Source organism: Halichoerus grypus, chromosome 9 (genome assembly GCF_964656455.1).
Source record: "Halichoerus grypus chromosome 9, mHalGry1.hap1.1, whole genome shotgun sequence".
Classification (NCBI taxonomy): domain Eukaryota; kingdom Metazoa; phylum Chordata; class Mammalia; order Carnivora; family Phocidae; genus Halichoerus; species Halichoerus grypus.
Genome location: NC_135720.1, coordinates 24977860 through 25049948, shown reverse-complemented (window position 1 = coordinate 25049948; position 72089 = coordinate 24977860).

Genomic DNA, 72089 nt, shown 5'->3' with positions numbered 1-72089 from the left:
GTGGGGCCAGGAGTCAGTCTTACTCTCTATGAGCTGTATGTAGCTTATAAATGCATCATTTTCACTGTGAATATGTAAAAATTGTCTTGGCTACATTTCATTTTACCAACGGGCATACATTTTTTGTATTTGTATTTCAAAGAAAAATCTCCTTCATCCCCTCATGTTCGAGTAAAACACTAACATCAACAAATTAGTAGATCAGAGCAGAGAAATGCAAAATTAATTAAAAAATATAAATTATACCCAGATCATTAATATTTGACTATATATTTTGGAAGTATTTATGTATCTAAAGAAAAATGTAATAATCAGAATGTTGGGTTTCATAAGGAAGTAGAAAAAGGCCATCATTATCAGTGTCCTTTCTAGTACTCTCCAAGAGAAGAACTACCTGTTCTGAGAAATTCTCCAGACACAATGATAGACCCAACCTTGACACAGACGCTTTAGGCTCTACCATCAAACATTCTCTTCATCTTTAAAACTCTCTCTTTCTCTCCCTTTAATTCACTGCTCACCAAGGCATCTTGGGCTAAATGCCCGTAAAACTTCTACAGAGAAAGAATGTCCCTTTAGCACTTACATTTCCAAAGTATCTTAATAAACTGGGATGGAGCATATCATTCTCTGGGAGTGTGGCTGCTAAGAGTTCATTCTTCAGAAGAGGTTTCACTGTGGGGGTGAGAAAAGTCAAGTTCCTAGATTTGCAATTCAGAGCAGGGAATTCCCCTTCTGGGGGACTTTGAGCCACTAACTGGACATCCCAAGGTAGTATGGGGCCCAGTGACTTTTTCTCTTGGAACTTTTGCAGTGACAACACACATTTAATCAGGGGCTACATTCAGATTTCTAAATTCAGCATAATATACATTGTGGTGTTTTTGTAGGAAGGATTTAAATAATTACTCTCCGTGTAAAGAGGACATCAGTAAAATATGACACAAAATGTGAATTAGACCAGATTTTCTTTTTAAAGATTTTATTTATTTATTTGAGAGAGAGAGAGAAAACACAAACAGAGGGAGGGGTAGAGGGAGAGAGGGAGAAGCAGACTCCCCGCAGAGCAGGGAGCCCAAGGCAAAATGGGGCTGGATCCCAGGACTCTGAGATCATGACCCTGAGATCATGACCTGAGCCAAAGGCAGACGCTTAACTAACTGAACCACCCAGGTGCCCCTAGACCAAAATTTAATGTAGAAACATTTTATGTGGAAAATCTTTATATGCTAATATATGTACTGATATCCCTTTCCTACAGTTTTTTTCTGTATCTGGATAAATACCACATAATAGTAAATAATTGTGCACCTAAATACAGTTGACTCTTGAACAATGCCAGGGTTAGGGGCACCAATCCACTACACAATTGGAAATTCATGCATAACTTTTGATTTCCTCAAAAACCTAGCTACTAATAGCCTACTGTTGACCAGAAGACCTAGTGATAACATAAACAGTCGATTAATACATATTTTGCATGTTATATGCATTATATACTATATTCTTATGATAAAGTAAGTTAGACAAAACAGAATGTTAATAAGAAAATCATAAGGAAGAGAATATACATTTATAGTACTGTACTGCATTTATTGAAAAAAAATCCATGTATAAGTGGACCCATGCTGTTCAAACCCATATTGTTCAAGGGCCAACTGTGGGTCTAAATGGCATGAAATTTTGCTCAGACTTCTTTTTTATTGTAGTTAACTTATTTGGAAATGTGAGTGACTTAATCAACTGTGATTCTATCAGGATGTGCTTTTCTTCGGAAAAAGTTGTTTCTATTTTTGAAGAATAGACTTCGCAGAATGGAGATGGAGTGGGAGGAGGGGAGGGCTTGTGAAAGTGTGGGATCATGGGGAAACTTCAGATTTTGAAAGCAATTCAAGGGACCCCTTTGAAGAGAGGAAATGACCAGAGAAAAAAGAGATAGAGAGAGAGGGAATGAAGGGAATGAATATGCTAAGGAAAAGGAAGAAAAGGAAAAGAAGAAGAAAGTTCTTTCTGTTAACTATAGGGTACATGATAAATATCGCTTGGGTATTTGGATATTTATTAAAATAACTGGTTAACTCGTGTACTGCTTTCAGCTTTCCTGTTTCTCTCTGCCTATCCTTACTTGCTAAAACGTTGAGTGTCCTTACATCTGGGAAGCACATCTGGCAAGAACATGTTTATGATTCCTTTGCTGGTATTCAAAGTAAAAATTCTCAACCTGCTACTCAGCTGTTTTTGGAGATGGACCTTTTCATTAAAGGGGCTTGTTGGTGTTACTTGGAACTGACGTTAGGACTGTAATTCCCCTGAGAAAACAGTAGTCTGTCTAAGCATTCCCTTGATTACAGCATGCTCATGTACATTTTTATTATCATTTCAGCCATTTTATGTGGTCATTAATTACTACAAAATTGAACCTCAGTTCATTTTGGAATCCTGTAGCTATGACTGTCATTTTATCTCTTCGAAATATAAATATTCCCTGTCCGATGTTATGTCTGTTTTACAGAGGCTGAGAATTCTATTCTCAAATTAATGACCTGTTTATTTAAATGATGACGATCATCCTCAGAAGCAGAGGAAAACCATTTGTTGAATCTGACAGCCAGATACATTCTTTGTGTTTAGCCATTGTTCATGAGGCTACAAAGACTCTGAGAAGTACAGTTGGAGGTCACCTGGGAGGCCTGGTGGGCGGATGCCCCATCTCCGCACACTCTTCTACCACATGCAGAATGCATGGGAATCTAGTCTCTGCGTGAACACATGGAGAGGCAAGATCCTCATTATTTTATGAAGCAATCAAGGCCATTGTTGGACAGTGTTGATGGCTAGGCAATTCTTCATGACAGGAAACTAAAATCTGTCTTGTGCCGTTTCTCCTGTCCCTGTTTCTGGGAGCAGGATAAAGCAATGCTGTTCAGCTTTCATAGGAAAGTCCCGAGGGCAGAAGGCCCTGTCCAAACTACCCCCCAACCTCTGCAGGGTAGAAGATACCTGGGCATATGAATGTGAGCTTTTTGGTTCCCTTGCCAAGACCACACCAACCATGATGCCACTTCTTGGGGGTCTATTATGTGCCAGGCTCTGTTAGTCTTAAATATCTACTCTTTCTAATCCTTATCACGAATCTGTGCCATAAGCATTATCTTCAATATATGGACACCCAAACCGAGAACCAGAATATTGAACAACCACCTAAGATAACATGGCACCCCAAGTGGTGGAGGGGGGAGATGCTTGCAGTTCTGCCCATATCATAGCATGTGTTTGTTTGTTTGTTTTCCCTCATATCATGTTTCCTCTCTGTGTTTTGCATTAATTAGTACTTGCTTCCAGAGGAATTAGGTTCTTCATGATATAATTTCTAGAGTATTGTCATCCTGGTCATGGCTTCTGTCCACTCCCTGAATGTATTCCAGTTGTCAATATCTCAATATTGAAGTGCAGATCCAAGCATGATCTGTGCATGTGTGAGCTAACCAGCAGATTTTCCAGGAAACTCTGCTATGCCACATGTTTCTATGCATGCAGCCTATGTTTAAAGCAATGTATCTAAATTTTATCAAAGGGCTTCCTAACTGGTTTTACACCATAGATCCTTATGTCACTGGTTTAAAATGTCCACTTCTCAGAATAATGTTTTTAAGTGCATAAAATATAATGCATAGAATTACAAACCAACAAATTATGTAAAAATGCAATTATAAAGTACTGAAAAGAAATTTATGGTTTAGTGTTATACGTGTGTATGTGTACATCTCTTTATTCGTGTATTATTATAAGACCTAGTGGTGGATCCAATAATTATACTAATTTTGAAGTAGTGGAGAATAAACACCACTTTGAGAAATATATGCAAAAATTATAATGTGATGGGAAAATATCTGTGATTGCCGTTGCTGACAAAGTTACAGTACTGCTAATACTACTGTGATAATTTTGACTACATTCATAATGGGAGAAAATGCTAAATTTCAGTCAGAAGTTAGTGAAAATAACCATACATAGTTTTCCCCCTTCAAGTTCATGGACCCCCTTGAATTCTATCCATGAACCACTGGACTGTTGTCAATCAGTTAGGTTGTCCTTCATTTCTAGTTAACTAAAATTACCAGGCCTTTTATAAAAGCAATCTACCTATCTAATTGATTATTTAATTTACAAGCAAGATTTAATGTTTATCCTTTTAAATTTTAATCTTATTATTAAGATTAGCATTTCAGTCTATTAAGATAATCTTGAATCTTGTTTGTTGCTATTTGGACATCCCTTCTATCTTTAGCCAACTTATCCATGTGACAAACAAGATTGGTGGTGCCTGGATGGCTCAGTCAGTTAAGGATCCAACTCTTGATTTCCGCTCAGGTCATGATCTCAGGGTAGTGAGATGGAGTCCCCCATTGGGCTCTGCACTGGGGCTTAGAGCCTGCTTAAGATTCTCTCTCTCTCCCCCTCCCTCTGCCTCCATGCCCCCCCCAACCAAAACAACAACAACAACAACAACAAAACAGAAAAAGGACAAAAAACCCCAAGATTGGTCTATGGACTAAGGTTTTGAACAACATATTAGAAACCACATTTTTGGTTAATAAAATCCTGTTAATAAACACTTCTCTGATATGTGTCAAGCAGCGGTGATTCCACATAACTGTATAAACAATCAGGAATGTCATAAAGCCGGGCGCCTGGGTGGCTCAGTCGTTAAGCGGCTGCCTTTGGCTCATGTCATGATCCCAGAGTCCTGGGATCGAGTCCCACCTTGGGCTCCCTGCTCAGCGGGAAGCCTGCTTCTCCCTCTCCCACTCCCCCTGCTTGTGTTCCTGCTCTCGCTGTCTCTGTCTCTGTCAAATAAATAAATAAAATCTTAAAAAAAAAATGTCATAAAGCCATGTTTAATAACTTTTGAAGGTTGGATTCATTATGTTGGCCTTCCAGTATAGGCATCCATATACATTTATAATCCAGTGACCCACATAAAAAATAAAATAAAAGCTAATTTACATAACTTTTTCTTAGTAAATCATGCCAGCTTCTAGTGTTCACAGGGCTATTTTCTAAGAGCTTACCTAGTTAGTGTCTGTTTAACAAATCATTCTAGAAAATGGCTGGGGATCAACTTCAAACTCACTACTTTGTGAATTCTGGAATGCACCTCATTCTCTTCTCTGAGAATTAGGACAACTATCTTTAAGCTTGAATATAATTTGCTGTATTCTAAATATTTTAACTCATTTACAACAATAAAGTGTGCTTATGATGTCTCATAATCTGGCTCCCTTCTTCCCTCCCTCCCTCAGTTCCTTCCTTCATTCCTTCCTTCCTTGCTTCCTTCCTTTCTTCCTTCCTTCCCTCCCTCCCTCCTTTTTCAGTGTGGAATCATGTCAGCTACTGGGGTTACACAGATAAGTAAGACATGTCCCTAAAGTCAAAGGACTTAGACTTACATCTTGCCTTCCATAGAAACATTGACCTTCTTGGACTTGATATTTTAACAGCTGGTTCATTTTGGAGGGATTACTCCTCATAATAAAGATGAATTTTGTCCCAGGATGTTATGTCCTGATTAGTTTTCTTTCATCTTACCCTCCTTCCTCTCAGTTTGAAACTTCTAGCATACTTGAGAGCTGAGTTTGAGTTGTTTTTTGGTAGTCATCTATTAACATTAAAGCATTTTCTTTTTTTACTTAGCAGTCAATTCTTTTTGGTTACCTTTTAGCATTTGGGGGAAGTTTCAGTTAGATTTGGCTTTAGCTTTGCAGCACCAAACTAAGCTTTCCTGGTTGTGTATCATTCATCTTCTATTGTTGGTATACATTCATTTTGCATATGAGCTATGTATAGTTTCCAAGATAGTAATTTTTCCTTAGTTTTCCTCTAATTTCATTATTTGAAATTTATTTAATAATGTGTTTTTAATGTGCTAAGGATTTCCTAACACAATATATATCTTTTAAGTAATCTGTTTGTGAAAGAAAATGTTCAAATTTGTTATAGACAAATTTGTTGATTATTAATGGAAAAGTTTAGTTTATGAACAATAAATACATATAGATTTAGGGCAAAAACTTAGTAAATGAACAAAATTATTAATTTCAGCTCTGTTTGCCTTTACTCTTTCTACACTTTGCAAGGATTTTTGATGTTGCAATATGCTCCCTGAACGTTGTCTTTGTTTTATTTACTCTTCCCATTGATTTATTCTGAATAAATTTTTTCTGTATAAAAGTTGATTAGTTGGAGATAGCAATACCCTTGCGAAATCTATCATAAATGCAGTGTAAAAATCTTTGTAAATTTGATCACATAATAGTAAATTCATTTCTTTCTTTTCCTCTCTTATTCAGTAGGAAAAGTAGCCTATTAATGTGATTGCAAGAAGAAGATAAAATATATTTGCAAAGCTAATTTAAAGAAGTGGATATTTCTGCCATTTTTATTTAGGATACCTTTTTTTTAAATTTATCTTGGGTACTTTAGATAGCTCTGAAGCTAAAAATGAAACACTGCAGTTCATAAATGTATAAAGCAAAGCTGTATTTTTGTTTGTCCCCAGGCATTCCCATCCTTTTGCTACTTATGTGTGTAAGTGGGTATATTCCATGGCCTAAGAACTCTTCTTTGACCAAATGCAGAATTTCTGGGAGACTCCCCAAGACGGAGAACTCAACCTGATAGATTTTGGGTTTCCCAGTGAGCCAAGTGATTTCAGATGTCATGACCAGGTCACCCTCACATCTGCGTGTGTATATGTTGTAGGCAAACATTTATACAAACCCCCATAAATATATTTGGTCCCCCGCAGCAAAGAGCCAAGATTTTTCTTTGTCTCTATCTATCTTCTTGCTCCCTTTTGTTATGCATGGTCCCCACAGAATTGCCAGCGCAGAACAATTAAAACTTAGATACAGTACATTAAATGTTCTCTAAAAGTACTAGCATTGTTTAGATAGCATGACCACCCTGGAGGGAATTTTCAACAACTGTCTCAAATCACCGTCTACTCAGTGTTCCCTTGTTGTGGCCACAAAATAAAGGGAAGTGAAGCATTAAACATTTATTGGATCAATTAAAAGATACTTGATTTTGACTTTCAAGCATTTCCTCATCTTTTATTCAAGTTATTGGACTTATTTTAGGTATAAGAGCTGAATTACCTGAGTCATCATGTCTTTACTTTTCATATTTAGTTGAACATTTCATTAGCTTCTGGGATATTATTTTTCTTTTCGTCTAAACCAATTCCATAGTAAGTTATTTGCTTCAGTAGCCAGAGCAGGGGATGGCATTTTGCATTATTTTACTTTGCAGAGCTGCATATGGAACCTTAAGTTCTCTACCAACATTCACAGTCAAGACTTACTGGAGGAAGATGTTGGGCACCTACAAAGCAGTATTTGAGAGGCTCCAGGAAGACCTTCCAAATCATCAACAGCCTGTGGCAAATGCCTTCATTCTACCATTAGTTCGTATAATCTTTATGCAAATTCTTGGGTGAAGGAATACATTAAGGTATAAATTACCTAGTGGAAATTCATTTTATTAAATGAGTTTTGTTTTTCCTCTCAAGCAGGGATGTTGGGTCAGAAATCAGGTCTCGGGTTCTCGGCAGGCAAAGGCACACTGGGAAAGTTATAGTAAGGAATACGGGGCAGGGATGAAGAACAAGACAACTCTGGACTATGTCATGATTTCACCATCTGACAACTTCTTACCCAATTCTTGTAAACTGGTATTACGGAGTCTTCAAAGAAGGAGGAATCCTTCTTTGGATTGGAAGCATGTTGAGGTGGGGCATGTTGAGGTGAGGCATCTTTGAATGGAAGTATGTTGAGGTGGGGTCCCAAGACACAGTAGAATAGCCATTTTTATAAGGCGTGGAAATGCAATAAGAGAAGGTTAGATAAATATGGACATATGTTTAAAAAAATCTAGATAACATACCTCTGAGTATTACCACTTTCCAGAACATGCTGGTGGGATTTGAGAGGAAAATGCTGGGGGGGCTGTCACACAGCCGACTTTCTTTCTATGTCTACATGAGTACTTATTTAGCATCCTCAGCAAATAAAGTGCAAGTAAAGTTCATTTAGTATCTACATCACTTCTCTGCCATTAAGTCTCTCCTCTGGGTCAAATCTTTCTCTCAAATTTACAGCCACTGCTTCTCTTGACCTCCATAAGCAGGAAATATCCATGTACTGCTGAGTGTTCAGAATCCTTGCTGCCCGTAGTGGCAAATGAGATGACTGCTCAGCGCTGGACTCAGAAGGTTAGAGAGGACTTTGAATCAAAAAACAAAAAAAACCCCCAAAAACCAGCCGTATGAGGTGTCAGTTTCTTTTTGGAGGAATGTAAGATAGAATTCTGACTTTAAAGCACGATCTTCTCACAAAGCTTTCTGCCATGTGCTTTTAAGGAGACACTGCTCCTTGGACTTCCTGAAATCACATCCCTAGCAAATTCTAAGTTTTATGCTCTGGCAATAGGGGATGCAAATTGAAATTGCACTGAGTTCTTCTCGCTTCTCTTAAGCCACTTCAACATAGCTTGTAATTGGTTTGGAGGGATTATTTTTAAAAATAACCTTATAATATTTGCTTAAAATTATGTTAAGAATGTTTTACAACACCTAGAGGACCACACAGCACTTGAGAGCTGATTACCTTTTTTTTTTTTTTTTCATTTTGCATTTGCATCTCCTGCTGTAAGAGTAACGGTGCAATTTAGGAATCCTTCTGGGCCTCAGATATTGTTTCTACAAGTTATAAAGTACAGTGGAGAGTAAGGTGTTGTCTAATTTATTTGATCAAGCTTAGTAGCTAACTTGGAAAATTGGCCCTCTCAAGTGATTTCTTACACGACTGGTCTGGTGTGCCGGCCCTCGTGGAAGGGGTTCTCCGTTGTTGCTCTAAGTACATTGACTCATTTAACAGAAGAGTTGCAACATTACATTGTTCTGCGGTGTATCTCAGCTAATTCTGAGTTTTTCTAATAAACACAGGATGGGTGGTTGAATAGTGTCCTTTTGTTGATTGGGATGATCAACTTTAAAAAGTTCCAAGATCCACTGGATTGAATTAGAAGACCCCCAGGAGCCCTGGAAGGGGGGGGGGCAGTGCCCAGACAAGGAGTGCTCATTCCTTCCTTCCCCGGGTTCACAGGATGGGTGCTCTCTGCTGTTTTTTCTGTCCCCTTTCTAGGAAAATGCAAAAAAAAAAAAAAAAAAAAAATGCTTTTCTTCACACCGCTGGACAAATTACCTCAGGATAAATTGAATCCTGTTTACAGCCCAGTGGTTTTATGTAATCTATTTTTTTAAAACCTGGTTTCAAACTGGAACACTTCAATGATATCAAAAATCTGAGTGGTGCTTGGAGCCCTCCTTCTCCCAAACGGTATGGGTAAAGAGCAGTGTAACAAAAATTGAAAGTTTCGGTCCAAGTTCAGGCTTTGCCTTTCACCAACAGCGTGGCCTTGAACGGGTCCTATGTAACTCTCAATATCAATGCTTTCCTTTGGCATAATAATACTACCTCTGGGTGTTTGTTTGTTTTGTGAATGTCAATGACACAACAGGAACATGCTTTTAAATTCTGAAATGTTAACAAACATCGAATTATGATTTTGATGATTCTTGTTCTCTTCTCCATAAATTGGTCAACAGTCTCACTGATGAGCCATCCTCTGTGTAAGCTTTATTGTATCGACAATAGCTGGATGATGGGAAAGGAGGACAAAGGGGGGCTGTCAAATGAGACAAAGGAGACAGTGAGGGCACAGGAAGAAAGACTGGCATATGGTGAGGTGGGGGAAGGGCAAGACACAGAAGATACTGGTCAGAGGAAGAAACACACACACACACACACACACACACACACAATCAAACATGCTTCTGGAAAAGTAGCTCTTCCACGCAAAAGATGGGTAATAAGGTTGAAATATCCCCGAATGATCTTTTTTTTGCCAAATATTGTCTTGTAAAATCTACTGTCCATTCCAGATCAGCAGCTGCAACCGTGACTATTTAAACAAATTTAATCTCTGTCTCATTTTGTAGGTGAAAAGAGGCTTTTAAATGATATCGTTTAGGTTCGTTCTTAAGCCTTTACCCGTAATTACCCATTAAATAGACTAGTCCTCGTGTCCACCAGATACAAGGTTTAAGGTGGTGCTCTTGCTTCCAGGGTGTGAGAGCAGTTCCGGAAACACCCTCCAGGTGACACGATTAATACATTTCTCAGCCTCCAAGTGTGGCCCTGGGATTATTTGAGCTTCTGGTTAGAATGCAGACTCGGGAGACCTTCAAATCGACCACATCACCTTCAGTTTCCGTAAGCCTGGGAATCTGCATGCCGAAGGAGATTTTTTTTTTTTTTTTTAGGCGGTTGCTGCCCACGCACCAGGGTGACAGCCCCTGCTGGGGTCCTTGTGGGCACCAGCTGCAGGGTCCTGGCAGCGGGTCAGCCTCAGCAGGAGGAGCTCCGGGCTGGCTGCGATGCCCAAGGCTCCCCAGCGCTTGTCCCAGAGGCTTCTCCCCGGAGGAAAGGTACAGGGTCCTCAGTCTCTCGTCCTCCTTCAGCCTTTTCCAAATGAGAAGCTTAGGGACCCTCCAGGGGCAGTTTCCTCCCTGGGTTTCTTTTTCATCTTGAATCTCACTCAGGCCTCTCGGTTTCAGCTTGCTGGTTTAGTTTTGGTTACGGTTGGTGAGTCACAGAAAACACGAGGCATTTTTATCTGCAACTTTTGGTGCGCTCTAGGACCATTATCTGAGTATTTGGGGCTGAAGGAATCTCTTTTCATGATTTGGGAAAAATGCGGGAGAGAAAAAAAACTGGATATTTAGCACAAGGGCTACTGTCATGCATCAATCTACATCAAAAGAACCGGTGGCTTCCGGCCCGCCTCTGCTCACGGTCTGAAGCCTTCACAAGCCTCAGACCACGCTCAGCCGAAGGAAGTGTGCGGAAGTGTGTTTTTCACAGGAATTAACTCTTGCAGCTAACCAGGCCCATCAGGCTGCTTTAGATTCCTTACCTCATAAAAGGCTGTGTTGTGTTTTCCTCGTCCACACTGGTGTTCTGTTTTGTTATAACTTTGCAAATTCAATGAATGTTTTGCAGGTGAGGAAAAAAAAAAGCCCATGGAATCTTTATTGCCTTATTTAAAAAAAAAAAAAAATCTGTGGAGCAAGAAAGAATGTGACTGCATTTTTATTTATGGTCAATAAGCCCAGATGAATATGTGGTAAACCTTGCTGAGACCGTCACAAAGCAAATCACCATGTCACAAGAAATATTATTAAATTCTATAATTTCCTTTTCTGAAAATAGTTTCTTTGTGTGGAGTTGGAAAAAGAAAATTACATTCAATATTCACCTTAACTGAAAAGCAGCTGAGTGTGGTGGCTGATATCCTATAAATAGCAGATCTGTGACCTCATTCCTGTTCTCTCCCTTGCTGAGCTGTTTCCAGTTTCAAGTTGAATAGAAAATTGTCAATCATCTGGTGAATCTGGGCATATAGGCCAGCTTCTGTGGAGAATTCTGGCCCGGTCCTTGTTTTTCTGGAGTCAGTCAGGTACTGCACCTCCACGTAAGCAAAGCCGTCCACAGTCTTTGTCTGCTGCTTTTTGCCTCCATTGCACAGGTAATTGTGGTTGTGTGGAAATGGCCTTTCCTGACCTTGGAAAACTGCTTAACCTTTCAGAGCCTCAGGTTATCCATCTGTAAAGTGAATATTGTAGCTGCCTCTCCTTCATTTCAATGGAACGCTTTGAGAATTGATTAGATAGTGTGCATAAAGCAAGCTGACCTCCTCAAGAAGGAATACAATGTATGATTTTATTTCTGGTCTCCCAGCTCTTAGGCCGGGCCTCTCCACTACAACGTAGTCATTCTCTGTGTTTTGGTCTGCCTGGAGAGGAAATTCACACCATTCAGGGCAAAACAATCCACTCCAGTTTCTAAATGGTGGGGATTGTCTATCTATGGAGCACAAATTCAACAGATGGTTGCCAACCTTCCACTTGATTTTGTGGCTCTTTAAACTGTGTTCATTAAAACTTCAACTTGCAGACAGCTTTGTAGAGACTCGAAGGGATGTAGGAATGACAGTTTGTGATGTAACGGGTCCAGCCCAGGTCTCATGTCTCTGCTTCTTAGAAGCAGTGGTTAAATTAACGTGTAAAGTAGCAAACAGGATCACTATCAATAATTAGAAGGGCTTGCTTCCCACATGTTTGTGAATCTCCTACTGATGATAACATTCTGGAACTTCACTAATAAGTATGTTTTGCAGAATTTGAGCACAACCATGTTTCATGTTGAATTTCAAGTTCCCTTTTTTCAGAAGACGGAACATGAATGTGAACCAAGGTTTTGGGGAAACAGAGACCAAAACTGTTTCTGTTTTTGTTTTACCATCTTTGTAGAGACATATAATGCCATGGCATTTTTTATTTAAAAGCTGGAATGACTTATTTATTCTTTCTTTCTCCCTTTCTTCTGTGGGCATGCGTGCAGACATGTACTCGGTGTCTAGCTTGTGCCGTTTTCATTTCTTTAGCAAATGCCTTGCTTTACTGCACATTTTGACTATTTCCTTAGACCGTTTTGTTGCAAGAAATAAATGTGTTCTTTAAATGATTTATTTCTTTTTCTATCAATTTGGGAACCAACATAAAATTGACATTCTCAGAAAACAAAGGTGCTGTAGAACTTGAAAACATTTACTCTGAAATAAAAATTTGTGTTTACTTAGAGCTCAGTTTCTGTTGAAAAACAAACATCACGGACCCTGAGAAAAAGAAGAGAAGCCCCCTGTTGACACATTCTCTCACTGACTGGTGATGTTGGCTTGGCAGAGCAGCTTCAGAAATGGCGATCAGGGAAAAAACTGGTCGGGTTTTAGTCAATAAAATACCTTTTAAAAAAAGAAAATTCTTCTCAAAATTCAAGGAATTGCGTTTGAAATGTGTGAAACACAGTGGTATGAGTTCAGTTTTTGAAAAACAAAGAAAATGGGATTGTGCCTTGCTCTCATTCCTATGACATCAATCCAATTTGAAGGACACCAGGCCACACTACAGTATGTGGTGTTATGTGTTGAGAGATACACATAAATAGGAGTATGATTTCTCTGTTTTCTACTGGATCGTACAAGCCTAGTATGGGCCTGACCTGAGCACTGTACACTGACCTATATATGCACCAAGATGGAAGTGTGAGGCTAAGCATAATAAGGCTTATGAAATATTGACAGTGGACCAGGCACAGTGCATTACGTGTAGTAACTCAATTTATCCTCAGGTTGACTTTATGATAGTCTTTACAATACAGCTGAGAAATGGTACAGAGTGGTTAAGTCAACAGCCAAAGATCACACAGCTAGAGAAGAGCAGAGCTGGGATTTGAACCTAAGCAGTCTGATTCCAGAGTTTATCTCTTGTTAGCTCTATGATAATTCACTTTATGTATTAATGATGATAATAATAATAATAAATCCTTAACACCTTGATAACTTAGTACAGAGATAGTTTTCTGAATTGTCACAATGTTCTCATTTTTCAATCTCTACTTTCAGACATTTTTAAACCTTATTTTGCTTTTCATTTCTCTAATGGGTTCTTTTATTTTACTGTAAGATTTTTGAGTCTATATATGATCCAATTTAACTCAGTTCATGAGCACTTTCTTTTTGGTTGCTGTGGGAGTAATAAAATTACTTCAAGTAGGTATAAATCTTTTTTCCACTTAGTTTTAACTTTTTTTTGCCATGAATAAAAGTATATGTTTTAAATCCTATTTTTAAAGTATAACTTCGCCTACTTATAATCATATCTGTGTTTTCCTCTCAGATGTAGCATTTCTCAAGATTTTTTTGGGGGGAAATAGTGATTGTTGTGTGGATGTTCTATCTTCATCATCTGCCCCCTCGATTTGGGGTATTGTGTTTATTTATTTATTTTTTACTCCTCCATTCATACATTAGCAGAATTGTTTATGATAATAAAAGGAAGTCACTTAAAAGCTTCCTAACCATTTATAAAACACTAAAATTAGAGCTTTGATATCTAGAAGAGCATGTGTTTGGAGAGTAAGTTTATGGGACCCTTCCTTTAGGTCTTGGCAGGATTTTATATGTGTATGACTAGGCTCTTGATCTATTCTCAAACAGAACAAATTAGGGAATTTGGCTCTATGTTACTCTTCAAGATTTCTAATTCAATGCTAAAAACAATCTGAAGAGTAGCACACTGACAACCTTGTGAAACATAAATAGGAAAAGCTACAGGGTGGTAGGTCTGAAATTTTCTATCATTGTAACACTATTTTCTATTACTTATAGTCTTCTTTGAAGCCATGCTGTTGAAGTGGAATCTTCCCTTCCCTTAAATGTTGTCTACCAATCTGAGTGAAGAACTTGATCCACCCTTGCAACAAGGTATTGATTTTGGTAGCCTCAATACTTTCATAGTAGAGGTCCATTAAACAGGAACAATAACAAAACCTCATTAAATGAGAAAATTAGGGTGAGTTGCCCAAGGTCCCCTCGTTTGAAACTCAACAAACCCACCTACCAGGTACAAAACTTTCCCAGAGTGCTGAGTCTTTGAGTAACTGTGCTCTAGATTACTCCACTTTTCTGGAGCTAAGTCTTTTAAGTGGTACAAAACAATTGAATTTATTTTTAAAGCTCCGATAAAGATTCAGAAGGTGAAAAGTTTTTCAAATGAGTCATACCGTGTACCAAGATGACTAGACAATGAGTCCTCAAAAGTATTTTCTCCAGAGAATGCATAACAGTTTAAAAATCATAACTAGGAGGAGATACTGTTACTGGTTGTTAAAATAAAATAAGAATAAAATAAGAAAATGCAACGAATATCTTCATGAGGATTTCAGGAAACTTGACCCTTCTGTAGCTGGTTTTATGTTCTCTAATTTTGCTCGTTTTTTTTAAAGTATCATTACTTCATGATTTTCAATCTCTTAGTTTCCCCTTTGGAACCTATGAATTGTTAAGACTTTCAGTTGTCTTGGACACTTCTGCTTGGAGACACTAAATGCAGACATTTCTTGCAAGATGTTTGGCAGGAAAATAAGGAAAAGAGGTAGTGGCTGGAAAGAGAACTACAGACAATGGAAGGTTTGAATTCAAATGAGTTTTAAATCAGAAGATCTGAGCCTCCTTCCTTCCTCTATATTAATTCACAAATTAGTTCTTGTAATCAAATGAGCTGATTGTCTGCCAAAGATACAGCAGGCATTGTACTAGGATTTTGGGAAAGACAACTTTTATTTATTTATGTATTTTCACATATATATATAATTTGCCTCATTGCACAAATTTGAGGTGAGAGAAATGAAAACCACCTTTAAGTTGCCCTTCAATGATCTAAGTCTACCAGAAGATAGATTCAGCTATAGAAAAATTACAATACAGTATAACTAAGTGCTATTACAAGGAGATAGGCAAAGCACTGTGGGAGCACAGGGGCCTAACCACTGTATCAGCAATCTGTTGATTTCCAGCTGCTTCTTTCATTGAGTCCTTAAAATTGATGTAACTCTACTACACGCCACAGGAGAGGCCTAGATTCCTAGACTAAGCAGAAGATTTGGAGTAACTATAGCACAATCCTAGATGAGTAACCTGCCTGGTAAAGGGACTCTGATACATTTACTAGATCCGCGGGCAATTTTTAGTTTGTCTGAATCCCCACAGGGCAAAAGCACAGATGGTTTAGAATCAATCTCTAAAGATTTTGAGCTTATATGTAAGAATCCACTATGCCCAGAGATCTTGGGGGTTTAAGCAATGACTATTCTAAGATCCTGCTATTATAAGTAGGGGAAGTATATTTTTCTTTTGAATTTTTCAGTTTCAACGGTGATATTTGTGTGTTTATTTCCTCTGGAGAAACAAAAAGAGGAAAGAAGGGGAGAAGATTGTGGTCCAAGGATTGCAAATAATTCTTTGTGGTATGTGTTCTTCTGCCTGGACCGAATTTTATTTTCTCTATTTTGGGTTTATAGGTAGTTATATGCAGTAGTTATGTATATAGAACTGGTTATATGTGGTTGAGTTATATGTGGTTATAGTTATATGTGGGGAGAAAGAAGATGAGGCTGAGTAAAAACATAGGTAATTATCTGGTTTCCTTTCTAACTTTGCTCTTAGCAAATGAAGACAATTTGCCTGAGACTGAGTGTGAGCAGCTTTCTATGAACAGGTAAATTCAAATTACGTAGTATCGGGCAATAATATTTTGTGTTGGGCTAGTAGCTTTAAAAATTATTATTAAGTACTTTTTATAGTACAGCTTCTCCTACACCTTCTGTTAAAAGTAAATTCATGCTTAGTCTTGGCAAAATTCGTGTTTTGTTTTATTTCTGCAAGAGTGCAAATGATAAAAAGTTTTAAGATAGGAAATCCAGAGATTTTCCATATTCCCTTCTTAGGCCTGTGTTATAAAGAGATCCACTGGCAAATGTGTATTTTTATCTCAGTAATACAAAGGTCAATATCTTCCTGCCTGCTCTATCTCCTAATACAAAGTGTTAATCACATGTATTTTCTAGATGAAGTGATGACATATGTTACCAAAATGTCCGTATTTTTTATAAATTAGTTCTACACACACACACACACACACACACACACACACACAGAGTAAAATACAGCAAAAACTCTTGTTTGAGAGGGAGCTCAAGGTGGCCTGAAACTCAGTAATGATTCAAGTACATGCTAAGAATTAGGCAGCATTTTTCAAATTCCAGAAGGAATCACCTAGAGGAGGGGAGCAGAGAACTCGCTAGGAGAGTGAGAATTGTATCTTGGGGGAGGGGAAGAGAATGGCCGGCTTTTTATACCCCCTTCTTTTATAGGAAAAAAGAGCAGCCAGCAGAAACTAGATGAGGATCAACATGGGGTGAGGGCGGAGGGACTGGCAACCGCTGAGACAGTCAATAGGCAGATTGTTCATCGCACATTGCCAGAAGATTAGCTGAGCAAAAGCACAGACAATGCTGATTAGCGACTTGAAATGCATCAGTTCTTACTGGGGAGAACAAAGCCGGTCCAGATCACTGCCCTCCAGCCTAACTGCAATAATGGAACCCAGCTATGCTCAACATAATGTTTAGAGCTGAGAAATGTGGGCAACGTGTCTATCTGTTTGTATTCACTAAATTTCTCTCATCTTTGGAATGGCCTCAAGAGATACATATCTTATTTCTACCAGGTTCTCTGGGGACAGTAGTCTTATAATCACACCCCCACATATTTCAGCCCCTTGTGGATTGTGCATTTCTTTCCACTTAATCTGAGAAGGCAGATACCATTGAATTGTCACAATTTGGCCTCTTTTTTACACTGACCTTGCAAATGCAGGTGATCATATTGGGAAAAAAATTTTAAATAGTTCTCAAAATGTATTATTTACTTACATAAAGAACTGTTACCAACGATTATAAATGTATTTGAATATTTTAAAGTTATGAAACAAAGTAGAAAATATTTGCCTTTTATCCTTTCTACGAATATGTTTCAGACCAAGCCTGTGTATTATTTGTTTTTATCTTGATCTCCTTTCGTATTATGAGTCCAGAGAGATCTGGTGCTTTTATTCCACCACCCTGTTTCAGAGCTTTGGTTTGGTCACCCAGGAAATGGAAGATGACCTTGGGGTGGCACTAATTCTAAGACATTAGAAATTTTTATAGAAAACTCTTCATATGCAATATTACTGAACCCATCAAATGTAGCCTTTCCATTTAATTGACATTATAATTAAACCCAATAATAGCATCTCCCTTTACATTTTCTTTACATACGTAAAAAATAATCTTGATATTATTTATAGATCTGTGTTATTCTTTACTGGAAGGCTTTCTCCTCCCCAGATAAAGGAGCTTTACTTTTGTCATAATGCTCTTAACAGGATTCATCTAGGAGAAAAGCACTATAAGACTGATGTGTCTTTCACGATCCTCACTGACATTTTTATACCTTATTGGGCTTGCTGTTTCTCTCCCTTTTCTTTGGTTCTTTCTTTGTATTTTTTAGTGTTCAACGCCCTCTAACTTACTTTATTTATACACTTCCTAACACCTGATTAGTTCAGAGACTCTTCTATACATTAAGAAAACAATGAAAAAATTTTCAGAATATTTTATAGGAATAAAATTTTCTTTTTTGAAGTTAACCATGCCGCATTTAAAATATAAAACGTATTAGAAGGAATTATTTGCACCAAATTTAAGAGACAACAGATTGTTAACAATAATCTATTAAAAAAACTGCAAATAAATATTTTAGAAAAACATATAAAAAAAATATCCAATGCCAAAAGCAAGCAATGACTATGAATAAAGAATTCAGAGATGAAATGCAATAACCAAGAAACATGAAAAAAAATGCTCATTCTCACTGGTAAACTATATTAAATCCAGACTGAAAATAAATCGCCATGATATTGACAAAAATTGTAAAAGATGGATAATATCCAGTGTTGGCAAAGATACAGAGAAAACAGTAATAGTGTAATTTGATAGTGCTCTATTTTTAATTTATCAATATCTATCAAAATGTTAAGTTGTGTACTCTTTCGTCCATTAATGCTATTTCCAGGAAGTCATTCTGCAGAAAATTCAGACGTGAGCACCAATACTTTTTTCCCCCTTTTCAAGAATGTTTATAGAGAAGCAATTAATTGATGTAACTGCTGACGTTCACAACATGGAGTATTAGATAACAGTTAATGAGCATGATGTCCTAACAGAAATACCTATGCAATATATTGAAACTCAGAATGGAAAAGATGAGTCTCAAAAACATAAGCACACAATGATCTCATAGACATAAAAAAAAGAGAGATAGAGAAAGAAAAAAGAAAAACCACCTATGTATGTGTGTAAAACTATAACAAATATTTCAAAGGATAACACAAAACTGTCCCTCAGGTAACTCTGGGGAAAGAAACAGGGTTATAGCAAAGAAAGATGAGGAAGAAATTACTAAATTGTTCCAGATTTTGAAAACTATATTTTATTTTGGTAACACAAACCAATAAAAAGAATGCAAGTTCAAAGATATTAATTCAAATTAAGCTAACAAGAATGTTAGCTGATAGAGCTCTACAAAAAATATGCTTTCATGAATGAATAAGAACAATGGGTCACTTGTGACTAGATCATCATATAGTTATAACATTTGTCTTGAAAACGCGATTTTTTTCCAACAAGATTGATGGATTAGGGAATAATTTGAGCATAACACAGATGTTCTGTTCCTTTATGTTTGATTTTATTCATGAGAAACACCAGGTGAATGCAGAGAACAGCACCCAGCTCAGCTGAGTCATGAGGAAAACACAACACACACACACACACACACACACACACACACGCCTCAAACATTTGCCGCCTATCTCAGTCACTGCATGTATTATGAGTCACACCTATGTACATCTGTTGTTACATTTTCCATTTGATTTTACATAGCTCTCTCCATTGCTTCACAATAACTTAGAACCTAAATTCTCAACAGTCACTTCCACAAATAAACTTCAAGTTTTTTCAAGGTAAAGTGTCATATTTACTGGAGTATTTATATTTAGCTAAATATTTCATATGTGTAAAACCACACTACTCTTTTTATTAGGTTTCTATATTATTTTTAGTGTGTCATTGGCAAAGCTTTTGATTGTTGTCCTCCTTAAACCATTTTTTCCCATAAGCTCTGTTATTTTTATTGCATAATTTTGCATAGCATGGCACTTTTTAAGAATGCCTATTATACATTATTGTAGAACTGATTCTGTTCTACATGTGATAGAGCAGTGAATCTTGGAGTCTGGTCCTCTGCTTTGATGGAAGTCAATAAGTAGCATTTGTAGGGAGATAATTATCCAGAGGTGTCACACTTTTCTGCCCATCTTCTGAGCAAAGGCACAGCTCTGTGTCTTTCTTCCAGATGACCTTTTCAAGGATGTTTATATAGCAAACTGGCTCTGCAGTTAGAGACAGTATCTCTCTGGAGCGAAGGACAGATATGTTTACAGCCCTGGAAGATACAGAAAGCATTTCCCCTCCAGAGCAACGCGGAAGGATGCTTGCTGTCCAGTAGAAAAGATCTGGTTCCCTAAGCCTAGGATTTCTTTCCTGTCACCAACTGTGTGTCCACGTGTCATTTGACCCTCTTTGTATCACCTGACAGGGATTGAGGTTTTGGAGAAGTAGTACAAAAATGATAATTCTTTGGCCACTAATATTGCTTTGGGTAATAAACTTTTCTTTGTTTTTGACTCACAGATTCCGTGTCTCATGTTAGCCTGCATGAAACTGTGGCAGATGAGCAAATTGACTTGTAAACAGGGTAGAATCTCAGGCCCTTCAGTTTTTGGCGGTATTTTATAGGATATCATGGTATTACAGGAGACTTCATAAGATTATTGTTCAATATAGTTCAGGACCTTATTGCAAAGATAATGATCATTAAATACTGTTTTGTTTTTTTTTTTTTCACTTTAAAGGGTGATGTATCCAATAACAGGAAACTAACGGGTGTGTTTAAGGACTTTTGAACTAAACAACATCTTTAGTGGTCAAAAAGCGGGGTGGAGAATATTTCTGGTTTTCATTTTACTTGATTGAATGAACGACTCTGTGTTTACTTTACTTAAAATAAGAATTATGTAAGTTAGCATCATTTTGCTCCATGTAATTGGTTATCTTTGAAATTCTTAGAAACAACTTACCATCCATTGAAATGTAACTAATTCTGCTATAGTTTCATTTATTTGATTAAACAATAAATATTAAGTTTCTATCCTATGTAAAGCACTTAGGATACAAAAATGGACAAGATTTTCTGTGCTTTCAAAACTTTGCACTCTGGTATGGGATAAAACAAAACAAAACATATACATTATACATTATGTCCCAACATGATAGGAACAAATAAAGGATTGCAGGTGTTCTGAGGAAAGAAGGAGAGGAGAAGACATTAAGGAGGAGGTGGAGTTAAATTAGGAAGGAGAACATTTGAAGAGAGGGAAAGGGTGTGTGCAAGCAGGAAAGTTAATGACCTAATGGAAGAATATTCTGGAAAGTAGAATTGGGACCAGAGTCCCAGTTCTAACCAGTCATGAATGGTTAAGGATACTTACTTCATCGATTCTAAGACAGACATTTTAAAAATTGGAGCACCTCTCTAATGAATTTAATAATCTATGTTATTTTACAATATCTGGTATCTTACAGTTGTTTCAAGTGTGTTAGCAGCCATTACATAGCTTTATGAACGTAGCTGTTTTCCACTTTCTGATAACATCAAGGAGAGTTCAGAAAGAATCCATTTTAGATTAATGTGAGTATATTCATGTGATTGTAGGTTAGAAACATAGAATCTTGAAAGAGACCTTTAGAATTTGGGGGTGAATCTTCTGGCTAACACACTTTTTAAAAACCACACGGTTTGTCAAGTATTAATAACTACTGTTTACTGGTGTAGTATTTCAGATTTACTCCATTGCCATGTATAAATCTTACAGAATTCCTGAGACAGGGATCAGCTCCATTTTATGGATAAGAATAAAAGGGCTAAGAAAAGTTTTGTAAGTAGTGCAAGGTCACTAAAATTTGAATTTAGGTAGTTTGGGGATTTAAAACCAGTTCTTGCTTACTCTCAGAACTGTTCTGTTAATTATTCAATTCCTTCTATAGCAGGTCTTTGCTTAACCACACACGGTGATGATGAGCTCTTTTAGTCTTTTGGAGACTAACGTGAAGAAGAGGTGATGGGATGTCAGAGAAGGCTTTTTTGAAGAAGTAACTCATCAATCTAAGCTTGATCATCTATTTTGGTCCTCATTAAAATGAAAAAAATATTTATTATTTTATGTACTTATAGTTATTAATGTCATTACATATTTATTTAAAGCTCTGATAAAGTCGATGTAGAGACATGTGGTGAAGCTACCCTGTAGTTAGTCTGCTGAAAATGTAACCATTGCATGAAATATTCAGCAACTTCTCCTTTAATTAATATTAGTAATTTAATTTAAAATATAGAGCAGGTAGCTTTGTTACTACTTTATTGATTTATTGATGTATTTATTTATTTATTTATGACTACTTTATTTTTGCATTATTTTCAATTACTACATGAGGGTTGAGGCCCAGAGACGTTGAATGGTTTGTACAAAGTCACACAGCAAGGCAATACAGAGTACTTGGTTCCTGAATAGCTTAAATATCCAATGCTAAGTAATCTGAGGCACACCATCATTCATGTTGCATAGCAAGGTTGGTCGTGCGTTGTCAGATTTAATTGTTGAATTATGACTGAAGTTATGAGAAAGATCTGCTTGTAGTTGTTGCAAACTCCAAACATCCCATCCTTCAAATTCCTTTTTTCACTCCCTCTAGTGTTTAAAATATGTTGTGCATTTGCTTTTCCATCATCACTTTTGTTCTACATCAAAGTCAGTTCTGGGATTGAATGACCCTAGGATGACTTTATAGAAAAGCTTAGTTTTCAACTTAAAACCTCTATGTCATGAATGTACTTTGCTTAAAAAAATGATCTGAATGTGAAGTGAGATGATTTATTTTTGGTATATCTTAAGGAAAGGGCTTATCAAGAGCCAATGTGATAAACTCAAATTAAAATATGAGTCAAGATATCATATTAGAATGTTACCAAGTGGGTGAAGTGGCAAAATAAGATAACGTGCTGGAAAGCATCAAGTTGGTAAGCATTTAGGATTTTGTTTGTTAAAATATTCTTTGGGGTTAGGGCTCTTTTAGTTTTAACTCATAAACATTGCTTTCCTAGCTAAGCTTTTTGTTTTATGTTCCACTCAAACAATAAAATCTTGAAAATTTTGAACTTCCATGAAAAAATCAGATCTTTAGATCTGCTTCTATATTCTTTCCCTGAATTTGACTTAATTTACTGTGTTGGACTATGAATTATATAAAAACGATTGGCTCAAGTGGTCATGGACATTTTACAGTTCACCCTGAGCTTGAACCATGCGTTATTTTCTTAACCTGCAAATTATATGCTAGGTTAGAATATTCATTTGGGACTTATTCAACATGAATAAATTAAGCCAATTTTATATTTTAGAGAAAAAATTTTAGATTACTTGAGCAATAATCATCATAATTAGAACTAGTCATGATAGAACCATGATATGTGAGGGAAAATAGACAGTATGACATTGTGTGCATGGTATATCTGGATGATTCATAATTATAGACCCGCAAATTCTCAGTAAAAACTGATAAAACAATGGGTCTCATTGATATTACCATTCTACTGAAAATGCTCTAATATCATAATTAGATAAGCTAGGCATATCCTTTTTTATAGGAGCTAAAAATATTGAGAAGTATTTTAGTAAAGTCATGCTCTTCTTTGAGAGTTAGATTCATCTGTATGCATCAGTTGTATATATTTTAGATTTAGTCAAGAAAATTTATCATATCACTTTCTTCTGGCACCTGACAAAATTAGAAAATTAAATTTTAAAATATTATATATACATTTTAATATACATAAGTGGGATATAATATATGATATCAAATGTGATACCATATTATGATTTTATATATATTATAAGATATTATGATAATATTATTTCAAATGTAAACTTCCCCTCAATCTTCTCCATTTGGAAACCTTATTCCCTTTGCAACCACTGGCATGTCAAGGATGACTAACAATGGTTTTATTTGTATGACAACCCAATGGATCCTCACACAGACTTCATAGCTGAACTGATGAAGAAGGATCTCAGTAAAGAGTAACAACAATGGCTACCCCTTCAACTTTTGCATAGTTCTGCATAGGGACTACCATTAAGAGGGTAGTTTTCCGACTTGGACCCCATCAACTCTAAATTCCCCAAATGACCACCTAAAAAATCTGTTGCATGTCAAAGCTATATTTATTAGACTTACAGCAGCAGAAGGAAAAATGTACCTTGACAGACTCTTAGTAATGTCTCAGAAAAGTCAGGGAAGAATATTTCTAGCCTTTAGAGTGTGGGCTGGATCATTTTAAGGTCTTTCAAGGTAAAAAAACTCTTTGGGAGGAGGCAATATTTATAATAGTTTTGGTTTGGGCACAGAGAAGTAAGGATCTTGAAGAACTTTTTATGTTTAGTTTTGTTTTTAAGTAAGCTCTAGGCCCAATGTGGGGCTTGAACTCATGATGCCGAGACACATGCTTTACTGACCAAGCCAGCCAGGTGCCCCTTGAAGAACTTGATGAAGAAGTTGTTAGCTATAAGAAGTAATCAATTATTATTGGTTTACAGTTTATCTTCTAGGAGCAGATGTTTTCTGAAGCAAGCATTTAAGTTATCTTTGCTTGTTCTCAGTATTGTGTAACACAATAATGAGACAGGAATTTATGCTCGATGATCCAAGTAGTGTTTAACTCAGGGGCAAAGTTGGTTTCAGTTCTGTCTCCTTATTGGTCATTCTTCAGTTTAAGCTGGAAGAGAGGTGATTATCATCTGGAAAATGATCATTCCAGAACTTCACCACTGTGTAGTGTATAGAACTTCTGATGATATTTGTTCCCATCTCTGTATTTGTCTAATTTTCTTGTTTTTTAAGTGGGAATATTATTTGTTGGAGTGTTTTGCCATAGCAAATGCATAGCAGCATTTAAGTCTCTAGAGATCACAAATTTGAGAAACTGCAACACAAATACTAAGGAAAGTATTATGATCATTATTTGTAACGTATGTCTAAGCCAGGAGCTAAGGGTTCCCAAATTAAACAAAAGAACATACCCCATTCCTAATCCAAAAAGTCTGTAGAATCATATAAGGGATATTAGCCAAATTACCTTCCTTCATGATTTTGTTGTTTCCGACATTTATTAGTAATATACTTGCAAGATGGATAGGGATATAAATGTAGCTTTCCTTCAGAAAGCGCTTGTTTGTCTGGAGAGCTCAGAGTTTAAAGTGTCTCTGTTTCAAACTATCACTGTGTAATTTTCATGAACCTGTTGACCTTTGTTAGAGACAGAATAAAGGCCCCCAACTGTATCCACCTCCCAATTCCTGGAACCTATGAATGTGCTATTACATGGCAAGAGAGAACTAAGGTTGCAGATGGAATTAAGGATACTACTCAGCTGGCCTTACAATTAAGAGTTTATCCAGGTGGGCACAATGTAATCACAAGGGCCTTATAAGTGAAAGGAGGAGGGAGGACAGTTACAGAGAAGGCGTTGTGACTATGGAAACAGTGGTCAGAGTGATGAGATTGTTGGCTTTGAGAATGGGAGGAGGCCATGAGCCAATGAATGCAGTAGCCTCTAGAGCTGGAAGACTCGAGATGAATTTTCCTCTAGCAACTTCAGAAGGATCTCAACTCTGCCAGAACCTGGATGTTAGCTCCATGAAATGCATTTGGACCTCTGGCCTCCAGAACCGTAAGACGATAAATTTGTTTTAAGTCACTGAGTTTGTGATAATTTGTCGCAGAATTAATAGGAAACCAATATAGCCCTAGTGACATAGTCCCGTTCACATTTTATTCTCAAAATGATAGCATGTATAATTTTCCCCATGTTTAAAGAGAATTTGAGACAGAAGAAAACAGTTCAAATTTCCTTTTAATGACTAAAGTTTTTAACTTAATTCAAGGCCCCAGTTTTTATTTTGAATTAAATTATGTCAAGATCTTTTTTTCTGGAGATAGGAAATAGGCCAGAAAGACAGTTGATGATATCAGAGTATATACTAAAGGCGGGTGTCAGTTTACCAAGATAACAGATACTTGTTTAATTTCCAGGTAATAGGCAAGAAACTTTTGTGTCATAAGTCTAATACCAGAAGACCACATAATGATATATTTTTAGTCAAAATATCTCTATGTAATTTTTAAACAGCACTATAATATTTGGTGCCATTCATCAATTACAGGCCTAAACCAGGTGACGAATTTGTAGTACAGAGATCATCAGCCAGAAAAGTTAGGGTACAGCCTAAGTGGTATGCCTTTGAGTAAAGTCTGTAAAAATGGGATAGTTTTCAAATATACACTATCTGTATCCTAGCTCTTTGCAGAGTATATAGCTCCTATGAAAGTTCTATAAGGATTTGTTTCTGAGAAATGTCTCTTTTTAGGTTTGACATGATAGAGAATTTTAGATTTCTACTTTTCTGGAAGTTTTCTGGAGCTACTGTTTTCCACCGTATCTGTACCAATTTACATTCCCACCAACAGTGCACAAGGATTCTCTTTTTTCCACATCCTCACCAACACTTATCTCTTGTCTTTTTGATAACAGCCATTCTAACCAGTGTGAAATGATACTGTGGTTTTGATCTGCACTAATAGTAATGTTGAACATCCTTTCATGAGCCTGTTGTCCATCTGTATTTCTTTGGAAAAATGTCAATTCAGATCCTCTGCCCAATTTTTAGGTTTGTTTGTTGTTGTTGTTGTTGAGCTACATGAGTTCTTTATATATTTGGATATTAATGCCTTGTCAGATATAGGATTTGCAAAAACCTCCCATTCAGTAGGTTGCCTTTATGTTTGATGATAGTTTCTTTTTCTGTGCAGAAGCTTTTTAGTTTGATGTAATCCCATTTGCTTATTTTTATTTTTGTTTCCCTTGCCTTTGGAATCAGAGCCACAGAAATATTGCTAAGATCAATGTCAAAGAGCTTACTGCTTATGTTTTCTTCTAGGAATTTTATGGTTTCAGGTCTTACATTTAAGTCTTTTACCCATCTTGAGCTAATTTTTCGTGTGGTGTAAGACAGTGGTCTAGTTTCTTTTCTTTTTTTTTTTTTTTTACATGTGGCTCTCCGGTTTTCCCAACACCATTTATTGAAAAGACTATTCTTTCTTCATTGTATGTTCTTTAGTTCTTGTCCTAAATTAATTGTCCATATAGTGTGGGTTTAATTCTGGGCTCTTAATTCTGTTTCACTGATCTGTGTGTCTGTTTTTATGCTAATGCCATAGTGTTTTGATTACTATAGCTTTGTACTGTAGTTTGAAATCAGGGAGCATGATACCTCCAGCTTTGTTCTTTCTCTCAAGTTTGCTTTGGCTATTCGGAATCTTCTGTGGTTCCATAAAAATTTTAGAATTATTTGTTCTAGGTCTGTGAAAAATGTCATTGGAATTTTGAAAGGGATTGCATTCAATCTTTAAATTGAATTCTGTGGTGTGCTTGCCTGGTTTTGGTATCAAGGTAATGTTGGTTTCATGAAATGAGCTTGGACGTGTTCCCTCATCTTCAATATTTTCAAAGAGCTTGAGAAGGATATAAGTATAAACCCTTCTTTGAATATTTGGTAGAAATTACCATTGAAGCCATCTGGTCCTGCACTTTGTTTTTTGAGAGGTTTTTGATCACTGATTCAATCTCCTTACTAGTAATTGGTCTATTGAAATTTTCTATTTTTTCGTGATTTGGCCTTGTAAGGTTGTTTGTTTCTAGGAATTTATCCATTTCTTCTATGTTGTCCGGTTGCATATAATTGTTCATAATAATCTCTTCTGATCCTTTGTATTTCTGTGATGTCAGTTGTAACACCTCCTCTTTCATTTCTGACTTCATTAGAATCCTTTCTCTTTTTTTTCTTGGTTAGTCTTGCTATGATTTGTCACTTTCGTTAATTTTTTCAAAGAACCAGCTCTTAGTTTCGTTGTTTCTTTTTTTCTTTTTTTCTCTTTTTAAGTTTTTATTTCATTTATTACCTCTCTGATGTATATTATTTCCATTATTTCCTTCCTTCTACTGACTTTGGGCTTTTTTTGTTCTTCATTTTCTAGCTCCTTTGGGTATAAAATTTGATTTTTCCTGTTTCTTGAGGTAGGCCTATATTGCTATGATCTTCCTTCTTGGATTCACTTCTGCTGCATCCAAAGATTTTAATATATCATATTTTTGTTTTTACTTGTCTGTAGGTATATTTTTATTTATTCATTGGTTTCTTCAATGACCCACTGGTTGTTCAGCAGCATGTTATTTAATCTCTATATTTTGTGGTTTTTTTCCAGCTTTCTTCCTGTAATTGAATTCTCATTTCATACCATTATGGTTGGAGAAGATGCTTGATTATGATTTCAAACTTCTTGAATTTATTGAGAATTGTTTGGTAAATTAATATGTGATCTATCTTGGAGAATGTTCCATGTGCACTTGAGAAGAATGTGTATTCTTCTTTTGGGTGGAATGTTCTACATATATCGATTAAGTCCATCTGGTCTAATGTGTCATTTAAGGCCAATGTTTTCTTATTAAGTTTTTGTTTGGATGATCTATTTGTTGATATAAATGGGGTGTTAAAGTCTTTTACTATTATTGTATTGCTGTCAATTTCTCCCTTGAGGTCCATTAATATTTGCTTTATATGTCTCAGTGCTCCTATGTTGAGTGCATATATATTTATAAAGGTATGTCTTATGATATAATACCCTTTGTTTTAAGGTTTATTTCATCTATGAGGAAAGCTATACCAGCTTTCTTTTTGTTTCCATTTGTCGGGCATATTTTTCTCTATCCCTTCACTTTCAGTGTGTATATCCTTACTTTTGAAATGAGTCTCTTATAGGCAACATACAGATGGGTCTTGTTTTTTATCCATTCAAATACTCCATGTCTTTTTTTTTTTTTTAGATTTTATTTTTTTATTTATTTGAGAGAGAGAGAGAGAGGATGTGGGGGGACATCAGAGAAGAAGGGGGGAGAATCTCAAGCAGATTCTATGATGAATGTGGAGCCCCATGCAAGGGTTGATCTCATGATGCTGAGATCATGACCTGACCTGAAACGAAGAGTCAGACACTTAATTGACTGAACCACCCAGGTGCCCTTTAACCATTCTGTGTCTTTTGATTGAAGTGTTTGGTCTATTACATTTAAAGTAATTATTATTAGGTATGCCCTTATTGCCATTTTGTTCATTGTTTTTGTTCCTTTCTTTTCTTTTTCTCTTTCCTTGTGGTTTTATGGCTTTGTTTAGTGTTATGTTTAGATTTCTTTCTCATTTTCCTCTTGGTATTTACCATAAATTTTTGCTTTGTGGTTACCATGAGGTTCACATATAATTTCCTATGTGTATAATATTCTGGTTTGAGTTGATAGCAAATTATATTTGGACACATGCCAAAACCACGTTTTTCTTCCCCTCAGCATATTTTATGTATTTGAAGTTGCATTTTACATCTTTTTATTTTGTGTATCCCTTAACTAGTTACTGAAGTTTTAGTTAATTTTATTATTTTTCTCCTTTAACTTTCATAGTTGCTTTATAAATGATTAATCCACTACTTTTACTATATATTTACTTTCTCCAGTGAGATTTTTACTTTTGTATTTTTTCTTGCTATTAATTAGTGCCATTTCTTTTCAGCTTAAAGTCCTTTTAACATTTCTTGTAAGGCCAGTTTAGTGGTGTTGAGCTCCTTTTGCTTTTGGTTATCTGGAAAACTCTTAATTACTATTTCAATTGTGAATGATAACTTTGCAGGGTAGAGAATTCTTGGTTGGATGTTTCTTCCTTTCAGCTCTTTAAATATTTCATGCCACTCTTTGTTGGCCTGCAGAATTTCTGCTGAAAATCTGCTGATAGCGTTATGGGGTTTCCTTTGTGTGTAATAAGTTGTTTTTCTCCTGCTTCTTTAAGATTCTCTCTTAATCTTTAACTTTTACCATCTTAATTATAATGTATCTTGGTAAAGATTCCTTTAGGTTCATCTTATTTGGATCTCTTTGGGTTTCCTTGACCTGATTGTCTATTTTCTTCCCCAGATTAAGGAGGTCTTCAGCCATTATTTCTTCAAATAAGTTTTCTGGCCTTTTCTCTTTTCTCTTTCTGGGACACCTATAATGCAAATGCTATTCCACTTGATGTTGTCCTGGTGGTCCTTTAGATTATTTTCATTTTTTAACATTCTTTTCTTTTTGCTTCTCTGGTTGGGTAAGTTCTATGACTTTGTCTTCCAGCCTACTGATCAAATCTTCAGCTTATCCAATCTGTTACTGAACAACACTAGTGTATTTTTTTTTTTTTTTTAGTTCAGTTATTGTATTCTTCAGCTCTGTAGCTTCTGCTTGAAACTTTCTTATATTTTATATCTCTTTGTTAAGGATCTCACCGTGTTCATCCATTTTTCTCCCAAGATCAGTAAGCATCTGTATGACTTTGACTTTGAACTCTTTATCAGGTCGATTGTTTATCTCTATTTCACTGATGTCTTTTTCTGATGTTTTTCCTTATTCTTTCATTTGGAACATATTCCTTTGTCTCCTCATTTTGCCTGACTCTCTGTGTTTAGTTCTATGTATTAGGCAAATCAGTTATCTCTCCCAATGTTCAAGGAGTAGTCTTCAAGTTGAGCCCAGAGTGTAATCCCCTCTGACCACTAGATCTAGGTATTCAAGGGGCATCCCCTATGTGAGTTATATGCACCTGTCTGCTGTGGCAGGGCCACATCTGTGGCATGGGGGTAGGAGGGGCTGGGCACTCAGCCCAGCTGTGACATGTGGCCACACTGAGGCAGTAATAGGCTGGGTTGCACCCAGCATGGCTGCAACACACAGTTATGCTGGGGTATGGAAGTAGGCTGGGCTGTCACCCTGTCTGGATGCTATGTCTGACTGCTACAGAGGTAGGTGGGGTTTTCAGCTGGGTGCACGCACTGACTCTAGCAGGTTATAATGGCAGTTCCAAAATGGCCCCATTAGTTGCTAACCTTAGCAAGGTAGGATGAAGTCACAAATATGGTGCCTACCAGTGTCTCCATCATCACGGAAAGTTCCAATAGTTTCCTACCTCTCTAGTAGGCACTTTAAGATTAGTAGGTGGGTCTCCTTCACATATGGTCTAGGCATTTTTCAAATTGGTGTTTTTTTGCTGAGTCCTGGGGAGAGTGAGTCTGCATACAAGTCCTTTAAGAGAGGGCAGGCAATCTGTCTCTACAGTTCTATGGTTTTTCTGGGTATAATTCCTATTGGTTTTCAAAGCCCAGCATTAGGGGTCCCACCTCCTTTGTGTAAGATCTAAAGGTTGAGGTGCCTGATGTGGGGTGCAAACCCCTCATTCCCTCAGGAAAAAGTCCTGTGCTTTTGAGATTTCTCCTGATTGTGTATTGCTAGGCCTGGGGTGGGTTTTTTTTTTGGTGAGATGATGTCTCTATCTCTCCTATCCACATTGATGCTGTTCTTTTAGTCCTTTGTTATAGAAGCTTTGTTCATCCAGTTTTCTGGGATTTTTCAGAGTAAATTATTCCATATGTAGTTGTATATTTATTGTGTCCATGGGTGGGAGGGAGTTTAGAATTTTCCTATGCAGTCATCTTGAACCCTCTATATTGTTTTTAATTTTAAAAGTTGCTTAATGGCTTAATCCAATTACTGAGGAAACCAAAAGATTAATTTTCAAGTGACTCTTATCAAAATAAACTTGGTGACATCTAGGAAAATGAGCACAAATCCAATAATCATTTTGATTGTATGTTTTTTGCCAAATCATAAGCAAATTTTATTCAGGCATTGAATTTATACCAAAGAGTGACTAAGAACACTAAAGGCAATATTAAGGATAAGAATCTTATAAATGTCAATGTTAAGAGATAACAAGAGTCTGTTAAAAACCTAGAACCTTATAATAGCTAAGAGGAAAGAAAATCACTGGGAAAATAAAAAATAAAGCATACAGATTGAAGTATAACAATCTGTGGCTCTTGTTTGTGGGTCTTGCTTGGAAGCTGTTTATAGTCATCTTTATATACACAAGCTTTGAGTGGAAGCTTTATCTTCCCAAATGTCATCTGCTTTTTGAGGATTCCTAAGAATGTCTCTGGTTGGAATATGACTCATAAAAGATGTTTGTGTTTTCAACTGAGAAATGTGAATCTAAGGACTAATGCTCTAGAATTTTACTGTTGTGTCAATTGTTAATAGTATCTGATATAGTCCTTGTCAGATAAACAAAGATTTCTTGTCATGGAAATTTTATATTTACAGTATACTGTTAAATTTGTTTTCTTTTATTATTTATAATCTCTGATTTAATCTTAAGATATCTTTTAATGTATGTGTTTAAATAGATATACATCTATGCAAAGGGATGATAAGTTGAGGTTTTTAATCTTATCTTTAAATATAATTAATTAAATCACCTGCATACAATCAGTATGTATGTATTTTAACATTACTATTTCAATAACCTAGAACCATTCCTTTAAAAACCAGATAAACCATATTTATTATCTTGGGTACATATTCCTGTTTTTCTGCATCCATTTATATTAATTACAACCTTTAACTAAAGAAGCCAACTTTTTTTGGTGTGTAAACAGTAGAAAGAACTAGAAGGTAGTACATCAATAATTATTAAGCAACTTTTTTCCCCACGAACACATATTTTATGCAACTTGAGCATATTTTAAGCTGTCAGAATAAACATAAGCATAATATAACTTACTTATTTATTTATTTATTATTATGTTACGTGGGTATGTGCTATGGTGAGTGCTGTGAATTGTGTAAGACTGTTGAATCACAGACCTGTACCTCTGAAACAAATAATACATTATATGTTAAAAAAAAAAAAAAAGAAGAAGAAGATAGCAGGAAGGGAAGAATGAAGGGGGGGAAATCAGAGGGGGAGATGAATCATGAGAGACTATGGACTCTGAGAAACAAACTGAGAGTTCTAGGGGAAGGGGGGTGGGGGAAGGGGCTAGCCCGGTGATGGGTATTAAAGAGGGCACGTACTGCATGGAGCACTGAGTGTTATACGCAAACAATGAATCATGGAACACTACATCAAAAACTAATGATGTAAAGGAAATTACACATCTTGCTCCATAAGTACCCATTCCATGTATAAAAATAAGGAAAAATATTATTTAAAACAATATTTAGTGACCAGTGTTTCTAGTACTTATTTCATATTTGGAACGTGTCTATCAAAAAATAATTTATTAAATATAATTATATATGAGGCTAAAGTCTCCAAGTTAACTATAAATCTGGAAATTATGAGTTAAGTTGACACATTAAATCCTTTTATAGCACAAGAATATACAATATTAAAAAGATATCTATTATTCAGTTTCACTTAAACATTTTAATATAGGTATATAAAAATAATGATAATTTGAGGAACTCATAGAAACGATGTAGGAAGTTTAAAAAGTTTAAAACATGAGAAATGAAATCCAAACTATGTATTAATTAAAATACTGTGCTTGCATTAGTTTTTCTGGTAGTGATATTATGGAGAAGACTAAAATTGTTGTCAAGTTAGAATTAATCACTCTAATTTGTCTAAGTAATCATCTATTTATATTGCATGAACTTAAAAAATAGAAATGAACCTCTGTATTTATATATCAGAAAAATAAATTAAGATTCTGAATTCATGTCAAAACCTCTATGTGCTTAGCTTTTCTTTTCATCTAACAAGACCATTATCCAATTCACAGATAAACTTTTTTTTCTGATTTATAGTTTTGGCAAGAAAAAAATAACATTAGAACTATTTGTTTTTGTTTTTGGAAATTTTTGACTCCTTATCTGAGCTAGATGTTCCTAGGGTATGTACAGAATAACAAAACACATATTGTTTTAAAAGATTAATTATTTGAGAGAGAGAGTGAGGGGAGGGGCAGAGGGAGAGGGAGAGAGAGAATCCCAAGCAGACCCCATGCGGAGCATAGAGCCCCATGCCAGGCTCAATCTCATGACCCTGAGATCATGACCTGAGCCGAAACCAAGAGTCAGATGCTTAACCAATTGAGCCACCCAGGCAGCCCCCCAAACACCTACTTTTTTGATCAACTAATCTCCAAATTTATGTAAGAAACAGAAAAAAAAATAGTAGGAGAGGAAAGGAGAAAAAAGTGAGAGGGAAAAGGTTTCAAATAGATATTAAATTATCACTACAAAAGGCAAATGTTCTTGTTCTCTGCAAGGAGAGAAGCTTGAGGTTCGGGAGAACCCGTTTTCACACATGTGCACATATACACACACACATACACACATATATACACACACAGAAAAGAGAGTGAGAGAGAGGAAATTATTATAGCTGATTTAAACAGTAACTCAGACTATTTGCTACTTCATCAAGCTGTGTGCTTTTTAATTGTACATCAAACTTTGAAGTCTGGTCACCAGACAGGGAGAGTTTCCTATTTTAAACAAAGAAATCTTTCTTTGAGACAGACAAATCAGTCAGAGAATCTCTCTATAATCTCTTTATTTGTTTTAGTGCCTCTCTTAAATAAACATTCTTGATCATGCCAAAAGTTTCCCAAAGTGGTTATTGAAATTTCAGGTTGTCTTGGCTGGGATTATGTTGGAGAGACATACACAAGAGTGAATACATGAAAAGAGACCCTCATAAATGGAAAAGTCAGAAGGAGGTGGTAGCTCCTACTTTATGTCGTTAGACCTGGCCAAAGATATGTTGCCAACAGCTGGGAGCTCAGGGCAGACAAAACTAAATAAAGCCTTTCTAGAGATGCAAAGACAAGTCTCAGGGAAGTTCTTAAATGTTTATTTTAAATCACCTTTATTAACACATAATTTATGACAATCAACTACATACACGACAGGCATACTGCAAATTTTGTTCAAAGGATTCCAGTCTTACATGAGCTTCTAAACTCTCCAGTCCTTGGGGATGGACTTACTGGGTCAATGTACCTTCTCTCCCTATAGACTTTCTCTTATGAGATCATAACAGCAGGACAGACAGGAATATAAACCAAAATGTTAAAAATAAAGAGGGAGGAATGTTTTCTCATTGATCATTAAAGAATTCATAAAATGCTTTATTCTTCATTGAGAAAATAAACAATTTTTATGAGCTGATGAAAGGAAACTAGAGCTTAGACCCAATTTTGGTCAGATCCTACTTGATTTAGAGGACCCACTTCAATCGCAACCTAGAGGATCAAGAGCCCCTCGTAATTTCTTTTGAATGGAAACAAGTAATGTGGTTCCACTGGGAGTCTATCTTGGGATTTTCTACATGTCAAGCAGATCTGATGATCACTACACCATGAAACCTGAAGGTCCAGCTTAGAGAATCAGGGAGCCTCAGGGGAGTTCACTTCTGCAGGTATTGCACAAAACAATGAAAAGATGTTGATTAGATCGTTATGGAAACTCTAGGTTTGTATACTACTGACTCCTTAAAGTCCACTGGAAATACCAGTTGATCAAGGGGGAGCCATGTTTATTAGATGAGGAAGAATACCATCTTTACAAAATCTTAGTAGTGTTTTAGAAGGGGAAAGTCAGGGTAGGATATCAAACAGGGTTTTAGGGCCTGGACTGGGAATGTTGTCAGTTCAGTCTTGCAAGATAGAGTACTATGCTTTGCTTTCAGGATTGTTTCATGTAAGGGCAGAAAATTATGTTGTTTTCAGTTTTCAAACCCCATCTCCCTAACCCCTGCTAAGGAACTTGTTTCAGATTTCCAGAGAGTAGAACTGTTGTATTAATTCACTAAAAGTGTTATAAAACTGGGCTATTGTAATAACTCAGACCTCAAAGCCACTCTGGGAGGCCAATAATAGGCATTATCCCAGTGATTTCCAATCAAATTAGCCATATTTTTTAGTGTTTATTGATTGACATACATACCACTGAGCAATGGACTATTTTGCATTTGGTAATGATTTTTATGTACATTTGTGTTTTATTAATACATTAATTCCATGACCAAATAATAAATAATCTTGAATTTAGTCTGTAGATTTCATCTTACTACTACCAAGTGCACAGGATGGGATTCATTACTGGAGGTGAAGTCAGAGGAGAAATGAATTGAAGTAAAGGTAATAATGGTGATGAGTGTGGCCCTGATGACAAAGTGGGCAATATTAAAGTCACACGCTGTGTTATGATCCCACATCATCAGAAACAATAGTAAGGCAGACAAATAAACCAAGAAGGAAACAAACCCTTCACAATGCATGAAAATGCAAGGAAGTCCCTCAGTGGAGCATCTAGAACTTCAGCAAGTTGAGGCCCTAAGGAAATAAAATAAGTTTCTATCTGGCAGTGGCTTTAAAGAGAAAAAATGATTAATGAACATGAGTGGAAATCTGAACACTCTGGGGCCATATAGAGAAGAAAAAATATGGAACATGCTAGTAAAACAGAGAGTTCCAATAATTACCCTTATATTGTCTCAGAACTATTGTTATTGTCACCCATATTTGCTTGATTGAGCTCTCTAGTGCCACATAGTTGAAAGCTAAAAAGAAAAGGGTCTCATTTATACACACACACACACACACACACACACACACACACACACACAACTGTTGAACTCTAAGGGCATGTCAAGTGCATTATGATCACAATGTGTTAAGAATAGACAAATCTGACCCCTAAAAACAAGCACCATGACAAAAAATCTGAGAGCTGATGTAAGTAACTCTTGAAGCAAACAAAAATTTATAAAAAAAAATATAATTTCCATGGATGATTTTGAAAAAAAAAAAGATTTTTAATTTTAATTTGATCATTCAACCTTTTAAAAACAATTCTGCCTCAATTTATACAATCACAAAGGTCACAGTCCTGCAAACTTCGAATTACTTTTCACACCTGTTAGTACTTTCTGATAGGAATCGCTAGCCCTAGAAATGCAGGACCCATGACCAGGTGGTAGGAAGCAGGTGGCTTTATCAGTTTCAATATGGTTGTACTTGTACAAATATGAATGGCTAATCAGGTTTGACCTCTTTTACCTGGATGGAGGAAACAACATGGCTGTCCAGGTGACTCCTTTCTCTGGGACTGGGACGGCATCTGCTAAAGATGCCAAATGCTGAATATCTATCTTCGAAGGTACAGAATCTTTAATATTCCTTTATTGGAAACTATTTGAACTTTATTTCTTACATGGGAACTTAATGTCAGTCCTTCACAGCTTTCTGGGGGAAAATAACCTTTGGGTATCATTCTTGAACCTGTTAGTTTATTCCCTGGGGCTTCAGTGAATTCAAGGAAAAACACTAGCCTGCAGTCATCCAGCCTGGGGCTGTAAAGTTGTCAGATCTCATAAGGGAGGCATAGTGTTTGGGTCTGGCCAGGACTTGGATAGGAGAACTCAAAAGAAAAAAAAAGTTCGTGGAACACACATCTGTTATGCACCAGATAGCAGCTGCTATTTCGTCTCCTGTGGAACTTTTTCCTATAATTTTTATTCCATTTCTTCTACTGCAGTACTTATGGGTTTTAAGGGGGAAAAAGAAAAATATCTGGGGGAAAAAATGAGGTGAATGTAACATTAAAACCAAGGCTTTAATTGTTCCAAAACTCAGGATTTGCAGAGTGAAGTTTCCCACAGCAGTCCTCCAACTGTGCAGTGTGTATTATAATGGAGCCCTCATTACATAATCACCAAACCCCGGGTAATGTTACAGAGTGTTCAGCAGATAAAGGGCACAAAATAATGGAAAGGAACTGCACTTTTTCTCTCATCTTAGATGTACAGAGCGTATTATGTTACTGCATAAATATTACATGATCATGTAACAAAATATACTAATGAAATACACAGATGCAAAGCAAGAGTGCAAGGGTTGAGATTGCACTGGGAACACTTAAATTGATTTTCTTATTCTTTGCTAATTCAAATTCAAACTTAATTTAGCATTTGTGTCTTTTTATGAGACTATAATATGTCATGGGAAAACTGACAGCTTTTAATGGTTTATAAAATGGTGCTTAGAGTCCTATAGACATACAACAATATCATTGTCTTTCACGTCCCAAATTTCTGTTCCTGACTATGTCTTAAGCATTTCATTATTGACCTGGAGGCTAATTTCTGCACAATGATTCATCCTGGAAAGTACAGCACATTTGTTCTTTATATTAAGGACAAAAAGTTTGCCTTTTGGGATTGGTGGGTTTCTGCCTATGTTTGTCACTTATTTACTCTTTGTGTGCAAATTTCTCAGCCTATTCCAATAGACACCCTGTGCCAATTGATTAAAAACACATTTACATAGCACCTACCTGTATGAAGAGCTCTGTTCTAGATTCTGATGTGACAGAAAGAAATCGTCATGGTCTTGCATTTTAAGAAATTAAGACCTTCAGTTGCTGATGGCAGTGTTAATTATATTCACTTTGAGTCAGGTTGCGTTGTGTACCCTAAACATAGCTTTGACAGTGCTGAGATATTACATCTCATTACATTTTTTCTTTCATTTTACAAAAGCTCTATTTTATGCAAACATGTCCTATTATTCCTACCACTGTTACTTGTTTTTTTTTTTTCCTATCCTTAGATATTTTTATTTTATCTTTTCCTTGTAAAATGTTTATTAACATTTTATTTTCTTAGGGCATTTTTGGGTTCTAAGCAAAATTGAGGGGAAGGTACTGAAATTTCCTGTATATTCTCTGCTCCTCCACACTCACCGCCTACCTAATTATCAACGTCCCCCACCAGAGTGGTACAGTTTTTATAATTGACAAACCTACATTGTCACATCATAATCACCCAAAGTCTATAGTTTACACTACAGTTCACTTTTAGTGTTGTATATTCTGAGTTTGAACAAATGTGTCATGACAGGTATCCATCATTATAGTATCATACAGAATATTTTCAGGGCTCTAAAAAATTTTTCTATGCTCTGTCTATTCATTCCTTGCTGTTTTCCCCCTTGCCCCCAGTCCCTAGCACCACTGCTCTTTTTACTGTCCCCTTTTTGGTTTTGCCTTTTCCAGAATGTCCTATGTTGGAATCATATTATACATAGCCTTTTCAGACTGGCTTATTCCACTTGGTAATATGCATTTAAGATTTTTCCATATCCTTCCATAGCTTGGTAGTACATTTCTTTTTAGTACTGGAAAATATTTCATTGTCTGAATATACCACAGTTTATTTATCCATAACCTACTGAAAGACATCTTGGTTGCCTCTAAGTTTTGGCAATTATGAATAAGGCTGCTGTAAACATTTGTGTGCAGATGTTTGTGTGGACATAAATTTTCAATTCTTTCGGTAAATCCTAGTAGGCATGTGATTCCTGGATCATATGGGAAGTGTATATTTAGTTTTGTAGGAAGCCACTAATTGTCTTCCAGAGGGGTTGTACTCTTTTGCATCCCTACCAGCAATGAATGAGAATTCTTGTTCCAGATCTTCACCAGAGTTTTCCCTGTTCCAGATTTTGGTCATTTTAATAGGTGTGTAGTAGAATCTCATTGTTGTTTTAATTTGCGTTTCCCTGATAATATAGGATGTGAAGCACCTTTTCATATGCACACCAAAACCTTTGGTGAGGGTTGTTGGCCCACATTTTAGTGGGTTGTTTGCTTTCTTGCTGTTGAGTTTTAAGAGTTTTTTTGTATTTTGTGGATGACAGTCCTTTACCAGGTGTGTTTTTTGCAAGTGTTTTCTCCCAGTCTTTGGCTTTTCTTCTTGATATCATTTTTAGCAGAGCAGAATTTGTTAATTTTAATAAAGTCCAGCTTATCAGTTATTTCTTTCATGGATAGTGCCTTTAGTGTTGTATCTAAAAAGCATCATCTAGATTTTCTACAATGTTATCTTATTTTGTGTTTTACATTTAGGTCTACAATCTCTTTTGAATTAATTTTTATGAGGTCTGTGTCTAGATTTTTTTTTTTTTTTTGCATGTGTATGTCCAGTTGTTCCAGCATGATTTGTTGAAAAGACTATCTTTGCTCCATTATATTACCTTTGACCCTTTGTCAGAAATCAGTTGACCATATTTATGTGGGTCTATTTCTGGGTTCTTCATTCTCTTCCATTGATCTGTTTGCCTATCCTTTCACCAGTACCACACTATCTTGACTACTGTAGCTTTGTAGTAAGCCTTGAAGTCAAGTAATGTCTGACTTCCATCTTTTTTCTTCTCCTTTAATATCTTATTGGCTATTCTGGAGCTTTTGTCTTTCCATATAAATTTTAGAATTGGTTTGTTGATATCCAGAAAATAATCTGTTGAGATTTTGATTGGTATTGCTTTGATTTGCTTTTGATTGGTATATGCATCATAACAATATTGGGTCTTCCTATCCATGAACATGGATATCTCCATTTTATTTAGTTTCTTTTTATTTCATTCATCAGAATTTCATAATTTTCTTCATATAAATTTGGTACATATTTTGTTAGATTTATATTTAAATACTTCATTTTTTTGGATGCTAATGTAAATGGTGTTGTATTTTTAATTTCAAATTCCACTTGTTCATTGCTGGTATACAGGAAAGCAAGTACTTTTTATATATAAACCTTGTGTCCTATGGCCTTGCTGTAATTGCTTGTTAGTTGCAGGAGTTTTGTAGGGTTTTTTTTTTTTTTTGTCATTTCTTTCTGATTTTCTACATAGATGATCATGTCATCTGTGAACAGAGACAGTTTTATTTCTTTCTTCTCAATCTGTGTCCCTTTTATTTCCTTTTCTTGTCTTTTTTGCATTAGCTAGAACTCAGTATAAGGTTGACAAGCAGTGGTGAGAGGGGACATCCTTGCTTTGCATCTGATCATAGTGAGAAAGCTTTGAGTTTTTCACCGTTAAGAATTATGTTAGTTATAGGTTTTTTTGTAGATGTTCTTTATTAAGTTGAGGAAGTTCCACTGTATAGTTTCCTGAGAATTTATTTCATGACTGGGTATTGGGTTTTTCTCTCAATTGATGTGATCAGATGATGGTTCTTTCTTAGCCGATTGATATGCTGGATTACATTAACTAATTTTCAAATGTTAAACCAGCCTTGCATACCTGAGATAAATCCCATTTAGTCATGGTGTATAATTCTTTTTACACATTGTTAGATTTTATTTGCTAATATTTTGATTAGGATTTTTGCATCTATTTTCATGAGATATATTGGTCTATAGTTTCCTTTTCTTGTAATATCTTTGTCTGATTTTTGTATTAGAGTAATTCTGGCCTCATAGAGTGAATTAGAAAATGTTCCCTCTGCTTCTATCCTCTGGAAGAGATTGTAGAGAATTGTTTAATTTCTTTATTAAATGTTGGGTAGAATTCACTGGCAAACATATCCAGACTTGGTGTTTTCTGTTTTGGAAAGTTTTAAGTATTGATACAATTTCTTTAATAGATACAGGCCAATTCAGATCGTCTATTTCTTGTTGTGTGAATTTTAGCAGATTGTGTCTTTTAAAAGCCTGTTTCACTTCATCTAGGTTATCAAATTTGTGGGCATAAATTTGTTTATAATATTCCTTTAATGTCCATAATATCCCTTTAATGTTTAGGGGATCTGTAGTGATGCACTCTTTCATTTCTGGTATTACTAATTTGTGTCCTCTCTCTTTTTTTCTTAGTTTACCAGGCTAGAGGCTCATTAATTTTATTGATCTTTTCAAAGAACCAGCTTTTGGTTTCATTAATAGAGATTTTTCTCTATTGAGTTCCTGTTTTCAATTTTATTGATTTCTGCTCTAATTATTATTATTTATTTTCTTCTGCTTTCTTTGAGCTTAATTTGCTCTTCTTTTTCTAGTTTCATATGGTGGATATTTAGATTATTGATCTTAGATCTTTCTTCATTTCTAATATATGCATTCAATGCTATAAATTTCCCTCTATGCACTGTTTTTGCCACATCCCACAACTTTTGATAAGTTTTTTTTTTTTTCCCATTTAGCTCAAACTACATGCTCTTCATAGATATGATCACATATGTGGTGCTCTGTGTGAGGTTACTCTTAACCTTTTTATTGGCATGCCACTAATATCAATATTCTGGCAAGCAAAACAACTTGAGAGAATTTCAGAATATCAGAATTGGAAGCAAAGTTAAACAGCATCTAATTCTTTTTGAAGATGAAGAAACTGAGGTTCTGGGTTACCCAAGATCAAAAATGTGTTAGCAGCAGAGCAGACTGAAAACAGCGCTCCCTGTCAATGTGGTTTATCTTCCCTGCACACAACTACTGGAGATTGGGTAGTGGTTGGTTATGTGGTCACAGAATAAATTTGCTTTCAATTACCTTTAGTTCTTAAGAAGGTAAACATGTTTTGAGTGAGAAATAAAACAAAAGGCCTAAGTAGACATTGATATATGAAAATGTAGACCAAAAATCTTAGAAGAAATAAAAAGATAGAGAAATGTTTCTAAATAAACACGTTTATTTATCATTGCATCAAGTGATAAAATCAATTTTATTTATTCAATTCCATTTATTATTTAAAACTGCAATCTGATCTTTAAAAATATTTTGTTTATTTGTTTTAAAAATATTCCTTAGATTAATTTTTATTATTTTTTATTATCAGAGTCCACGATGGAATTACAGCTTGTTACAGATAATTGTTGTTACTTTATTCTATATCCCTTTAGGTTGATTTTGTAATTCAATTATCAAATAACATACACCTAGTGATTTTTTTCTAATTAATCCAGTACCATAGGAATATGTGCTTTATTAAGAATGATCTAAATATACAAATTTGAAATACTCAAATAATTTTAAGATAAGAGAAATTGTTTCTAAATATTGTGAGGGGAAAACATTTTAAGTACCTTTGGGATGTTGATAACACACAGAATGCTCATGACCTATTGAAGGATTTTGCTTAAATATTTGCAAATATAAATTTGCGTTTTTCTTGTGACAGTGCACTATATCTCCAACAAGGAAATAATGAAACTGAGGGAATAACTAGTAGTAAGGAAAACATCAACTGAACTACAGTCTTCTGTATTAATTATCAATGAAATCAATTACTAGAAATCTGAGATAAAGTGTTACTATTTAGAGCATAAAACAAGTGTGCAGTAATATATAAAATTAGGTATAGTAATAAAGTATTATTGTACTTAAGATATTTACAAAGATCTGAATTCATATATTATTATGGGGAATTGGAAAACTGTGGGCCAAATAGTGAAAAATACTGAAAAAAAAATGGTTTTAAATACTCTCATCTTAAGTTTCTACTTATTAAATAGTTCTACTTTTAACATTCCTGTGTATACTCTGTCACTTAAAACTAGCATAAATCTCCAAACCTGCTGAGAAAGTTTTGTTCAGCAGTCTACTTTAACAAGAAAGAGACCTTTGAATTGGTCCTATGAAGCAGGATTTTTTTTATTAATCAGAGAAAACTTCACTTCTATCATTTTACTTTCTGCCACATGAGGTATAATGGAACATACCATGAATGTTGACAGTTTTATTTGCAGTATTTAGTTGTTAACACATTTACACAAATTTTTTTTTTAAGTTCGTCCCACCATAGTTCATTTTTATAGCCATAATTACTATGTCTGCAAAATTGAGTTCACACTTTTACCAAATTTGGCTGGTTTTTGCCTTAAGTTAAAATCCACCCTAACTTTGATCAAGTCTGATGTATACTGTTATGGACATATTTGAAATGACCATCTGCATGGGGTTTCCAAATGATTTCATCACTGAGGATCTGTTAGCTTTTTTATATTCCCCGAAAAATTCCTAGTAAGACAAAAACAGGCTTATTTATTCAATTAACTTATTATTTTAATTCAAAACACTATAAACACCTTCTACAAATTAATCACATTTAAAAACTGTCTCCTCAGGAGCGCCTGGGTGGCTCAGTCAGTTAAGCGTCTGCCTTCAGCTCAGGTCATGATCCCAGGGTCCTGGGATCGAGCCCTGCATCGGGCTCCCTGCTCAGCGGGGAGCCTGCTTCTCCCTCTCTCTCTGCCTGCCACTCTGCCTACTTGTGTTCTCTCTCTCTGTCAAATAAATAAATAAAATCTTAAAAAAATAAATAAATAAAAACTGTCTCCTCAGGATATTCCTAGAACAATGTTCCCACAGTAGGTATATTAATAACTAAGTAAACTGCTTTTTTTGGTCTTATATTTCCACTTAGACATTGTTCTATTTACCTAAAGTATTTAAGTTTTAGCTAGCACCTTAAATTTGACAGAATGCTGTGATTATCTAAAGGAAGTCCTTTACATTTATTTTATCATATTGGTGCCATTTATATACTTACGCAGACTTTGTTACTCTTCCAAATCATTGTTCAATGAGAAAAGCATTTGCAAACTCTACTGTACTGTTTCACTCTAAACATGCCTCTTCTTCCTCTGCTTGTTTACATGGAAAGATCAAGATAAGTCGGCATGTGATTATAGGAGGCATGATTCATCAACTGCCAATCAGAGGCTGAGAGTAAAGTCTTTGGCAGAAAGACAAATATTTGAAAAACAATGTGATTTTAAAGCAATGTTTTGCAGAGTGTCAATGCCACTGATCTGTAAACTCTGATGAACTCCTTTCCCAAATATCTATTCCTCTTGGCTAGATACATTCACCTTATTTTTCTTGTCCAATGGATTAATCAGCTCTACCCTATTTAAGTGTGATCATTTGTCTTCTGTAAACTCATGAACTGGAAAAGCTTGCACAGGAACCCTATACTTGAAACATATCAGTTCTGAATTTACTCACCATTCAAATAAACACTTGCCACACATCTATTATGTGCTTGGTACATTGATAAGAATGATCATTCCCGTGAGTATCAAAAATCTTTGATAGGTTTTTAATGTATCCAATTATCTCAAAATTCAACATTCACTATGACATTTTTCTAATCATTGAATTGATTAAGAATTGAATAAATCTTCTCCCTATAGAGTGACAATAGATAGTCAATAGAAAAAATGTTAGTTATCAGAATAACCGAAAAGCTACTATTTACCAAAATGTAGTTTTTTTTCTAATATTTAATTTTGAATAGTTTTTTTTCCTTAATAGGTAAAAACTCCACAGTCTTTATTAATAACCTGATTATAGTACAATGACCTATGACTTTCCTTTACTACTACTCACCTTTGATTTATTAGGTTTAATTCTGGCACTTGCCCCTTGATGCTCATTCTTCTGCCAGGATCTTGTTCTTTTGAGGTTTGGACTATAACAAGGTCCACAGATTTGAGTACAACACTAAAAAGAGAACAAACAGATAACAAACAAAACAGCACAAGCATTAAGAACCTTTTGGAAATACAACAGGACTAAGTATCTATTTTCCTGGATAGAAAATATTTGCCATCTGGAACAGGGTGCCCCAACCCTATTACCTAGAAATGACATTCACTAGATGAGAGCAAACATTCATTGTTATTGGATTGTTTATGCCAGCCAATTTCTTATCTTTACTTTTTCTTTTTTTATTTTGAAACTTTTTTTTTTTGAAATGAAGACAAATTGAAATGATAATTAAAGCAGATAAAAGTAAAAATAAAATAATGGAAAAAGAGTTCTATCTAATGGACTTGACAATTCTTTTGAGCACTTGGGTTAACAACCAGGGGCTTTTCTCAGCTACTCCCCCTGGGAATCCAAAGGCTCCTGGGAACAACCACCAGACCTGTGAGAAGATCAAGTGGGGAAAAACAACAGATACATTTCTACTTCAAGATTCTAGGTACTTTTAAACCTCACCACTCAATTAAACACTTAGCAAAGGCAACATTGCATGTTTATCTCATAGTCATCCAGTGCCTGATAGATCATATGCATTTAGAGACTTACTAATCCAAATTATATAGAAAAAAGTTTCTTTACTCTGAAAGAAAATACTAGTAATATTTTTTCTCTTAAGCACTAGATAGGTGGTTAACTGTTTCCCTCCTGTTTTTTAATTTTTTTTTTTAATATAAAGAATGATAGAGGGGAGGCTGGGTGGCTGTCGATTAAGCACCCAACTTGATTTTGGCTCGGTCATGATCTCGGGGTTGTGAGACCAAGCCCAGCGTGGAGCCTAAGATTCTCTCTCCCTCTGCTCCTCACTCCACCTCTCTCTCTCCCTCTCTTAAAAAAAAAAAAAAAGAATGAGAGAATGATGATTTTCATATATCAGTTTTGTTGCACAAAAAGAACTGAGTAGCCATGACGTTATAATGGCAAAAGGTATATGGAGATACACATTGTAAAGCCGTAAATGAAACAATGAAAACAGAGTGCTGCATAGTAATTATTTATTTACTCCAAGCCAATAAAGCAATATGTTCCAAAGTGTTTCAATCTGCATCAAAATATCTCCATTTTAGGTTTGCCATAGAGCCAATCTTTCCTCTCACTTGACATTAAATCACCACCAATAATATTATTAATCTTTTTACAACAACATTTGGACATTGTCTTGACACAACCAGAGTTAAAGTAGCCAAGAAGGCTGCTAGAAGACTCTCTCATTTCAGTTTTTACATTAATATATGAAGTGTTACTTTTGTAATATGAAAGCAGGGTCCCCGAGACCTTGAAGGCTTGCGATGGGAATGGTCTAGAGAAGGGGTCAGCAAGCTATGATCTATAGACCAGCAGCTTGTTTTTTATAGATAACGTTTCATCAGAACATAGTCATGCCCATTGGTTGACTTACTGCCTGTGACTACTGCAAAGGCAGAGTTAAGTAGTTATGACAGACACCTTGGGTTCTGGAAGCCTCAGTTATTGACAATTTTCTATTCAGGGAATTTTTTTTTAATTTTTTTATTGTTATGTTAATCCCCATACATTATATCATTAGTTTTAGATATAGTGTTCCATGATTCATTGTTTGTGCATAACACCCAGTGCTCCATGCAGAACGTGCCCTCTTTAATACCCATCACCAGGCTAACCCATCCCCCCACCCCCCTCCCCTCTAGAACCCTCAGTTTGTTTTTCAGAGTCCATCGTCTTTCATGGTTCTTCTCCCCCTCCGATTTCCCCCCCTTCATTCTTCCCCTCCTGCTACATTCTTCTTCTTCTTTTTTCTTTCTTAACATATATTGCATTATTTGTTTCAGAGGTACAGATCTGAGATTCAACAGTCTTGCACAATTCACAGCGCTTACCAGAGCACATACCCTCCTCAGTGTCCATCACCCAGTCACCCCATCCCTCCCACCCCACCCCCCACTCCAGCAACCCTCAGTTTGTTTCCTGAGATTAAGAATTCCTCATATCAGTGAGGTCATATGATACATGTCTTTCTCTGTAGAAAAGTTTCCCTGACCTATGATCTTGAAAAGAACTTTTTCAATAAATAGAACTCTTTGTGATGATGGAAGTATTCTATACCCGTGCTATCTAATATGGTAGCCACTAGCCACATGGGGCTAATAGGTACTTGAAATATGACTAGTATGACTGAGGAATTAAATTTTTAATTTTATTTCATTGAAATTTGTTAAAATTTAAATTTGAATAGTCACATAGTGGCTACTACATTAGCATAGGTATAGGTATTTCCATCACCACTGGGTTCTAGTGGGCAGTGCTTCCCTAGACCAGTTAGGAAACTGTGTCTTAAAGAGCCACACGATAAATCATGTGACTGTGGAGCGATTGGAATGTGGCTAGTGAAAATGAGAAACTAAAGTTTTAATTTTTATTTCATTTTGATTAATTACAATTTAAGTAGCTGCCTGCAGGTAGTGGTTAGCCCAGTGAGTACAGTGGGCTATAGCAGTAGTTCTCAAAGTTTGGCATCCAGGCCAGTGGCAACAACATCAACTGGGAACTTTTAGAAATGAAAATTCTTAGTCTTTACCCCAGATCTACTGAATCAGAAACTCTGGGGATGGGCCCAGGAAACTACATTTTAACAAATACCCTAGGTCAGTGTTTCTCAAAATTTATTATCATCAGAATCATCTGGCAGCTCTGTTGAAACCCAGATTGCTGGACCTCACACCCAGAGTTCTAAGAAGTTTCCAGGGGATGCAAAATGCTGCTGATCCAAGGACTATGCTTTGGGTAGCAAGGGTCTAGGGCAGCAGTCTTCAGAGTCAGGTGTGTGTTTGGACGGTCTATTGAGTTGCAGAAAACATGAAAGTTTCTGTTTCTATTTACTTTTCACCTAATAGAAATAAATTAGGCTTTATTAACCTGTATTATGCCCTCACTTGGTCCTTATGTCAAATGGTCAAAATGCTGATGGGTTGCCTGTGGCCTCATTTGCTTTTTATTTTTAATTCTATTTTTTTAAAATTATGATTAAGTAAATTTGGCTTTTTTCTTTTAGTTTGCAGTTTTATAAATTTAAAGCATGCATAGGTTCCTATAACCACCACCATAATTAGGATTTAGAGCACTTCTATCACCATAAAAAGCTTTCTCAGGCTCTTTACAGTCATGCTTTCCTCCACCCATAATCCCTGGCAACCACTGATCATTTCTCCTTCTCTACAGACTTGTCTTTTTGAGAATATCTTAAAAATGAAATCATAAAATAGTGACTTTGGAGACTGGCTTTTTTGACTCAGTGTAATTCCTTGTTCCTGTTTATTGCTGAGTAATACTACCTTGTGTGACTATCCGTGGTTTATCTATCTACCCACTGAAGTTCATTTGCATTGTTTTCAGTTTTGGCAATCATGAAAATAGCCATTTCAACATTTGTGTGCAGGTTTTTAAGTGAACATAATTTTCATTTATCTAGGTTAGATATTCAAGAGTGGGATTGCTGGGTCACATGGTAAGTATATGTTTAACCTTTTTTTTTTTTTAAGATTTATTTATTTGAGAGAGAGAGAGGGAGAGTGGGGGCAGGGGCAGAGGGAGAGAATCCCAAGCAGACTCCCGAATGAATGCAGAGTCCCACGCAGGACTCGATCTCACCACCCATGAGATCACGACCTGAGCTTAAACCAAGAGTCAAATGCTTTAGTGACTGAGCCACCCAGGCACCCCAGTATATGTTTAACTTTATAAGAAACCATCAAAATGTTTTCCAGAATGATTGTACCATTTTGCATCCCTACCTGCAATACATGAGAATTCTAGTTGTTCCACATTCTTGTTCGCATTTGGTATTGTCAGTATTTTTTATTTTAGTCATTCTAATAGGTATAGAGTGGTACCACATTCGTGGTTTTAATTTGCATTTTCCTAACAGCTAATGACATTAAATATCTTTTTATGTACCTATTTGCCATTCTTATCTTTTTCTTTTTTCTGCAAAATATGTGTTCTTTTTTGCCCTTCTGCTGACTCATTTATTTTCTTATTGTTGGGTTTAGAAAATTCTTTATATATTCTGGATTCAAGTCCTTTTGGGTATGTGATTTGGAAATATTTTCTTCTCTTTTAACCTCATTTGCTTTTAATAATGTGATATGTTAGATTTCATTAATTTAAAATTCATTAATTTTATTAATGTAAAGCTACATTAAGTTGATTAATTCATTACATTATCTAGTTTAGGTAATGGACAAAATGGTCAAGTGTATTAATAAGATTCCTGTCACAGAAACTCTGGCTGAGAAATGACTAGCAAGGCAGGCACATGGAAACAAGAAAATAGTGCAATTGACATGTGTCCCTAATACAAGCTCTTTACCATCCAAACTATAAGGAAACTACTGTCAATGGTAAGTGATCTAGCATATATATCTGTAAATGTGCCATTTTCTACAAGGAGTGAAAAAGCAGTGGCTCAATTTTGAAAAATATGTATGCTCTAGAGAAAGTTTGAAAAAAAATCATGCAAGGAAAATTTGGAGTGATTTTGTTGCTAAAAACAATGTGACTATGTCATCTATTTAAAGTATCACATCTGAATACCTAAAAGCTTTGGAAAAAGGATTCCCAAACCTTTTTTGATGTATTACAGCCGAGGAACTTCAAAAGTGCCTATTTGTCACAAGTATAAAATTATAACATCTTCAATTTATTTCCTAAAAGAACCAAATGACATTAGGGAAGATGCAAATTCTCTAGCCACATTTCAACAAAATTCTTTTCAAGATTATTGGGTGGAGTTAAGAAATACTATGATTTTATAAGAATATCCCTATCTTTGAGAGGTGTGCTTTTCAGAAATAATAGCCACACAAATCAAGAACCAAAATAAATTGAAGTTATTACCATACTTTTTTCATTAGTATGCCTGTATGTGTTAAACAAAGGTCTTTAAAAAGAAGAAAGCACTTTCAACATTGCTTTCCCTAAAAACAAAACAAAAGCATTAAAACTGATGACACATTTTCTGAAAGCAAAATCTTTTGTACCATCAATAAGGAAAATGAAACTTCCTTCAAGAATATGTATTTCTTCCTTATTTCATTCTATTAAAATATCTATTTGCAAGTATATATATATACATGTTGTGATACTGCAATTTATAATAAGAAATATACAAATATTTAGCCTATGTCCCTGTTCCTGCCACAGAGCTTCTAAAAGCCCTGAAATTTTTTAAGTGAGGAGAACCATAAGTGGGTCTTTTGCTATGTAAACAGGGTAACTTTTCAAATACTCCTAGGTCTCCTAAGGATGAGGACTGGTTACCAGAGGAACTAACTGTGTGGTTAGAGGGTTGGAACTTTCAGTCCCATTCTCTACCCCCTCCCCACCTCTGAAGAGGGAAAAGGGGCTAGAGATTGAGTTCAATCTTCAATAGTCAATGATTCAGTTATTTGTGCTTATGTAATAAAGCCTCCATAAAAATCCAAAAGGAAGGGGTTCAGAGAGCTTCCAGGTTGGTGAACAGGTGTAGATTCAGAGACAGTGGTGTGCTGAGACAGCATGGAAGCTCTTTGCCCCCTCCCACATACCTGGCTTTATGCATCTGGTTGCGCCTAAATTATATCCTTTTATAATAAACTGGTAATGTAGTAAGCAAACTGTTTGAGTTCTGTAAGCCACTCTAGCATATTAATGGAACATGAAGAGGAGGTCATGGAAATCTTCTGGTAACCTCTCTATTATAACCAGTTGGTCAGAAGCCCAGGTGACAATCTGGACTTGGGACTGGCATCTGAATTGCAGGTAGTCTTGTGGGATTGAGCCCTTAACCTCTGGAATCTGATGCTATCTCCAGGTAGTTAGTGTTAAAACTGAGTTAATTGCTCAGTGGTGGGGAAAAAAAACCCTGCACATTCAGAATCAGAATTGAGTGCAGAATTGTAAGTGTATAGAACATGTTAGTTTAGAAGATTTTATTGATGGGATGGTGATCACCTCATCAACAAGTTTTGAGACCGCTAGGCAAGAGCATGACAAAATTCTTGAGGAGAGCAAGTCTTCATGGAGATTCCGTTTGAATACCCTAGAGAAATAAGGACAAAAGAAGAAGGAATGGAGTATAGGCAAGGGTCATGTAGTATGGACATTTCCTGGGTATCTACTCTGAGGCTATTAGACCAGAAGAACTAAGGCTGAGGATGAGGGGGATAGGGAAGAATTACAAAGTTGAACATAACACTGAGCTTGTCTTCACAGACACTGAATTCTAAGGAGAGGGTCAGAGATATACAACTTAAAACATCACTTACTCTGTAATTTTGTCAAGAGCTTTCTCTTTGGCTGAGATTTCAATGTTCTCAAGAAGACTGTACCTTGATAAGAGTGATTTGTGTCTTTTTGGATGCAGACAGCAGGATAAATATATCTGTTGAGTAAATGTTATCCATAAATGCTGTGGCCACCAGACCAGATGGCCCCAAGGTCAGATCCAGGACATTCTCTCATTCTGTAAGGAGCAACAAGATGCTTTAAAACTAACTTTAATCAAGACAGCAGAAACATTTGCATGATCCTAAGTATAATTAAATACACAAATATTCCAAAAGTTTTGAAGTTATACAGAGAATCATAGGTGAAATATGTGAGTTAAGAAAATGATACTTTTAAACTTGAAAAGCAATAATTCTTCTAACTTAATTTTATTTCTAAAAAAAAAACCAGGAAGCAAACATACCTTGTTTCACATGGTTTTAGTTAGGCCTCAATACTTCTTATATATACAGTTCTTTTTTAAAAGAAATAATCAAAATAGCATACCAAAAGAAATGAATAACTAAACAATGTTGAGTGATCAGTATTGAGGAAAGAAGAATGGAAGACTTGAGATCTACCTAAAAATGAAAGGAACATTGGTGAGTAGACATGGATTGATTATGCTCATTAATTAATGAGTAGTTTTTTAAAAGATTTTATTGATTTATTCTAGAGAGAGAGAGAGGAAGTGAGAGAGAGAGAGAGCATGAGTGAGGTAGGGGCAGAGGGAGAAGGAGAGAGAGAAGCCCAGACAGACTCCACGCCAAGTGTGGAGCTGGTGCGGGGCTTGAGCCCACGACCCTGAGATAATGATCGAAGCCAAAAACAAGAGTCGGAGGCTGAGCCACCCAACCAATTAGAAAAAAAACAATAAATTAGAAAAAAAAAACACCTCAAGAAATATAGTAAACTGTCAGGAAAAATGGTGGGCTGACTTTTCAAGGATATGTTTGGAAGATAACCTAATTTTTCAAACCCTGCTATTAAGTACCTGGTGAGAATAGGTACAAATGTGGAATCTTTAGCCCACTCCATTGGAAGTATTTTCTTGTCTCATATGAAAGTCAACCTAATTGTTTCATCAAACTTTTAAATTTGCTGGAGAAGATGAAAGAGTGAGTTGAAAGTTGAGCTAGTCTTTAATAAGCTTGATAGCATTTAGACTATTTTATGCACTGTGAAATTAATAAATACATACCATAGAGTATTCAGAGACCTTGATGTGAGAAACAAAACAGTAAATTATTCATTTCTCCTACTTTTATAGAGTGACTCTTGCCAAAAATTCTTAAAATCTATTATATATCTGTCTGACAGGTGTATTTTTTTTTTTTTTTAACGTTCTGTAGTTCAAAACTTAATTGTTAATCCCATTCTATGGTTGGGAAAAGAGACCAAGCATCGTATTCAAGACTGAAGAGAAATAGAGGAAAAAATGTAGAGGGACCATGAGAAAAATAGGATGAAATATAAAGCCTGTTGGTCCTTATGTCTTTCCACAGGTCTTTGATTTATCAGGACTGTGCCTTACGAAGTTATGCTCAATTGGCAAAAGTATTACATCCCTAAGCATATTAAAAATCAAACCCCAGTCTCCTTTCCAACTTCCTTCCCAGCCTCGCTCACACCTCCCATCATCTGTGAACAACATGTCACTGTTCACGTGTTGGCGAATGAGGTCTCTCAGGGTGTTTGTCACTGTCATGTTTTGATTGTTTGTCTACAGCGCCCAGACTTTGTTCCATCTTTGGCACACAGACATTGAAATGAAATGGTATGTCGGAAAATCCAGGTTGCCTTTATAACAAAGAGCATGTTGCCTCTTTAGGGAACAATGAAACACGATGAATAGCTATTCAATTTTTTGTAGTACTTCCAACACTGGATAAAGCAAAAATCTGGCCCAATGCTGAGAGTGGCCATCTCTTTTGTAGCCAGTACTGGAATGGTTAATTAGTTTGTGGCCCTCGAAGAAGCAACAATGAGCAAGCTCCTGCCACTGCATCCCAACCAAGAACAAAACCGACAGATCGCGCTCCACAGCTGAAACAGATGGTTGCTTATGGGGCCGACAAAGCGAGCATAAACCGTAGAGGCTTTCTTCTCTGCCAGAGCCCCAAAAAGGTGAAAAGAACACCTTCCTTTTGGAAGGACACAGACACACACATCACACCACACCACACCACACCGGCTAAACTCTAGCATGCTGTTGCCTCATAAACTATTGCAAAATCTTTAGCCATGCGAGATGGCATTCAGGGCAAATTGAAATACGACCCTGTGCTTTTCTACAAACATGAAGAATAATGGACTTTAAAAATATTGTGGTGGACAGGGTAGAGGGAAAAATGCTTCCACCTCAAACCTGCCTCTGACTTACGGATGACAGGTTTTCAATCCATTCAATTTTTGGAACTGAGGAAGGTAGATAATTTATTAGTTTGTTTAAAAGTCACAAAACCAAAGGAAAGGTATTTTCAAATTTCAAAAAAATAGTTCTCGTAATGAAGATTAAAAGCCCAGATATGTGTCCTTCGGCTCAGCAGTGGTTAAACACACACTATGGTAATTGGGCAATATATCTTTCCAAGATGCTCATGAGGTGGGAAGGGAGGGACAAGTTCAGGGATATGCCCATGGCTACCAGAGGAGAGCAGGCATGACATGAAGAAAAGGAGAATGTGAACTGAAGCTCAAGAAAACCAACGTTGCTTCAACTGCTAGTCTACATATTGGGACATTCTTTCAAAATACTCTAGCACCCCCATGGCTTTGGGTATTAAACACTCTGTCATATCAGATTGTAGCTAGAACTTGCTAATAATCACAGAGGTGCTGCCCCTTGTAGAACAGAAAGATGTCTGACTGGCTTTCAGAGCCCTGAGAAGCTTCCATGGTCTTCTTGCTCCTCTGTGACTAAGAAGAGCATGAGCTGTCTGCTCAGGGGTTGGAATACACTTGCCGAGAGGAACTGCGGGCTTTGTAAACATGCTAGAGGCCTGGGGGAAGGAGACAACCTCCAAACTCAGTCTTGGTAACATTTGTGCTACTCAACTGATCAGGATAATTGAATTATCTCCAGGTTGTATAATTTTTGTGAAATCAATTAAGCGTTCTATTTTGTATTTGGGTCCCTTTTCCTCATCAAACGCCTATTTTATTTTACAGGCTTTCTCTTCCCCTTTCTGCTAAATTTAATACTTCCTCTTTCTAATCCACTGTATAATCCAATTCTTCTTTTTATTACTTTGCCACGTCTTTCAGTTGCCTGCCCCACCTCTAGACTTTCCCATTTGGTCTTCTTCATCTGCTATTTTACCTGGGGGATCCTATTAACTCACCAGGCCTCAGCTCCCCCCGCTGCACATATGAATGACCCTTCATGCTTCTCCACCTTCTACTCTCTGCCCTGTTGCACTCTCCTACCTTTCTCTTGCCTTTCGGATACAGCCACCTGCACACCATAGGAGGTCAATATGCCCCAGATGCATATGGGGGGGGCTGGGGGGGCTCATAAAACAGTTTATTGTTGAGATTTCTTCCCAAAGCATCTCTTTCTTACCAGTTTTCTGTTCAGATGGCCAGTGTGTCTGTCTTTGTATTCCAACATCTCACTTAGAATTTGGGAGAGCATTTCACTTCTGCTTCTCCCTGTTTATACAGCCTCTTGACAAATAAGCTTTGCTTTTTTTTTTTTTCCTAAACCTTGTACCGACCAGCTTCACAATTCACCTCTTCCTTTCTAATGTTCTCTCTGAGCCAATGTATTTATCGCATCCTTTTCATAATATCCTCTCTGACCTTATCTACATTACTTCTGCTGTTTAGCCCCGCAGAATTGCCTTATCATGGCACTGTTTTGGGGGGAGCCAGCAGGAGATTGGTCAAATTTTCCCTTCCTTACGGTCAGGAGTTGAAGGGATCCGGCAAAGGGGAAGTTATGAAATGTGATTTATTCTCTCCTTTCCTTGAAGAGGATGGTCCTACCCCCTTTAAAATCATCTCTATATGCAAGTCTCTCTTGCATTCACTCCATTCTCTTGTCCTCTGGGTTTTCCCATAGGCTCTTTTTGTCGTTTCCAGTGAAACATTCACAGCTGAAACATGTTTCCTCCTGTGTAACTGTGTATATCCTTTTTGTCTTTTTCATGTTCATGCCAGGAAAATCAAGCTCTCTGTGTTTGAAATGTAAACATTGCTTCTTGGTGTTCCAAATCATCAATTATCATGCCTCTAGTTATACATAAAATTTTGATTCCTCAATCTGGACTCTTTAACTTGAATGTTTTAGATGAACTGATGTCTATTTCTGGCAAATGATATAGCTATCATTCCATTTGGATGCTCTGCCCCAAGGAACTGACCTGTAGAGTCTTATTTCTCTGGGATCTGCTGATTCATCATCTCTACTGCGGTTCATACTGAAAAGTGGGTATGTCAGGGGCGGAGTAGAATACCAGTCACTGCTAGGCTTCAGGGTATCTGTTTCAACGATAGATAAAAGTTCTCAGGAAACAGCTTCTGTTATCCTCAGTGCTTCAAAAAAAAAAAAAAAAAAAAAAAAAAGCCTCACAAATATTTACTTCAGTTCTCCAGTGGGCATCTCTGAGAAATGTGCCTCTCCAATTGCTTCTCTCAGTATTCTATAATGTGTCAACATCCGCAGTTGGAAATTCTATCCCTCCTTTATGGATGTGAAAAGTAAAGCAGAATGGATCCGTGCTCCATTATGACAGGACTTGGCTCTCTGCTATGGTGGCTTGTAAATAATAAACAACATTTTGCTTGTGTGAGCATGTGTCCACAGCCTAATATATTAACCACAGGGTGACACACTTTTTATTTAACCCAGATGTCTGGAGGCAGTACCTTGCTCCAAGGACTGAGCGTGAAACTTGGATATTGGGTCTGAAGGGAAGTTGGTGGAGATCCTGCGGTGGAGAACTCATGGCCATCCCGACTGTTCACGTTTGACTCCACTGATGACCACTTTCCAACTCATGGCACAATCACAAGTGAAACTCAGGTTGCCACTTCCGTTCACTGTCCTGCTTTGAAAACATAGCTGTTACTTTAGTTATTCTGCTATCTTGGAATACTGTGGTGTAAGAATTGCTTTGAAGTGCTGAGTTCTTTTCTTGCCATATAGATGTGTGTGTGTGTGTGTGTGTGTGTGTGTGTGTGTGTATCTCATTTGAAATTATTGAAGCACAGTGGTCCTGTGTTTTATTCTTTATTCTCACACACGCTCATACATACACACAAATACCTATAGTTTCTTCACTGTCATAAGTGTAGAAAATAAACCTTAAGGGAATTCTTATAGTTTAAATGCCTGGGTAGTGTATTCACTAAGGATTAGGATACTGAGGGCAGACTGAATTTGTATACCTGCTCTGTGATGGCTATTTTTATATATTAAGTTGGCTAGACCATGGTACCCAGTTTTGATCAAATACAGTCTAGATGTTGATATGAAGGTATTTTTTTTAGATGTGATTAACATTTAAATCAGTCGACTTGAAGTAAAGCTAATCACTCTCCATAAGGTGAATGGGCCCTGTCCAATCAGTTGCAAGCCTCAAGAGAAAAGACTGACATCCCCAAGGAAGAGGGAATTCTGTTAGAATCCTGCCTTCAGATTCAAATGACAAGATCAACTCTTCCCTGGGTCTCCAGCCTGCCCTATAGATTTCAGACTTGCCTGTCCTCACAAACACATAAGCCGAGTCCTTAAAATAAATCTCTTATTTTACATACACATCCTATTGATTCTCTTGCTCTGGAGAATGCTTTCTAATAGAGGTTCCATCATTTAATAGCTTTGTGACTTTCAGCAAGTTATTTAACATTCTGTGCCTCAGTGTCTTTATTTCTAAAATGGATATCATAATAATCATTGGGGGGGGCATGAGGATTAAGTGAATTAATGTAACTAAGAATAGTATCTGACACATGGTTAATTGCTGTGTAAGTCCTAGCCATAATTGTTGCTATTTCTATCATAAATAATATAATTATATATATATATTTTATTATCACTTTTAGCCATAGGTGGCTAAAGCTCTACTTGCTTTTTCAAATTTAATATTTTGTTTATAAATATCAGTCTTTTGGTCTAGTTTTATTGCTCCCAACCATTTTCTAACTTGCCAAGGCCTATGAGAGATTCTGAGGGTTATGTCTATTAATTCAGCAACAAATTTTATTGAGTCCTTACTCTGTGCCAGGCTCTTTGCTGGAAACTAGATATCATAGTGGTGAACAAAATAGACAAGTCCCTGCCCAAAGGGAACTTACAGTTTGGTGGGGAAGATAAACTGACAGAGACATTACATTGCATGATGCAATGTTCAAGAGGACCCATGAGTTTTATGGGAGAATAATCTAGAGGTTCCATTAGATGTAGGAAGGGTAGTCAAACCAGTTGTCTCTGAGAATTTGAGTCTGAAACTAGAAGACTGAGTTTTATTCAACTGCAGGAAAGGGTCAAGAAAGGCTAGGCCAATAAAAGAACTCTGGGTGTCTGGACTGAAGCAGTTAAAAGTTAAGACGTTTGAGGGGAGTAGGGAAGAGGGTTTTGGGGCAGAGAAGTGGTTGCAGTTGGATGCACTTCAACTTCAATTTGCAAAAACCCCAAACCAATCAATCACTGTAGAAGTCCAGGACTCATTCCACCCTAACGTATATTATTCTGCAATCTATTATTGCTCTTGTTCTGGAATCTATTATTGCTTTTTCTTGTTTTCTTTGATAACCGCACTTATCTTTTCTTATTCCTTCTTACCAAATTATGGCTTTTAGCTTTTATGAGATCTTCTCTTTTTTAAATTTAAATTCAATTAATTAACATATAGTGTATTATTAGTTTCTCCTTCTTTCTTTTCTTTATAATTTTCTACATATTAAAAACTTCCCTTACTGTGAAGTCTGGGATCTGGTATTCGGTTCCAGCTAACTAGGGGCCCAGCTTCGTTCTGACTTGATCATTCTTTGGGAAGGGATGTCCCTGAAAATGTTCTCTCTGTGCATTTGTCCTTAAGTCATTCTGGTGTGTGTGATAGATAGTATATATAGATATATATTATATAGATAATATGTATATTAGATAGATAGTATATATATTAGATTGATAGGTTATATGTATTAGATAAGTTTTATATATATATTAGATAGATTATATATAGATAGGTTTATATATAAATACAATTTATATATAAATAAATACATAATTTACATATAAATATAGATAATTTATATAATAGGTAAATTATATAATATCTAAATTATATATATGTGTATATATATATATTTAGAATATATATTTAGATAGATAGATAGAGCCTGAGAGAAAAACTAAGGAAGATTTTTTTTTGGGTCTTTATTTTGTTTTTCTGTAACCAGTACAGTGTTAAACAGTTTTTAAATTAGTCCTGCTGAGTAAGGTTCCCGCTAATGGATTTTGCTTTGGGGGGAAGTTGTGAGGCTCCGTTTCCCACCCTGATTACTAATTATTATTGCCTTTGTCTTTCAATTCAGTTTAGAGATCATGGAGCTTTATTTAGCCTCAACCCGAGGACTCCGTGATAATTTTGAGGAATATTTTACAAGATTCCACTTTCTCATGCTTTCTATTTGTAGCGAGTTTGTATTTATATATGGAAATGTTCAGTTAAATCTGATCTATGGCTCGTTACAAATGTGGACCGTGTATGTGTTGATCTTCCTGCTTTCCTCACAGTGCACCTCTGCCTGAGTCATGTCTGAACAGGAGGCTGTTTCTCTTCAGTCTTCCCTTAAATCCCGTCTCATATGCCTCACAATTAGAGTCATTTGAGGAGGTGAACTAGATTGAGACCACTGAGTGATTTTACATGCTGTGGGCTGCCAGCACATTGTGAATCCCTAGGGATCCGTGGAGCCCATTACCAACCCAGTGAATCACTCACTCTGTTTGCTTTTCCACAAAAAAGAAATGTGCAGCTGCTTACTTCTGCCATGGACTTTGGAATTTTGTTCCCTTTTCCATCTGCCTTTTGTGTAAAGAAATTCTGCCTGAATAATTACTTGTCTGTCCCCTTTGCTCATTCCCAACATCATCATTCTTCAACCTTCTGTTTCCAATTAGTTCTTATCTCAAATGGCTTATTGGCATCAATCTGTTCTCAGCATCACCAAAGTGCACAAAACTACCCTGAAACATGGGGGAATCTAGATAAGGCTGAGACTTACCAATCAGTCCAGTGGAGTCTCTGCATTTCACCCCAATGCCTTCCTGTTCTCAGGAAACCTGAGATAGGAGATGGTGTCGAGACATGTCATTGATATAGCACATTCTGGAGCAAAATGACATGCGTGAGCATTGCAGAGACTCTGTAAGGCCTGTGAAAATAGCCATTGTTGGACATCTGGTGTCGAAAAGAGCTGTTTCAAAACAAGTTCACAGTGTTAAATCATGGTGTAGACAGCTTCCGAGCAGCTGTCCACTGCTGGAGAGGGGGCTCTGAGATCTGTTTGTCAATGGTTGCGCTTTAAGCCTTGCTAGTCACTTTGATTGCAAACCTTTGTGCTACAGTAGCATGGCTAAAATTGGGCCAAAAAACACTGTTATCATTCTTAGCCAACTAGGCATAAAGAGAAAGTGGTAATAGGATCAGGCAAAAAAAAAAAAAAAATACCCAAACCCCCCCAAAAGCATACATTCGTATGTATATATGTATATATAATGTATATATATCATAACATATATATGTTTTATATATATATGCATATACACATATATGAATATATAACTTTTGAGCGGACTAGTGAGCTTTGTTGGTTGAACTATGGCACAAACAAGTCCAATGACACATGTTTGATATCCATGTAGTTACCTATGCTCAGAAAAAAGGGGTTTCAGAAATTATTTGTCCGAAGTTCTTTTTCTACAGAAACTGATATCCAGGAGTATTACATGGTTTTTCAAATGTCATAGCTAATTAATGGTAGAACTAGCATCCTAACTTTTTAAGTCCTAGTAGAGTGCTCATTCTAAGAAATCACATTCCAAGACCATCTCTGGGAAAAATAGTTTAAAGCATAGGGCAAAGCCAGACTTTACATTCTATGAGGGTCTGGATTTGCCTTTCTCAGTCATTACTTAGCCCCAGGATAAAGTGCAATGCTTAAAACAAAGGAGATGTTCAACAAATATATTTACATTTTTTTGTATGAGTGGAGAAATGAATCTAACAGTAAGGAATTAGTACACATTGAGGGTCTCCTATGGGCCAGACACTTTTCATATGGTATTTCATTTACCCCTCATCTTGGTAAGGGGTCCCTGGGACAATTCCATCTTCCTATTCTCTTCCAGGGAGAAACCACTTTATAATGAGATTTAATCTGGTCACAAAACCACCCCTTAAGAAATTTAAAAACTATAGGCCTCAGATATAAAAATGTCTGAGGCAGGGTGCCTGGGTGCCTCAGTCAGGTAAGCGTCTGCCTTCGACTCAGGTCATGATCCCAGGGTCCTGGGATCGAGTTCCGCATCAGACTCCCTGCTCAGCAAGGAGCCTGTTTCTCCCTCTGCCTGCCACTCCGCCTGCTTGTGCTCTCTCTCTCTGACAAATAAATACATAAAATCTTTAAAAAAAAATGTCTGAGGCATTTGACTCTAACACCACAGTCTGATTTGGGAATCACTAAACATTTAGGATTGGATTTTAGCTATCATTTAAAAAGCTGTATTTGGTTGGGGTTGCCTGGCCAATGGTAGGCCTTGTCTTCTGGTCACTCTTGACAAATTTCACCCTTGAACACTCCCTTACTCTAGATGTGATGAGGCTGCCTCCTACCCCCACTCTATCAAGGCTCTACCCAGTTCCATTGAACCTATAAGACTGGGGGCTACTTATAGTCTTTCTCTGGGATAGTCTGAGACCACAGGCATGAATTTGGCTTGACATTCTGCTCATATCCTTCCTGGGATCTTCTGATAGAAGTTCTGTTATTCTTTTGGCTTGTGAGAAAAGGACAGGGTTTCTAAGGGTAAGTGGCTGTCAAGATAAGACTGCAGTCCTTCTTTGTTGTCAGTGTATCCCATGCCTGCTTGGGGTGGTAAAGATGTGTAACCCTTAACATCCCTAGCTGACTGGAATTCTTTCCCTATCCTTATCTTTTTAACATTGGAGAAAAAAGGTGGCATTGAAGCTTGCTTGGGCTCTCATTTATCCCCTGTGACTGTCTGCCTCTATATCGTGGTACATTAATGAAGAGGGGAATGAAACATCATTTTACCCCCCCCCCCAGAATAGAAAAGTTGACTTTAAACATCAGCTAGTTGTTATCAATCCCATATATAAATGAAGAAACCAAGGTTTAAAGAGATTCATATGTGTGCTTTCAAGTTCCCTCAACTAGTAAATAGGAGAAAGCAAAATTAGCATACAAGTTGGTCTAATTCAGAAACCCACATTCTTTTTGCTACACTACACTGCCTTTACATGAGAGAAAATAAACAGGTGTGAGAGTCAGTACCATCTTCTTTTTGTAGATAATAAACAAGATAAAAGGAAAGCAATAGTTGATTGTAGAATTATAATCCTCATTCATACAATTTTCTGAGAAAGGGAAGTAAAAGCATTGTTCATTCATATTTATCCTATAAACACACTCAAAGTCAGCAAAATTTCATAATAAACTCATGCAAAGTGCTATTCTCTTAGGGTACTCTCAGGTTTTTGAGACACTTTTTTGTATTTTGAGACTCTGCCCCCAGAGGTACAAAATGAGCTGATGGTGTCAAGTCGTGGTCTGCTAAGAAGCCATTGTTAGTTCAGTGCCAGAGAGAAATCATTGGGTTTCACTCATTTCAGCAGCTCCTGGAGTAATTGGTTCACTGGATTTTAGTTTAAATAAAAATTTAATTCCATAAAAATTGTCATGAAAATATTAGCAAAGTTTTTCTTTAGGAAATTGTTTTAGATAGTTTTTGTGAAATCTCTTTATCCAAATTCACCTAAAAACAATTATAAGTCCCCAAAGTTTATGGACAGAATAAAACTCATGATTTTCGTGCTAGCCAAAGTGAGAGATATGTTTGCTACCTAAGCTACTTCCTTACCTCTTTTATTTATGTATATATTTATTTTTATATAATTTCTGGCATTTAGAGACCAAAAATTCTTTAGCAAAGAATTCTAAAAAACTCTTTAGTGGAATAAACTGGAGCCTTTGCTCTTTTGAAAAGAAAGACCTAGTTCTGATGCTGGGATTGTAATATTCAGAATGCTTACTAACTATGACTAATTGATTGATTGAATGATTTAATATTCACGTTGTGTTTTAGGCATGGTGCATTCACCTTCTGATCCACCATCCTCCAGACAAGCTCCAAGGGAGGTATCATCCTTACCATTTTATAGATAAAGAAACTGAAGCTAATGAAGGGTAAGCCATGTGTTCAAACTCACTTACCCAATATTTGTCTGAGCTGAGATTAAAACCCAGGTCTACCATAAAGCTCTTGTAATGTCCAGTTACATTTACTATTTTAAAGGAAAGTTTCAAATCTTAAGCTAATAGTTTCTTTTATAAGTGACAGGCAACAAAATCACCTTTGTGGGTTGCATGTCTAACATCTGTCTTTCTTCTAAGCAAATTATAGAGCTTTGAAATATGGTTTTGATGTTCTAAAATCTCCATGAAGCCAATTAAACATGTCAGTGAAGCAAGAGTTTAAATGTCCACGCAAGCTGCATGCATGTGGGGCAGAACTTTGACACCTTTACGGAGCTCTTATTCAAAATACAAAGCCATTTTCTGGAGAAATACAAGACAAAGCAAAATAACAAAAAACAGATAGTGTCTGCAGACCACCTCATGTGCATGTGATTTGGCTATTTACTATGGCAAACACATAATAATTTATTCAATTGCCATCTTAGTGTCTGGTTACATGACTGGCAATTTAGTATACCTGAATGATCTGCCATGTAACTTCTACCAGAAGCTCAGGGAGATGCTGATATTCAAGCAAGATATTCTAAGGAAGTAGTAATTATCAGGTTTTCAATATTGCTTAACATAAATTTCCATTAATGCCATGTTGCAGAAACACGCATATCTGTACCCTTTCTTTCTGCCACCTTTTCCTTTTTCTCTCCATTCCGCAGCTTCTCCTCTCATGCTGCCGTTACAGAACTACAACTTTTAACATGCACTTGGCTTCAGTGTCAGAGCAATATAAGGAATAGCCATGTGGAACGTCTTTATATTGCTTGTAAAATTGCTATGGGGGACATTATGGAGCTCACTGCCCTTGTATAAAGAGCGTTTTGACAAATTCATCTTCAAACTCGGGGATAGGAAAGTTTGCCTCTGTTGATGAACTGGTGTGCTTTCTTTCCGTAGAAAATGATAGCCCTGTAATCCATCATCTTGTCCCTTTGCTTGGGCTGTTAGGAAACAGTGCACTAGGAGCTGGCCCAATTACAGCACCGCTCCTCAGGTAGGATTTCCTGCCTGCACTCTTCCTCTGGGTTTCCCCATTAGTGTTTACTTGTGGTCATTATTTTGTCATAACTTTTTTTTTAATCTTTCTGTTTTTTCACATTTTTAAAATAACTCATTATTTATTCTTGTTGGGATTAAGTTAGGGCATAAGTGAGTTAATAGAATTATATGTATTTGCAGGTGTGCATGTGGGGGGGATGTGTGTGAGTGTTAGAGAGAAAGAGAGAGATACATTTCTCAAAATTCATATACTATATGTTATTGCTTATCTCTATGTAATCATAAAATTATTCAGACTCCATGGTGACATGACATTGTGCTAGATAAATACAGAAAAAATACAGCAAAAATCTAAATTTGTGAGTTGGAGGGCCATGAGACTACATTAGCACTTAAAATTGTGTGAATTCTGCCTGAAAACTTCCAAGGCCTTATGTAGGTTATGGAAGAAAGTGGTTGGAGAGGTCAGCCAATCTATTACTCTAAACATAGATTGCATTTTTCTGAGTGTGCCTTCAATTAAATTTAGTAAAACAAGATGTATTTATTTGTTATTTCTTTTGGTTCCAAAAAAGATTTCAGCAGTTATATTGATAGGAACTAAATATCTAATTGACATTGATTAAATTAGAATAAAATTCATGCTAACATGGATAAGACTGAGAGTTTAATGGATTCTTTACTTACTGGTGTTATTACTTCTAAGTAGTTTAGTACTGTGGCTTTTGTTTAAGGATGGAAACCACCTCCTCTGATTTAACATAAACATATATTTATACATGTTTATTACTGGAGGTTTGTACCTTTTGACCATATTCACCCAGTTATAAAATAAATGTCATGGGGATGTAATGTGCAGCATGGTGACTATCGTTAATAGTCATTGTGTATTTCAAAGTTCCCGAGAGTAGATCTTAAAAGTTCTCATCACAAGAAAGAACATTTGTAACTGTGTGGTTATGGAGGTTAACCAGACTTAATTGTGGTGATCATTCACAGTGTACACGAATATCAAGTCCTTATTCTGTGCACCTGTAACTAATATCATGCTCTATGTCAATAATATCTCAATTTCTTTAAAGAAGTTTATTACTGTTTTCGTTAATTCTTTTTTTTTTTTGTAAATGTGATATATGTTTTCCAGTAAGTGGTTCCACAATACAATCTCTTAAAGAGTTGCCTAGGAATCTAAAATGATTTCTAAAAGAGAGCAGTTCAAAAAAACCAGAAGGATCAGGCAAGGTAATACTGGAATTAACGGGCATGGCTAAGAGATCCACGCTCCTGGTTTATGCCATTTTATGATTAACTGAGGGTCAATTTTGTTTGCTGTGAACCCAGGTTCTGCAAGGGAGAGGAGCTGTCATTTCAGGAATGCACTTTCACATGTGCTTAATTTTATGAAATACAGTAAACTTTCTCTCTCTCCAACCCCTCTTCACAGCTCCCCCGCCCCAACACACACACACACTTACCGTTTGTTTAATTCTAAATGTGGTGTCTACATTCTCTCTCACTACCTTCAACTTTGCAGCTGGCTACAAATGAATAAGTGCTAAAAATTATCATAGCTGATATGAATTTAAGCAATTACCTTTTGGAGAATATTTGCTTTCAAATAGGAAAACCAGTAGGTAGATGGAAATCCTGCGGGACCCAATGGCATGCTGTTTCATGGCCGATATTTAGTCTCCATCATAGGCCAGAGGCTGATACTGGAGTGAGAGAGATCTCTGTGATGAACTCATCAAAATCACACTGCAGATTCGTCTGTATCTGCTGTCAGGGCTGCCGTTTGGAAATAAAGAATTTTTACTAACCTTTAATTCAGTAAGGGCAAACCACTGATATTAAAGCCAAGATATTTTGGAAAAAGAAGTCATAAAATATATAACATTAGTTTTAATAATTAGTGTGCTCCTACAAAACACCATGTATTTTTCTTAAAAAAATATTCTATAACTATTACCACCAATGAAAATTTTGCAAAAGTTCATATTCCCTCTTCCCTTAGGTTTGGAAATTCTGTATTGTCTTCTGCATTTTCATCAAATTAGCAAGCATATTTTTTCTTCCTAGTGTTGGAATAAAATACTAGAGCATTTTAAAAATGTGTCCATCAATTATCCTTTTTTTTTTCTTTAGAAAACAATTATTAACTTCTTTTTCATTGACTTTACTGCCGCACGGTCAAATCAACTTACTTGTATTTGTTTTTCATGGTTCAGTGTGCAGGAATGAGCAATGATTTCCTTCATCAACCATCCACCTAAAAAAGTGTTTTGCTTATTAGTCAGTATAAATTGTTTTCCTGCCAAATCATAACATACCAGAGTGGAGGATTTATTGCCCAATTTCATTCTCTAGGTTTTCACTTGTCCAGTACAGAAGCATAAAAATACTGGTCTCTGATGTGCTGTAGGATGAGAACAACAGAGTTCCCAGTTCTCTTCAGTTTAGCTGCATCCACAGGTGTAGTCTTATCTCTTATTTGTTCCCAGCATGAATCTTCCCTCTAGCTCATCTGGACCGCTTCCTTAATGTGCTTTTTAAGCCTGGATTCCGTTTCACTAAGCATATTTCTTCAGTTACCATCTCCTAAATACTCTCTTCAATCTATGGGTGTGGAAGTGAAACTTTTTCTTAACCTTCCGTTGGAGCTACTCATGTGACTTCTATCACTTGAAGCTTGAGGCTAGATCTTTTTGTGCACTTGTATACTTGCCTTATATTCCTGAATGGTTATGAGTTTACTCTATTCCACCACTAATATTGAGCATCTACCATATGACAGATGCTATATTATGGAGAGAGGGTACTAAGAAAAGTAAGATACAATCCCTGCCCTGGAAAGTTCAGTTAAGAAGTGACAGACATTTTCATGAATAATTAATGTACAATATCATCAAAGAGAGGGATTGGCAAAGTGCTAATGAGACCCAGAGACATATCATGCATGTCATAGATTACCTTCATCAAGATGATGATATCGGAGCTGGGCCTTGAAGGTAAGTTTTTGGAAGGCAGAAGGGTCATTAGTAACAGATTTTCAAGAGGAAGAAAAGAGCATAGCACATTTAGGTGACAGAAATCAACAATCCAAAGTCCCAAAAGTTCCATAAACTAAAAGTTTTGTCTTTACTGTTTTGGTATTAATCCTGATCTGATTTGACCTCGTTGTAAAGAGAGCCTCACTTGAACTGGCGTGAGATGAATAATTTTGCTTTATTGCAGATGCATTGATGTATTTAATGATATGGTGTTACCCCAGACCTCTGATCATCTAAAGTTGGGTACTAAATTGCCTTTCTAAAATCTGAGAGATTGTAAATTCTAAGATACATCTGTTCCTACCACTGTTGGATAAGAGATGATAGGGATAGAGGACGAAATTCTGTTAAGGATGGTAAGGTGGAGTGAAAAAAGATGAAACTGGAAAGATAATTTGGAGCCAGACAGTGTAGGATATTTTATTCCAAAGCTAATGAGTTTGGACTTGCATCTATAAAGGTGAGAGGAAGTATGTATGGAAGGCCTGGCTTAATATGATTTTCAAGGCCTGCGTTTTATATTTTTATTTTAGGCTTTAACAATGATATCATATCCTTTCTGAAACTTTTTCTTTATTCACAGGTACAACTAATCACTTGTTTCTATTTCCACATGGCTTTACTCAGAGGATCATGATAATGTAGCAGATTGTATCACAGGACTTACTTGGTTTATTTCTCCATTTAATTAGAGCATAAACTCCATCAAGAGATCATTTATTGTAATTCATTCGGCTGCTTTTGTTTATTAATTAATTAATTTATTATATTTTATATGTTTATTGGCTTGCCGTCTTTAGTGCGTTCTGACTGCTATAACAGAATATTACAGACTGGGTGGCTTGTAAACAATAGAAATTTATTTCTCACAGTTCAAGAGGCTGGGAAGTTCAAGATAATGGTGCCCGCAGACTTAATGTCTGGTTAGGCTTGCTTCTTCTCTTATAGATGGCTTCTTCTCTCTGTGTCCTCACGTGGAGGAAAGTGCAAGAGAGCGCTTGGGATCTCTTTTAGAAGGGCACTAATCCCATATAAGTGCTGCACCTCAGGACCTAAGCACGTCGCACAGTCCCCAACTCTAAATACCATCCTGCTGAGGATTCGGTATTAGCATATGACTTTCGGGAGGGCACAAATATTCAGTCTACAGCACTGGCCTACAACTCTCCTTATTCTAAAAGGATGTAAGACACCTGGCACCATCTCCCAATAGCTTTGTATTGAATTCATTAATGAAAGTAAATACTACATTTAGAGTGCTCTTACTTAGCGCCGGGCACTATTCTTAGGGTTTTACAAAAATTACAAAACCACCTCATTTAATCCTCACGACTATCCTATGAGACAGGTATTATGATGATACTCATTTGTGAGTGGGAGACATAGATGCTCAGAGAAGTCAATGAATCTGCTTAAGGCCACATAGCTAGTACCTGTTAAAGTCAAAGCTTTTCATCTTAACCACGAAACCACACTGCCTCTTGATAAATGAGCTCTGCATTCTCTGTACCACCTAGCAAAATGTCTCCCGTGAAATATGTTCTCAAGATAAATTTGTTGATAGACTGGAGCACAAAATGTGATGTTTTAAAATGATAATTTGCCTGAACTAGCAAAAGCCACCTCCTTCTTTCAGTGACTTCATGTTACTTGATTCTAAGTGCCACATCTGGGGGGTAAAGACAGATCATGCAGGTACATTCCATAATACATATATAAATAGGTTTAAATTTTAAATACTCAAGTAAGTCGTGCTCACTGTAAAAAATTGAAAAAAAAAATTATACCAAAAAAAAGCCAAAGTGCCCCTTAATTTATCTCCCTAGATTTCATTCCCCAGTCTGTTCCTCTGAATGGTTGAGCTTCTACATTGATATACACATTCATTCACATGTGTACATACAAAATAGCTTTACACAAATCCATATAAACCTGTTGATTCAAGTGTCTTTAGTAATTTTAGCCCAGTTGATTTAATATAACGCATTCATGTATCAAAGTTATGGCTGCCATAACTGTTACAAATTTTAGTAATCTCCCAGCAAGAAATGTTCAGGGTTGTTCCTTTTGACAGAAATGGGATACCAGCATAATTCCTGCATTATTTAAAATATTATTGTTAATTTTGGTGCTTTGTGAGGTAAAGTGTTTTGCATGACAAGACAATGTGGGGTCTATTAGGAGTTCGTTGGGGTTTAATTTGCTACAATTTTTAATGCTCTACAAGAAGGGATTAAAAAAGGACTCAATTAAATTTATAGATGATGCTATATTGGGAGATGTTGAGAACATCTGTAAAGATAGATATTTCAAGAAGTTAGAAATATGTGAAAGAAATAGCAAAACAATATTTGGATTGCAAAATATTTAATTGAAAGTGTTAAAGGCTTATTAATCAGTGCACCAATTACTGATAGGAAGTGGAAGAAGGCATAATGACTTCTGCTCTTATAATGTCACATGACTGCAAAACTAAGCAACGTTAGTTCATACCACGCCAGTGTACCTTGTGAGTCTCTTAGACAAAGTAACTCACAAGTTACCTACTGTTCTTTTGAGGTCACTCTAAGTTGTTTCATTCTAGAGAAAAAACTAGAAGGAAATTGATGCTTTGTGAAACCTACCATCCTTGGTCATTTTATTTATGTGGATTGTCTCATGTGGAGAAGATACAGTGTTAATATCTTTGTTGCTCATTCTCATTTCAGTTTATACCTGCATTTGCCAATTTATTTTCTGTTGTGACATTTTCTCTCAAAAATCAGAGTTGTGTGTGAACTCACATTCAAGTATCTATACATATTCAAATAAGTAAAAAAAAAAAAAACTGAACAAATTTTTACTTTAATTAAACTTTTAAAATTATAATGCAACGCTACACTGGTTAGCAATCGTAAGTGAATGAGTGATTCCTAAATGAGTCCAATTATTCAGAGAGAACCATGGAGAGTTGTCTGATGAACTACAGTAATAATGACATGTGTCCATAGTTTGTTGCTGTGTCTCTGCCAGGCATTTGTGAAATATCTATTCATCAGGCGATACTTAGTGAGAAAGTGTTTAGCCATTATAACAAGGTACATGCAAATGAGCTTCCCATGAGACTTTGCAACAAACATTTAATTAGCTATACAAAGAAACAGTTAAATATACAAACACACTTTACAGAAAATTGGCTAGTGTGTATTGTTAATTTTGTGCACATTAATTCCTAAATAGCTCCATTTAATAACATATATCTTTATCACATGACTATTAATGGAAATGTGTAATTTTACCTGAAAATTAGTTGTGTTTAATTTCTTATATCCTCCTTTTCTTACTATAAAAATCAGAAATATTCTGAGTAACACAATTTGGATATTTTTAGCATTTCATTTGTAAATAAGGACTGTAAAATGTCAAAACTGAAATATCTATTCATCAAGTTGGTACAGAAAATGGAAATTCAGAGGCTAATATACGTTAGAGAAGTAGGTGACAAGCCTCAGTTATCATCTATCATTGTGCACAAAGAGTAATACTGATCTCTATTTTTAAAATTACTGTATTTATTCAAAAGTACTTCCATTAAACTGTTTAGTTTATTGATCCACTAAAATAGACATACATTTCTTTTCTTAAAAATCAAAACCCATTAAAGATGTTTGCCTTCTGAGTGTTTAATGTCAAGAAAATTCTCTTTTATGAACCTGGGTCTTTAAAAAATTATTTTAATGTCTTGCCTTAAATTATAAGGTATTCTTAAGGAATATCATCAGGATAAAATTTAAATTTTACTTTTCTGTAATCACCACACTTTTTCATATCTTTTGAAGAATATTAATTTTTGTTATTAAGCCTATGTTTGCTATTCACATAGTGATTGACAAAGCATTAACAAACAACATTTTTGTGTATCTAATAATACCGTAGTAAGATACTTAAAAACCCACTCAGAATTGTCTTTTTTTCAGGGATTTAAGGAGTGATCACAACTTACAACAAGGATAGTAGTTCACAATTTCAAGCAAATCTTTTTTGATTTTAAGTATTAACTCCTGTGTAATTCAAAAATACTTTCCATCTTTTTAAACAAGAGTCATTTTATTTTTAGATAATCAAGAGGAGTTACTAGGTACGGCAGCTGACCAGCCAGCCTTCACAATACCATTTGCATCTCTGAAGCCCCCAAGGACAGAAAGGAGTCTTTTAATTGGTGATTCAACTTTAGTGGAAACATGCATTTAGGAAATGAGGCCTACACTGTCGTCTTCACACTAGGCAGACCAGCTCCTGTTGTCATGGTGATCTTCTATAGCCTGCTAGAGCCAGTGATGTGGAAAACAAGATGGCTTCCTCGTTTATTTAGCCTTAAAGAAAGTTGCAGATATAAGCAAATGATTATTGAATTAAAAATCTTTTTTTTTTTTTAAAGATAACGAGAACATTAAGTTATGTGGACATTTTTGCTTTGAATAAAACTTAACTGTCTCCAAACCTTCTAAAATTATCTATGTTTTCAAGGTAAAAGAACTATTTCCTTTCTTTTAAATGTAAATATCTTAAAACACTGCCTTCCCATGGAGCTATGCTTCAAGGAACAGGCCAGATTTCAGTCCGTGTATGATTTCTATTTATTTTGGATTAGCATGAGCGTTATAGGATGACACATGTTATATGTAGGCTTTATTGTGTAAAAATAAGCTGCTTCAACAATTTCAATGCTTGTAAAGGGTCTCTATCTACATCTGAAAGAGACCCTGAGTTTTCAGACTGGACACCAGTAAAGTAGGAAAAATGCAGGAAGGAGTCACTCTAACTATCAGAAGTGAGAAAAACTCCTTGGTACTCACAGGTGACTTTTCAATCGCCAGCTTAAAAATGGTACAGACAATAATCTGAGTGACTTCTTAATAAATATTTGGACACAAAACAATCTTTCCATTTTGAGCCACTCTCCCTATTTACTGAACTGAGAAAATCTCCAAAATACTTTGTAAACAATAGAGGAGATAAAAAGATTAAGATGCAAATACTTTACAATTAATGCATTGATTGTTCATACTACATTTCATTATGAAAACAAGCACATGGAAAGAAATTGCAAAATTTCCCCCACAGCGCAATATGCATTTCTAAAATCGGTACGAAATTTAAGCAGTGATCATCTATTACAGAGTGCTTGCGCATAATAAATTTGTTGATTGTTTATTTGATTATACTTT